Source organism: Crotalus tigris, unplaced genomic scaffold, assembly GCF_016545835.1.
Source record: "Crotalus tigris isolate CLP2741 ecotype Arizona unplaced genomic scaffold, ASM1654583v1 scf7180000017678.2327064, whole genome shotgun sequence".
Classification (NCBI taxonomy): domain Eukaryota; kingdom Metazoa; phylum Chordata; class Lepidosauria; order Squamata; family Viperidae; genus Crotalus; species Crotalus tigris.
Window position 1 is genome coordinate 291,786 of NW_024096561.1, and position 68,215 is coordinate 360,000.

The 68,215-nt window shown below is 39.0% G+C and overlaps 2 protein-coding genes across 5 annotated transcripts in view; one reads left to right on the forward strand and one right to left on the reverse strand.

Moving 5' to 3' along the window:
* The first annotated feature begins 21,649 nt into the window (after nt 1–21,649).
* PPP2R2D (protein phosphatase 2 regulatory subunit Bdelta) lies at nt 21,650–60,735 on the forward strand. Of its 3 annotated transcripts, none has more exons than XM_039337404.1 (10): nt 21,650–22,122; nt 22,361–22,453; nt 41,231–41,328; nt 41,905–42,070; nt 45,855–45,967; nt 47,689–47,879; nt 49,785–49,852; nt 53,433–53,602; nt 53,691–53,782; nt 58,652–60,735. In XM_039337404.1, the coding sequence occupies exons 1-10, from the start codon at nt 22,116–22,118 to the stop codon at nt 58,929–58,931; spliced, it is 1,278 nt and encodes a 425-aa protein (XP_039193338.1). In that variant the 5' UTR covers nt 21,650–22,115; the 3' UTR covers nt 58,932–60,735. The 3 variants fall into 3 exon arrangements, with proteins under 3 accessions (XP_039193338.1, XP_039193335.1, XP_039193336.1); XM_039337401.1 differs by having other exon boundaries at nt 21,653–22,122; nt 47,689–47,866; nt 49,688–49,852; XM_039337402.1 differs by having other exon boundaries at nt 21,653–22,122; nt 22,364–22,453; nt 47,689–47,866; nt 49,688–49,852.
* Nucleotides 60,736–62,058: 1,323 nt separating this feature from the next.
* The window catches only part of BNIP3 (BCL2 interacting protein 3), a 13,353-nt gene continuing 7,196 nt past the window's right edge, over nt 62,059–68,215 (reverse strand). For both annotated transcript variants that reach the window (XM_039337406.1, XM_039337405.1), the window contains 4 exons: nt 68,071–68,155; nt 66,884–66,990; nt 66,621–66,770; nt 62,059–65,411 (listed from right to left, as the gene is read on the reverse strand). In XM_039337406.1, the coding sequence (XP_039193340.1) occupies nt 65,360–65,411; nt 66,621–66,770; nt 66,884–66,990; nt 68,071–68,155 (394 nt within the window). In that variant the 3' untranslated portion in view covers nt 62,059–65,359. The remainder of the gene's footprint in view (nt 65,412–66,620; nt 66,771–66,883; nt 66,991–68,070; nt 68,156–68,215) is intronic.

Consider the following 68,215-nt stretch of genomic DNA (forward strand, 5'->3'; position numbering starts at 1 on the left):
TATTGTGGAAACATGCTGGGATGCCAACTGTTGTAATATTATTACTCTGTTAAGGTGACTGGAAATATAAAGTATTCCATGTCATATCTATAATAAGAGGTGTCATCTGGCAAGTGAGCATATAAATTGCTTTGTGGTCTCGGAAAAATTTTTTAGCATTCGTGGATTAAATTGACATCTAAAAGCTTCTAGTGTATACATCGGCAGACAGAAGATGGCACTATTATACATTTCAGATAAATGCTGCCTCTACAATCACCTCCATATATGCAGTTGATTTTCAATATTTTACAATGTGGGCTAGAAAGGGCTGGTCAAGACCCTTTTAGTTCCAGAATGTTCCCTCAGGAGATTTCAAGGCATCGGGGTTGACCTCACCTGCCACACCAGAAGCAACTAGATGCTTAGCTTTCTTAGATCCCGAATTATAACATCTATCCCACTGCAATTCTATGGCTCCATATTATGGTGATTTTATTATGGTTTTATCTTAATTTAATAGATTATCTCCTGGATTGTATTGTCCACACATTGTGTGTGTGTGAGAGAGAGGGGGGGGGAGTGTTTTGATGCTTTATTTAAACTAAATTTGTATATGTGATTGCATGACCTCTATAGATGCTACTTGCTAAATAAATAAATAAATCCTCACACCTTTTCATCTTCTACTCCTCCCATGTTTGCAATATCAGAGCCCACTAAATCTGTACAGGGTCCTTTAACACAAAAAGCCGAACCAGTCCCTTTGAAGTCCAACTGCACTGGCTTTCTTCCTTCTACTCCCTTAACAATCTCATTCAGCACCCCGGGAGTAGGGGGTCCTTGGTGCTCTCTGAATTTGGTTGTTCTCTTGCAGACATTCCATTACCCAAACTGTGCTAGCACCAAGCACCCCTTCATTTTAACTCTGAGATACAAATATTCTCCTTTATTGACACCTGGAGAAATTTGCAGGCTTCCCCAGTTCTCATGCTTATTCTTTCTATTATCAACTCCTTAAAGCAGGACTTCATCCCAAGTGCTCATCCCTTTAGAATCCTAGTATTTCCAATCCCTTGAGTCTTAATTTATATACACATGAAAATCTCTTCCATAACTTTTAGACTGTCTTACAAAGCTCCAATCTCCCCCCCCCCCCAACCGCACACACACACTTCTTGTATTTTGTGGGCAGCACCTTTGGGGGAAGTAAAATTCAAGAAACCTGTATTTAAATTCTTAAAATATGTGGCTCCAAACACTCTCCTCCTTTGCTCAGTGGTTAGAGTGAGGCTTGAATACACTTCTAACCATACAACATCTATACCAGTGATGGCAAACCTTTTAGAGACCAAGTGTCCAAATTGCAACCCAAAACCCACTTATGTGTCGTCTGGTGCCAGGTGGGTGTGGCCCATTGGGTGTGGCCCATTGGGTAGGTGTGGCCAATTGGGTGGGCATGGCTGCGATGGTAATGGCAGACTGGGTGGGACTAAAACCTTCAATCAATCAATTCCAACTTTGTGAGATCTTTTTTTTCCCGCGAGAAGTTGAAATTGATCGATTGATTGAACTTTTTTTTTTTTTTTTGCACACAGCAGCGGAGGCCTAAAATGAAAAGGTTTTAGAAAACCCAGCTGAAGGCCTAGGACTGGGGCGACAGTGCGCGTGCCCACAGAGAGGGCTCTGCATGCCACCTGTGGCACACGTGCCATAGTTTCCCCACCATGAATCTATACCTTTGAAATATGAAAGCTGAAAAGAAAGCCAAAATTACAGGACAAGTAAGGCAAGAGTCTGGTCCAATTGCCAATAGTAATAGCATTTAGGTTTATATGCTTGCACACTCTAAGTGGTTTACAGAATCAGCATATTGCCCCCAACAATCTGGGTCCTCATTATACTGACCTCGGAAGGATGGAAGGCTGAATCAATCTTGAGCTCCATCAGGATCAGACTGCAGGCTGTGGGCAGAGTTTGCCTGCAATACAGCTAGACCTCGACTTACAGCCAAAATTGACCCCAAAATTTCTATTGCTAAGTGAAATGTTTGTTGAGTGAATTTTTTCCCATTTCACGACGTTTCTTGTTAATAATACGGTCGTTAAAAGAATCTGGTTTCCCCATTGACTTAGCTTGTCAGAAGGTTGCCGAAGCTGATCATATGATCCCAGGACACTGGAAATGTCATAAATGTGAGCCAGTTGCCAAGCATCTGAATTTTGATCGTGTGGCCACAGGGATGTTGCAAAGGTCACAAGTATGAAAATTGGTCATAAGTCCCTTTTTTCAGGGCCATTGTAACTTCAAATGGTTACTAAATGAACACCTGTAAGTCGAGGACTATCTGTACTGCATTCTAATCACTGTGCCACCAAGCAGGGCAATTTGTTCAGTGTGCACTAGTGCACTGTTCTGACTTCCTCCTTCCAGTGTGTTGGTAGAATAATGCTATTCAGTGCAGATGAAATATGGCGAAGAGGAAAGCCCTGTGAGCTGCCTCTTCTGATATAGCAGAGGTCTCCAAACTTGGCAACTGTAAGACTTGTGGACTTCAACTCCCAGAAACCCCCAGCCAGCTATGCTGGCTGGGGGTTTCTGGGAGTTGAAGTCCACAAGTCTTACAGTTGCCAAGTTTGACGTCCCTTGTGATATAGAATTGTTCAGGCAGGCCTCACTCTATGGACAATCTAATTTGTGCTGGGAGTTTTTCTATGTGGGGTCCAGCTGACATCTCTGCTTCAGAGCTCAGAGTTTTCTTATAAATCAAGGGACAATTTGATTTTATTAGAACAAAAAGGGATCTTGGGTATTGTAGTATTGATTGCCGGAATTGACTCAACCTTCCACTGCTTCGTCAAAACGTTGATTGCGCTACCAATAAATGATGTGGGAAATTTCTTCAAGCTCACTCAACAAATCATCTGGACCCAGCCAATGTGTGTGTCAAGTCCATTTTAATTTACCCTCTGCCCCTTCAAAAGTTATATTACTCATCTGTCTAAAACTAATTTCACTGGTTTTTTTTTTTTTACTGATTTTTATTTTATAGTTAGGAAGTTTCTTTTCCTGTTTTGCGCACTGTAGAGCCACTCATATTGTTGCTACAATAGGGGTGGCTCTATACATCTTTTAAAAGTCATTGGTCTAAAATTGAGAAGGAATGTTCAGTCTATGATCAGATACACAGACTTTCTACTTTCAGAACCACAGGGAACCTTTTTGCCACCAAATGTTGGTGATAGCAGAACTACTAGATTCTCTAACCGTTTTGTTCCTTATGCTGTCTTGTAAATTTGCAGGATTCTTTCCCCCCCCCCCGCCATGTATATGTGTACATTTGAACTAGACTGTGATGTTTCTCTGTATCATATATGTGTGTTTGTGTGGGTATATGTATGTGGGTATATTTATTTGAGAGCTGAATGCAACAAAATTTCATTTTAATGTATGCTGATTAGTGTACATTTAAAGTGACAATAAAGTTTTTATTCTATTTGTTGAGTCCTCGGATTAATGGCGAATGAACACAGAACATCTTGTGGTTCCAACATCTCTTTTATTGAAGTCTTTTCCACTCCATCACAGCTCTGAGGCTCACAGGCCTCTCAGACTCCTTTTAACAACATCCCCGGGCAGAATGGCAACAATTAGGTGCGCTCCGCGCCTCGCGCATGTGTGTGAAGCCGGCGCCAGCCAGTCTGGTCCCGGGCAGCTTGCAACTGCCCAGGACCATTGCAACATCCCACACCACAAATGGTACCGGGCTATAGTTCTGGGATTAATACCCAGTGCCCGTACTTCCATTTTCCACAACAGCAGGACCCTCTCATTGTTTCTGCTTTGCCAGCAGAATTACAAAGTCCTCAAGATACTTGGGAGATCTTTTTACTCTCTGTGACCTCCTTAGATTCTGAGAATCCCCTATTTCCTCTTGTACAGAGGATGACATGGAGTTGCCCCCTCTTTCAAACCCTGGTGGTCCCCATGAACTGTGCCTCGTTGCCTGGTCTGCTTGCTTGCCCACCGGGCTCGTCAGACCAGGACTTTGCTCCCCCATGAACCTGGTTGACCTGCCTAATTGTAGGCTCTCGGGCCCCTCTGTAAGCCTGCCACTTTTGGCATTTCTGTAGAGCCCTCCAAGCTCACAATGGACCTATCCAGGGAATACATCCCTTCACTCCCAAGCCCCGTAATGGGATTGTCTGGGGTTTCTGCAGTGCCCCAAAACTCAGTTGCCCCCCAATCTATGCCGGAGGTGCCGGAATTGGGATTTGCCTCTCCGACCACCTCCCTGTGTGAAGGCTTCCTTCTGGAAACAGTAGCAGTACTGGGCCAACTTGACTGTTTGTGTGCCAGCTCTCTTACAATGTTTGGGTTATTAGGATGCTCCCGGTTATTCTCCCTGACTGCTGAATGGTAGTTGTGAATGATGAGTATGCCCCCCTGGGTGACTCCCTGGCTGGAGTAGGCACTGGTGCCTGTGTGATTTCTTGTTCTCTTGGATTCCTGTTTGGAACACTTGCGGAACCTTGGAATTGGCCATCTGTGGCCTCTCCGTTTGGCCCCGGCTGCTGCCAACACCCTTCCCTTTGCCCATAGTGGTCTCCCTCCCCCCCTGGAGAAGGCCCAGGAGTTCCAAAGGGTAAGTCCAGTCTTGTACGCAGCTGGTCAATATGCCGCCAAAGGACACGACCGTCATCCAAAGAGACCTCGTATGACAAAGGGCCAGTAACCTTGCATACTACAGCAGGAACCCACAAATGACCAGGCCCGTAGTTCCGGGTCCATACCGGGGCACCCACTTGCAGATACCGCGGTGCCCTGGGTTGGGTGGCCTTAGGAGGCAGTCTATCCGGGTGCAACCTGTCAAGTTTGGTGATCAGTTTGCTCCCCCAACGGAGTTTAGCTGGGCTCTTCCCAGTGGAAGTTGAAGGTGTGGTGCGGTAAGCAAGAAGAAAGTCTGCCAACCTGTGGTGCCAGTCCCCGTAGGTCAATTTCTTTAAAGCATCCTTGGTGATGCGGACCATCCGTTCAGCCATACCGTTGGTGGAAGGGTAGAATGGTGCAGAGGTGGCATGACGAATCATGTTGGCCTGTAAGAAAGCTTGAAACTCGAAAGAAGTGAATTGAGGGCCATTGTCAGACACCAGGACATCAGGAAGCCCATGTGCAGCAAAAATCCCCCTCAGTACTTGAATGGTCTTGGCAGCAGTGGTTGAAGAGACAGGTACAACCTCAAGCCACTTTGAATAGCTGTCAACAAGGACCAAGAAGAATTGACCCTGAAAGGGCCCAGCGTAATCAATGTACACCCTAGACCAAGGTGACTGTGTTTCCTCCCATCTATGTACAGGAGCCTGGGGCATTTCTGGGTGTGAGCACTGACACAAGTGGCATCTGTGCACCTGAGCCTCTATTTCCCTGTCTAACCCTGGCCACCACAAATGGCTGTGCACAAGCGCCTTCATTCTGACAATGCCAGGATGGCCCTCATGAAGGGAAGCCAAGACCCTAGGCCTCATCGAGGTAGGAATAACAACTCTGCTGCCCCACAGCAGACAACCCTGAAAAGTGGATAACTCATGTTTCTTAAGCCAGAAACTCTGAAACTCAGTACCTGGACAACTTTCTGGCCATCCAGACAAAACCCAGGACAATACATGAGTGAGTGTGAGGTCCATGGCTGATTCAACAGCCACATCCCTGGCATTTAAAGGCGACTCAGGCAATGCCTGAATAGAAAGGATGTTGATGGCAGGGGCAGGGTCAGCCTCTACCATTTGTAAAGGTAATCTGCTAAGGCCATCAGCACGGCCCATTTCCTTGCCAGGTTTGTGAACCAAAGAAAAGTCATAGGCTGACAGAAAGATGGACCATCTCAGCATTCTGGGGGAGATAATATGGGGGGTTTGTTTGTTTGTAATAAACAACCCCAACAGAGGCTTATGGTCAGTGTAGACCGTGAAATGTCTGCCATATAGAAAATCATGGAATTTTTTTAATCCCAGCAACAATGGCCAAGGCTTCTCTATCTATCTGAGCGTAGTTTCGCTTAGCAGAAGACAAGGTTCTGGAGTAATATGCAACAGGAACCTGAGTTCCATCACGTCTTAGATGGCTAAGTACTGCTCCCACCCCATAAGGGGAAGCATCATAAGCGATGAACACAGGAAGAGTTTCATTAAAATGTGCAAGCACATCATTTGATGTAAGTAAGGCCTTAACCTCATTGAAGCTTGCTTCATGTGCTTGTGACCACTGCCACACTGCCTGTTTGTCCAAGAGCCCATGAAATGGCTCAGCTACATTAGCTTTGTTAGGTATGAATGCATTGTAGAAGTTCAAGAGGCCCAGAAAAGCTTGTAATTCAGCTTTAGACTTAGGCCTAGGGGCCTGCAGAATAGCTTTTAATTTAGACTCAGCAGGATGAATGCCCTTGGCATCTATTCTGAATCCCAGGAAATCTGTAGAAGACACTCCAATTTTACATTTGTCTTTTTTAAGCTTGAGGCCTGTTTTCCTGAAACGCAGCAAAACAGCCCTCAACCTCTCAGCTAAATTTTGAGTGGATTCTCCTGCTATTAAGACATGATCAAAATAGGGGCAAACCCCTGGTATACCCCTCAGGGTGTTTTAAATTACGCTTTGGAAAATTCCAGGAGCCACATTTACTCCAAATTGTAGTCTTTTGACTTTGAATGCCCCCCCTATGAGTTACAATAGTTTGTACTTCAGCAGCAGCTTCATCAACAGGTAACTGTTGATAAGCCTGTGCCAAATCAAACTTTGCAAAAACATGCCCTCCCCCTTGAGGGAGGCCAAAATATGACTGACCACAGGTACAGGATATGCAGGCTGTTGCAATGCCTTGTTTAGAGTGCATTTGTAATCTGCACAGATGCGAATGTCCCCATTAGCCTTAAGAGGCGTGACTATGGGAGTTTTCCAAGGACTTGAGTCAACAGGTTCTAAGACACCTTGCTGAATCAATTTGTCCAATTCAGCATCAATTTTCCCTTTCAAAGCAAAGGGTACTCTCCTTGCCTTTACTCTGATAGGAGTGACAGTGGGGTCCAGTTTCAAGGAAACTGGAGGGCCTTTGTATGCTCCCAGCTCAGGGCTGAAGACATCTGCAAATTCTTTGCAGACTTCCTGTAGACCTAAAGTTTGCAAACTGTGAACCCCTGTAACTTGTATTCCCAAGGCCTCAAACCAATCGAGTCCAATAAGACTCGTGCGCTCACCCCCAACTACCAATACATCTAATGGACCTTCAAAATCCTTGTATTGTACATTAAGGGTGGCCTCCCCCTTAACACACACCTTGGAATTTTGGAAGTCCGTTAAGACTATATTGGATGGCCTAAGGTTGGCCTGGAACCCACTGCTAGAGCAAATCTTTCTGAATGTGTGAATGGAAATAATTGAAAGTGCAGACCCAGTGTCTAGTTCCATAAACAATGGAACTCCTTGCAACTTCACCTTAAGTGACAGTTTCTTTTTAAGTGGCTTGTGTGTGCCTGTCCTATAAATGCTTCTACGTGATGCACAGAAACCCACCCTGTTTTGGCTGGGGACCCTGGTACCTTTCAGGTGCAATTCTTCTCGGGGTTGTACCTTCTGATGGCCCAGACACACAGCTGCATGTGGCCATGCTCTACAGATTGCAGAACGGAACCTGCAGTCGGTCCTCTTGTGACGACCTCCACACCCAAAGCACTTGGGTATAGCTGAAGACTTTTCTTTGCCTTCCTTCTGCTTCCTTTCTTTGGCTGGTAGAGATGATCCACCTCATCTTCAGGATCTTCTTCCGAGCTCTCCTGGACTCCCTCATGGTGCACAGAGACGGCTTCTGGATTGTTCCTGATAGGCCTCATGTTCTTGACTGCCCCACCTGCTGCCTCTTCTGCAGTGACCTCTTTCAAGGCATCTTGGAATGATATGTCCTCCTTTGCAAAAAGTCTCTGTTGCAAGTCTCTGTTCCTAAGCCCACATACAAATCGGTCTCTCAACCTTTCTTCTAAGTCTTTAAAATCACAAGGCTTAGCTGCTCTTCTCAAGGCTGCAATGTATTCTTTAGCTGATTCACCAGCTCTTTGATCCCTCTGTTCAAAAGTATGTCTCCACACAATGACAGACAACTTGGGCTGAAAATGTTCCTTCAATAATTTTTTTAAATCTGTGTAAGTGACAGATTCAAGAGGAGCAGGGGCTGCTAAATTTTCAGCAATTTCAAATGCATCTTGACCACAGACACACAGCAAAGTAGCGGCTTTTAAGCCATCTTCCCTTACTTGATTTACTCTAAAATAATTTTCTATCCTGGCAACATAAGACTCCCATCTTTCTGGCTGCATGACATCGAATTCAGACAATCTCCCTACGCCATTTTTTCTTCTTTGTAAGGAAGGGGTCTATCAGCCAGCTTACCTCCAGCAACGCTGTACTGGCAGGCCAGGTGCTGAATTTAACGCCGTCTTCCTCTCTTCAGGACTCCTGGGTAAGCTTGCAATTCTTCTCTTATTTGTTGTAAGCAATCCCAGCTTCGTCGCCAGTGTTGAGTCCTCGGATTAATGGCAGATGAACACAGAACATCTTGTGGTTCCAATATCTCTTTTATTGAAGTCTTTTCCACTCCGTCACAGCTCTGAGGCTCGCAAGCCTCTCAGACTCCTTTTTGTCAATCCAAGTCCACTTTTAACAACGTCCCCAGGCAGAATGGCAACAATTAGGTGCGCTCCTGTTACCCGTGTTACCCACGCTTGGGGTGCATATACATTACCAGTCTCTTCGGACCACTCTGGGAATGGTACAAACTCTACCCCGTTTACCACCTGGAAAGGAGCGAACCCGGTACTGCTACATCCCGAGCCTACCTTTGCAGGCTCAGGATACAACACTATTCATTTCAGGTGATTTGGGGCGCATTTGTGTGGGTTAAGTATGAAGCTGGGAGAAACTTGTCTTTTAGAGACCTCCTATTTCCATTCCCACCATTAGTTGGGGGGGGAGGGGAAAGAAACTTACAAATTAAAGGAGAAAAACTATTTTGCTGTCAAGTAGAACACCCCTTAAACTCAGTAATTTCCAAAGCTGTCATCACAAAATGAAGCCAATAGATTATGTTTCCAGATTCTTTACCTAGTTTTTTAAGCTTTTACAGGCTACCTATTTTGACCTTCAAAGAGGATTTTTTCTCTCTCCTACTATAGGCATCTTATACATACACCTGTGAATTCTGATAACAACCAGATGGTGCTAGAAGTGAGTGAATCATTGTGTCAAATCTTCAAATGCCTTCCATTTTCCTTCCAGCTGATATTCATTCTTTCACTTTAAGATCGTACAGTATGATAGAAGATGTTTTCATTTTGATAATAAGAAAAGTTATTCATTCTAATTCTTCTTCATTTCAGGATCTGAGCAGTCAAATCAGGCCTGCTTTTCCCTTCTCTTTCTCAAGCAAAGGAAGGAGTGTGTGAGAGGTTTTTTTAGCATAATAATCAGAGATAGTCAGGCTGCTGTCAATCATCTTGACAAAAGGCCCTGCTGAAGAGATTGACAGCAGCAGGATGTAACTTGAAAACTAGAATTACCAGTTATTCAGTACCTCAGATTTAGAATTGTTTTGGGTAGGATGTTTTTTTTCCCCACATTAAATACCAGGACATTCTAGAGCGTTTTCAGGGCTATAAAATTTCTAGCCAGAAATTTTAGGCAAAAAACTGCAGGAAATGAACAACAAACTTAACAGATTTGTCTTTTGCTAAAATACATGCTGAATCAACTGTTTACTTGATGACATCACTGAAGATAGTATATAAGTAGTCCTCAACTTATGACCATTGTTTAATGACCATTTGGTGTTATGGTAGTCTTGGATAGGGAGTTTTACAAACCATAAAGCACTTCCAGGCATTGTACAATGTCACATCACGCCTTCCTGTGGTCACATGACTGCATTTGGGGTGCTTGGCAACTGGTCATATTTACCACTGGTTGCAGCATCCCAGCGTCACATAACTGTGATTTGCAACTTTTTTACTCGTTTCTGGTATTTTTTGTTAGTTTCCAGCAAAATATGCCCATTTAGGAAATTGAAGTTGGATTTACGAATTCAGGTAGTCCTCGACTTACAACAGTTCATTTAGAGACCGTTCAAAATTACAACGGCACTTATGACCATTTTTCATACTTACCACCGTTGCAGCATCCCAATGGTCACATGATTTACATTCAGAGACTTGGCAACTAGTTCATATTTATAACGGTTGCAGTGTCCCGGGCTCATGTGGATTCATTTAACAACCATGTTGCTAATTTAACAATTGCAGTGATTCACTTAACTAATGTGGCAAGAAACATTGTTAAATGGGGCAAGACCCACTTAACATATTTCTCACTTAGCAACATAAATTCTGGGCTCAATTGTGGTCATAATTCCAGGACTACCTGTATGTGATTTCCTTAACAATTGTGTGATTCAGACTTGCAACACAATTCACTTAATGGTTGTAAAATGGGTCCAGTAACGTGTTTACCTCAATTTCTGACTGTCGTGAGTTAGAGGACTACTGTATCTGGGAAGCTTTGGAAGCTGCGCTCCTCTAATTCCATGCTTTTCTTTTCTTTTTTTTCCCAAAAAGTTTTTATTTTTCAATTATCAATTACATAAACAAAAAAGAAGAAATTTCACATTTGACAAGATAGAATGAATACACCTAGATGTCGCTTGCCCCCCCCCGAAACTGCATCCGCCCTCTCTTATACTCTCCCTTACTTCCCTCCTCCTTCTCCCTCCCCTCACCTCTCTCTCCCTTCTCCCTCTCCTCTCACCATCCTACTTCCTCCCTAACCTTTCTCCTCCTCTCTCATCCCTCTTCGGATGCTTTTCTTAATATTGAGTCATGATGGCCCCTCTTGCAAACTTAATAATAATAGGAGATGTATTTCTTCAGATGTTGACTGTATTATATATACAAAATAAATCTTGAATCTGAAGAAGTCAAAAAAGAATCTCTGGCAGTGTTCCAAAACAGTCAAGCAAAGAATCTGAATTTTCATTACCAACCCGTCAACCAATTATTTTCAAAAGCCTATATAGGCTGACTCTCCCTTTTGTTCTTTTAAGCTCTCTCTTATTCTGATGATCCTTCACATCTATTTGATGTTTAAATTAAGCTATTTTTAATCTTGGCTCTTTATAGCGTGCAATGTTATCTTCAGATCCTCCAGCTTCTGTTGAAACTTGGCATTTTGGATAAATTTTATGAAGAGATTTCATGTTTCTGTCCAGAGTAGTTGTACAAATAAATATTCTGAACATTCAACTATTTTCTTACAAAGAGTAACCCAGCAAACCTTTTGCCACGATTTGACTTGATAACATTGCGCACACGTCATAATTTCACCCTTGCTTAGAGAACAAGCTCTTCCTAAGCAGGACCTACTTCAGTAGTATGGACATGCTTGCAGAACTTCATACATGTGTTGCAAATTATCCTAACTGAATTTTAATAATGGAAAGACTTTTCTGGTACTTTGGCCATGCTGGAATGAACCTCTCTTTTCAACTGCAGAGATCTTTATTCACCATGTTTGAATATTTCTTGGTGGTTCTCTTGTTGATCCAAAACTTTCCCCATCATCAATTTAATGGTCAGAGCAAAAGCCAAGTGTTTTTCATCAAAAAGCATCAGGTACTGTTCCTTTAAATAATTATTGCCTTAAGAAAGGTGTTTAAGGGGAAGTAGACAGTGAATTAAGGAATACTGGCATGATAGAGAAAGGCTGTATAAATAGGGTTTCTTGACTAAAACTAAGTAGAATGTCCCCTTCAAAAAAAAAGAGAGGGAGGGAGGGAGGGAGGGAGGGAGGGAGGAAGGAAGAAAGGAAGGAAGGAAGGAAGGAAGGAAGGAAGGAAGGAAGGAAGGAAGGAAGGAAGGAAGGAAGGAAGGAAGGAAGGTGGGTTATAGAGGATCTGGAGATACAATTAATAAAGCTCACTGTCTGATTTGATCAGTGTTTTTTCTACCAGACAGAAACAAAGGATATTGATTAAAAAAATGGAGATATTTGCTTACTTGTTTAACTGTCAAAAGGACTTGCCAAGCATGTCTAATGTAAATATCTTTTTATGTAGTTTTTCATTATCTTACTAAAATTTTACAACCAACCAGGCAAATTAGCTTTCTGAACGATCTTAGGTCAGTCTACTGGAAGAGCTCAATTTTGGTCCCTTTGTAATATCATGTTATTCATGGTTTTACCAAAATCAAACACTGAGCCAAACGAGTGTGTGTATGTGTGTGTGGGGGGGGGGGTTATTTAGCAAATGTAGCAAAGAGGGAAGCATATCAGATAACTAAGTGTCCATATGTGTACTTACTGGGTTTATTTTTTTTACTTTGATAGCTGTAAGAATTGATTATGTGCCATTAAATAATTGTAGAGTCTTAATGACCACATAGGTTTTCTCCATGACAACTCTCTAACCTTGTCTTTGAGCTCTTCCAACAGTGTAGTCATCACCACTGTGACTGAGTCCATTCACCTTTCTACTGATCCTCTTCTCTTTTGTTCCACTTTTCCCAGAATTAGAGACTTCTCCAGAGAGTTAGGTCTTGGCATAATGTGTGCAAAGCAACATTAATTTGAGCCTGATCATTTGTGCCTCAAGGAAGAGCTACCTTCAACCTCCTTACAAATCCCCAACTAGATGTTAGATTTTCATTAAGGCTTCCCAACATATAAAACCTAGACATAGACAACAAAATTTAAAAATAATTATGCCAAAGTACAACTAAGGAATCCTAAATACAAGTAAATGCAAATATACTCATAAGAGTAATTTGTTCAGATGGGCAGCTATAGAAATGAAATAAATCAATAAATATATGACCTTGGGGCCAAAAGGCTTTTCATTTTTGTGCTAGAATGTGAAGGAAGTTGGTGGGATACAAGACATGCAATCATCACTAATATATCTGGCACTTGAGTACCTCACAGTCCATCTCCTCTTTTCTTGTTTTGGGATTAGCAGTGATTTTTGTTCGCCTTCTGCACTCAGTGAAAGAAATATGATAGAAACTTCTTCATTCAGCAAGTACAACTTAATTAGTATATAGCATTATTCCACAAATGTCCCACATTAGCTTAAAATCTGTGATCGATACTGAATTGAAATAAGTTGTAATTTCCCCAAAGTTTACTTCTTTATGGGAAAGAAATCCAATTACTATTTTCGTATCTTTCCTTTTGTAATTGCTCTGCAAAGTGATTTCTGTTTTTCTACCTCATTTTCAAGTTCTTTGTATTTTCTTTAACTTTCTGTTGGTGTTAGTTTTGCTATAAAATGGTAAAAAGTTGCAGTTTTACTCTTCTGTATTACTCTTGTATCATTTTGTGGCATCTTCAGTGTCCCTTGCTTCCATATCTTAAAAAACAAATCCAATGAATTTCCTTGTAAAATCTCCCCATTGAGGCTGTAAATCACTGCATAAATACAGGAATCATTTTTTTTTCAGTAAAACTTCCACAGGTGAAACAGAAAGACTCTAATTATTAGTGATGATTGATTTTTAATTAAATAATTATTGAGCTCAGCAAATGTACACTTTCATACTGACTCAGAACTTGGGAAGTCTGATACTAATAGAATGAGCAATAATAAATGAAAAACAAAATGCAATAGTAAGCTTACAAAGCATTGTGCAGAATCAGCAAAATGAGTAACCATATGTGGGCCCACTCCAGCTGTGAACTAAGAGTATATAGGAATTAGACAAATATCATTATGAAGCAACTGTAACCAATTGTGGAAATCAATTTATCTGAAATACAACATACCTGGGACTGTGCCTTTTTGGCATATTGGAATTAGGTCATCAGCTAGAAAACAAGTCAAGTACTTGGTAAATCTCAGAGAAGGTGTGGTCTTCCAAATAAACAACTCAGGAGGTCAATAACCTTGCGAAAAGCTTATTCACCTCAACTTTGCCAAAAGGTTACTAACCCTTTCCAAATATCACATACTTTAGAAATGAGAGATCAAATCACTCACAGAAATTTTCAGTTTCTAAATTTATCAACCACTTTTTTTTTGTTGCTGTTCTGCCTATGTCACCTTACTAGTTCAGTGGTCAAAACTATTATAGTTCCAGAGTCCTGATTTCTTATTAGATTTCATCTCTCTTTTCTTTGGGTTTTTCCCTACTACTGAGTGCTATCCATCCATCTTCGAGTCAGCACCGAACAATGCCAGCCTAAAATTTGCCAATCTCTATCCTATCCCTATTGCCTATGTTTTGAATCATTGCCAAATTGCATTATTGTATCTGGATTTGCAGATGAGCTAGTCATTATAGGTAAAGTGACTAGTTTCTCCACTAGCTGTGCTGCTATCTCTCTTCAGTGCATCCGTAGCTTCTAAAGTGCTTCTGGGTGCACCGAATTGTCAATGGGCGGACTGAGTTCAGGACTGCGTGTCTGTCTTTTCTTGGTCGCCAAACAAGGCTGTACGCCATTTTTTTCCCCTTTTCTTTAGCTGTGCTACTCCCTTTTATTCTATTGGCTTTTGAAAGCCAATAGAGTAGACTCTATTCAAGAGACTCTATTCTATTGGCGTTCGAAAGCCAATAGAATCTATTGGCTTTCGAAAGCCAATAGAATAGACTCTCTTGAATAGAGTCTAATTCTATTGGCTTTCAAAAGCCAATAGGAATTGTCCAGGCTGTCTCTGCCCTGCTGAGATCACCAAAAGCCCCAGTCTGCAAACGGTGCTGCAAGGAAAGTTTCCCTCCCTGCTGAGCAACTACTAAAAGTAAGTAAAAGAGGGCCAGGGGTGGGAGGTGGGATGCCGGCGAGTGCAGGGAGGATTGCTGGCGTGCGTGGGGCCCGGCGGGTGCCTTACCTGCCTGGGCTGGGCCAGCTGGTGGCCCAGCCGGTGGTCACCCTGCGCCGTTGCTGCCGCTTGCCATGGCTGCCCAGTAGCACCTGGGCCTGCCTGCCACCGCCCCGAACAGGTGGTGGCCAAGGTAAGGCTAACGGGGCAGCGGTGGGCGCAGGGAGGGTTGCTGGTGTGTGTGGGGCCCGGCGGGTGCCTTACCTGCCTGGGCTGGGCCAGCTGGTGGCCCAGCCGGTGGTCACCCTGCGCCGTCGCTGCCGCTTGCCATGGCCGCCCAGGAGCGCCTGGGCTTGCCTGCCGCCACCCCGAACAAGCGGTGGCCAAGGTAAGGCTAGCGGGGCAGCGGCAGGTGCAGGGAAGGTTGCTGGCATGCATGGGGCCCAGCGGGTGCCTTACCTGCCTGGGCTGGGCCAGCTGATGGCCCAGCCGGTGGTCGCCCTGCGCCGTCGCTGCCCCTTGCCAGCTAGGCCTCGGCTGGTGCAGAGAGCAGCACCACGCATGCGCGGCGCTCCCGGGCAGGGAAAGTCCTTGACTTACGACCGGTTGGGTAGTCCTCGACTTACAATCAGTTGGGTAGTCCTCGACTTACGACCGGTTGGGGGTCGTGGCATTAAAAAGGTTGAGAACCACTGTTCTATAGCATTTTCAATACTGACAAGTAGCAAACAACCACCATCTCTTTACTTGGAGTGATGGGGGCGATTTAAATTTACCAAAACAAGGAAAGTGGCAAAGAAACATCTAGTTCACCATCCCTTATTATTTTATGGTAAATTTGGTAGTGCTGGGTTTGTAAAACAGCTTGCACCAGCAAAAAAGTACAGGACCCTGATCACTTCCCACAGGCATGAAGACATGGTATAATTCTCTATCTGGTTCCAACACATTGGGAAGGCAACTTTTGCCCACTGCTTCATGCTACATATCAAAAGTAGTGTCTTTCCAAATGGCACAAAACAATTGTGTCCAGTTGGCTCAGTGTGCTTCATTTCATTGCAAAAAAAAAGCACTCTTGCTTCTCTGATTTTCACAGTTCACCTGTGGGGTAGCATGCAATTTAATGTAGCATGTGAATAAACAAATAACTGATGCCTATTGTTCTCATGAACATCAGTTATACCCAACAGCTTTAAGTAGTAGTATATTTTCCATAACATCAAGACTCTTAAGATCTTTTCACATAAAATAAGCTATGACATTGTATGAAATAACCTTATATTCAAGATACAATAGCCATAATATTTTGAGAAAGACCTTATTATACCAAGGAAACCCCAAATATACTACATCCCTATAGCATGTATGTTGCTAGAATGCTCAACAAAGATGTTTTAAATGACACTGAATCATAAGCAAAAATTTAAACAGCAGTACAGAAGACTTACAGCATACCTGATAATTTTAATGCCAGCCATCACCCTGGAAAAAAATAATTTGGTTTAGTTGGAAAATTCTTTTAAAATTGTTGTGCTTCTAGCACCATCTTATAACCTTTGAAGAATTCTTGGTAACAATTAGTCAGCAATGATGTGCTTACCCGTTATCTATTGTAGTGAGACAACTATATCAAATCTTGTAATTTGTCTTATACAAAATGTTATATTAGCGGTGGGATTGATATACAGAGCTTTGGCATAACAATAAATATGTGTTATACAGCCACCATTATATAAGCCTTACCACTAGGGAAAGGAAGGCAAAGCCTGGGGCAGTTTCACACAGGCTATCTATAATACCAGTGTGACAGCAAGCAGAGAAAACTGGGGTTTGATTTTATGCTTGCACCTATCTATTAGTGCACAGGAGACACTTTTCCTGTACGATAATACATTATATTTTAAACATGAGCTCATTTTATCACATTCATGTACATTTTATTACCCCTGAGACACTATTAAAAATGTCCTAATCCAAGCAGGTCTATGATATACTAATGAATAGCATTTTCACCAAACATCAAGGGTTATCCTTTATTACATTAAAAGTAACGGTCTTGGTATATAAGAATACATCGTAAATATATCTCCTCTCTGTTCTTTCTATCATAAGGCATTTCACTAGGACTAGAAGTACTAACTTATGTGATTTTAAAAGGTAAAAGCACAAAACTTTTACAGAAAAGTGCTATAGTTTAAATCCATTTGAGAGCTATAACATCTGATCCACCGGATTAGCCTTAATACTTTTGAACAGGCATAGGTTCTTTATATATGCTCTGGAGATTTATTCTTCCTTTACTAATATCTCCCTAAAGCACATAATTTAAAATAATATGACCTGGATTAAATATCATTGTTTTTAAATATGGTTGATTTGCTTAAGTTACAGCAAGAGTGGGAAATTGTAGTCCTGTCATACACACCCAAGATCATGCTGATTATGGTTGATGAGAATAAAAATGCAGTAACAACTGGAAGCCAACACATATCTGTCCCTAGGCTACAATCTCAGCCTAATCAGCCTCATATAGTTATTAGGGCACCAAAAATATATTTTCATGATATACTGAAGCACAGTAAAGAAAATCATGTTTTAGCCTAGTAACATTGTGCAAATTTAGTCCATAAGGTTCATTTATGGTTCAACTATGTTGTGCAAAACCAGAAAATTAGGTTGCTTAAACCATGGGTGTGGTATAGAAACATGTTTCTAATGTACCTATGTGCCGTTTCAGTTGGCATCCTGAAAAATAGAATATTAATTCAAATAGGAAACTACCTCAAAAGATAGTTTATTTATTTCCCACTTTATTTTAACAAATAACTCAAGGCAGCTAATATATCTAATATTTCTGCCTCCTATTTTTTCCACAACAACAATCCTGTGAGGTAGGTTGGGCTGAGAGACAGTGACTAGCCCAGTCACCTAGAGGACTTCAGAACTCTAGAGTTCCAAATCTCTCTTCTACTGTACTATACAATTTTGTTTTTGCCTAATCCACTTCCCTCTGCCCAAAATTAATTTCTGATTTTGCAACTATAAAGACTGTAAAGAAGGGGGGGGGGTTGTGATCCCTAATGGATGTTATATCAGCCATATCAAGAAGGACTTAGTTCTTCAGCTTTGCTTTGTTCTCTCTTCTTAATCAGGAACCATCAAGTAAAAAGCAGGTCTAAGTTATAGCTGAGATAAGTTTTTAAAATGAGGAATAATGCCAATCTTTGCCCCTTGGCTTTTTTATTCAAGATGTCATCCCATACCTATGACTAATTTATTAAAAATACTATTTCATCTTGATTCCAAACTGCAGAGCTTATTCGCATAACATCTGGTCTACTTTTCTTTTCATTGGTGATAGAACTTAGTTGACCTTGAAAAAGCTAAGGTATAATCATCATCTTAAGGGTTGTTTTCTAAATACCTTGCAATAGCTCAAATGTTGAAATAAGGAGGCGGGCATACTGAAGGTGGTGGAGGCTGGGGTCTGGAAATCCATACTTAGCTTCTGATTATCTCTTTACCAATAGAATTAGCCCCACTAATTGCTAGTGGACATCATCAACATGAAAGAAAACTTCAGAGGAAAAAAAATCTTTAAATGGATTATCTCCTGCCTATTGACTTTAGGATAATAGGATATAGTCAGATTAAAACTGCCATAAAGGAATGCAAAATGAACAGAGAGTGCTCAGAGGCCCAAATTTATTTAAGACTGAAAGTTTATAATAGTATCTGCTTTCTAGCTAACATTTTTTGGGGGGAGTGGTGGGGAAATGAGTCAGTCTTGATTCCAGATACAATTGTCCATACAGTTTTCTTAGTAGCATTTTTCACAAGCAGTTAACCCATGCCTTCTTTCTAGGGTGAGAGACAGTGACAGGCTGAAAGTCAACCATCTGGTTTTGTGCTTAAGGCAGGATTAGAATTATTGTTTCCTATAAACACTACACCAAACTGGCTGCAAAGGGGCCTTGACATCAATGCATTTTAATGCCAACTTCTGAACAAGGACTATTCCATTACCCATAGTGCAGCTATGTTCTTTGAAGGAGCAGATAAAATACACTGGAAACCTGACAGCCAGGAAGCATGAATTGGGCCAGAAATGCTCGATATTTCAATTTTGATAGTTCCTGGATATTTGGATTTATAGTTTAAAACCTAAGTAAGACATAGCTATTACTTTAACCTGCTCAAATATTACTTTAGGGCTTTGATTAGGCTAATAAATGTTATCAGCCCAGATGAGGTGGTCAGGATATTATCAGAATGGATAACCACTGTATGACCTACCGGTATATTCTATAGCCGTGGTGGCGAACTTATAGCATGCATGCCACAGGTGGCACGCAGAGCCCTCTCTGTGGGCACGGGCACTATCACCCCAGTCCTAGGCCTTCAGCTGGGTTTTATAAAACCTTTTCGCTATAGGCAGGGCTTTTTTTCCTCATAGAACGCCCAGAACAGAGTTCTGGCACCTTTTTTTGGATGGAACCTTGTAGGGTAAGCAAGGCGGGCTATATACATGTGTGAGTTCTGGCACCTTTTTTTTTTTTTAGAAAAAAAGCACTGGCTTAAGGCCTCCGCCGCCGTGTGCAAAAAAAAAAAGTTCAATTAATCAATCAATTTCAACTTCTCACGGAAAAAAATAGAACTTGCAAAGTTGGAATTGATTGATTAAACTTTTTAGTCCCGCCCAGGCTGTTGTTACCACTGAAGCCACGCCCACCCAAAGGGCCACACCCACCCGGCACCCAATGATACATAAGTGGGTTTTGGGTTGCAATTTAGGCACTTGGTCTCTAAAAGGTTCACTGTTCTATAGTATACTGGAGTCTGGGAGGAAAGATTGACCACAGAAGCACTACAAAGATGCTATAAAAGAAACCCTAAGCCACTGTGACAAACCTCTGGTGAGCCCTATGCTATCTTTATTGGCTTTGAAGACAGGCAGTACCAAATTCGTAACAGTGAAGACAATTAACCAGTGGAACAGCTTGCCTTTGGATATCGTGGGCGCTCCATCACTGGAGGTTTTTAAGAAGAGACTGGCAGACACTTGTCTGAGATGGTACAGGTTCTCCTCCTTGAGCGGGGGGACTGGACTAGAAGACCTCCAAGGTCTCTTCCAGCTCTATTCTATTTTATTCTATTCTAATTAAAAATATTGATAGAAACCCATGAGGGGCATAACAGTATAATACCCACAATTACTACAACAATGGACCTCCAGTATCCCCACTATGCTAGACTCTGCCTTTCCAGACTGGGCCTGCAAAAGCACCTCCTTTCTCCACAGATGAACTGCACAACATGTGTCCTTCAAGCCCGAAAGACTAACATATATTTTAGAGTTACAGATCTATTTATATATTCTTCTTAGTTTTATACAGCTATAGACCTATAACTATAGCTATAGTTATAAGAGTTTTATCAGCTTTAAGCACGTGGCTATTTTATAGTACAATATAAATTTAATAAGTCTATGAACATTCAGTACTAATTAATTTTTAGTTACAGATCTTAATCTCAGATATTTCTGATAAAGACATTATATAGATCCTTGTACTTACTTCACAAATCTTAACCTCAGATGCTTTATAACAAATGCATACCGGGTTATTTAGAATGTGTATTTATAATATAGAAATATAACTTTCTGATTAATTTTTCTATTTACAGCTTATGCTGCTCAAACAAGACTGATTGAAATGTCTAAGTTCTTGGATCCTAGAGTACAATGGCAAAGCACTTCTGAACAATGTTGCCAAGAAACCGCATGGACTTGTCCGCAAAAGACAAGACTAATTTGAAGACACACACAAAAGATTTGTAAGTAATAAAAAATGCTGCAAAACCGTTTCATATTATTGCCCAGAAAAACCACACGGATGCAGTCATGTAATCTCCAAGAGCGGTGGCTTTTTAGCCTGAGGAAGATCTTGTATTTTGCTTGTTGCTTAAAAAAAAAAAAAGCAGCCTCAGCAGATGGCAGCACCTGGCAAACTTTAGTCTCAGAAACTGAGCAAAATCAGAGCTGATTAATCTTGGATGCTGGAAGAGGTCCAGAGAATCACAAGGCTCTAGGCTAGGCTGGGAAGTTGGGGAAGGAAGCATCCATGAAGGCAGCGATGGCAATCCACCATATTATAGAAAGATTTAGGAAGTGTTCTTCTTAGAGTCTTATATTTTTTGTTGTATTATAATCCAAAGATTGAGTTCCGATTTTGATGCAGAAACATACCAAAGCTCTAAAACAGCCTTGGAAAATAAAAAAATGAAATGGGAAAAAAACAAAAAAACAAAAACAATTACAAAAGACAGATCTCAGCCAATGTACATATGTAAGCAATGTTAAGTCTTTTGGGGTTGCTAAACTATTGCTAACTTCTGGTTTTCAGAATGCTCACAAAATTGTATATCTTTTAATATATTGTGTTTATCAAAAAGGTGCTACCAGACTTCTTTGGTCACAGTAGATAAACGTGTCCTCCTTCCTATGCTGTCTTGCATACTTCTGTTCAAAATACCATTAAGTTCAGTGGAACTTATTCATGAAGATACCCGGAGTCGACCAATAAAGGCCATTCTGCAGCTCTGGGTGAGGGGATTTTGTTCCCTCCAGCAGTCCCGCAGTTTTAAAAGCTGAAGCCCCGGGTTGAACGTGCAATAGGAAGGGGGGGGAAGCGCGGCCATCCACAACAGCAGAAAGCCTCCACGGTTCCGACCCTCCCGCTACCCACCCACCGACGGCAATTGAAAATTGTTTGAGCGCTAGGGGGCGGGCCCAAAAGATAGCCCCGCCCCCGCCCCATCCCAAGTCCCGTGGGCTCTGGCGGGCGAGATTTGCTGGGCGCGTGAAGTCGGCGTCCTCGAGGTTCGCGGAAAGGCGCCCGCCTGAGCGTCCATCTGTGGCTCCGCGGGTAGGCGCCTCAGCCCGCGGGACGGCAACGCTGGCAGCCTCGGCCTCAAAGCCCTGACCTCTCCTTCGCCCGCCCGCCAGGCCGGCGTGAAACTTCCCGAGCTTCATCCCGCGGCCCGTGGTCCTTTCCCGGCCGGCGGAGGCTGGCAGGAGGATGACGTCACCGGATCAGGCTGACCGGCAATGGGCGCCATTTTGAAACCCCCGAACCTCCGGCGTCGTCGGCGCTGGCTGTGGCGGCAGCCGCAGCAGCAGCTCCAGCAGCGGCGGAGGCGCTTGTAGCGGCTTTTCCATCCGTCCCGGTTGATTCTTCTGCTTTGCGGACTTTTGCAGCCGGCGGTCTCCGCCAGGCACACGCCGCGCAACATGGCAGGTAAGGGGCACGCGTGGTGGCGGCGGCGGCGGCATTGGCTGCCGTCCTTGCCTTGGCGGGCGGAGGCAGGTCCCGGGCCCGCAGGTGGCCTTGGAGGGCCAAGCGGAGTCTGGGCGGCCCCCGCGGAGATAGGCTGGGCAGCTCATATGACCTGGCCGGCTTCCGGGCCTCTTCGGCGGCCGGAGAGGCTGAGGCTTGGGCAGGCTCGGTCCGTGCTCACGGCGCTTTCCATCTCCAGCAGGGGTGGCCGGAGGCGGCGGCGGCAGCGGCAACGATTTCCAGTGGTGCTTCTCTCAGGTGAAGGGAGCGATCGACGAGGACGTGGCCGAAGGTAAATGCAGCGTCGCGAATGACCCTGGCGCCTGCGAGGCCGTCCCAGGCCTTTGCTTTTTCTCTCTCCATTCTCCTCCCTCCGACCCAGGCTCTTCTCCACCTCCCGCGGGTGGCATCTTCGGGGCGGCACTTTGGGTTTTCGGGCAGGTGGCTGAAATAGCTACTTTTGCCCCCCCCCCCGGTTTCTTTCTGGGTAAAATGCTTTTCCCCCCCCCCCTTTCCCAGGCGATACTTCCACCTTCGGAGATGGTTTAAGTCCCGGACCACATGATGGGGGGGGGGCGGGGAGGATGGAATGTTCCTTATTTCTTCAGCAAGTAAAGAGACGGTGCTGCTTCGCTAGCACTGATGTTACCTAGTTGGGGTAAAGAAACGTCTGCAAGAAAAGCAGAGAGCATGTCAACCCTGAGCTACAAATATTCTCCTTTATTATTACTATGCTGCTTGGCAGTGGTAGCCAGTGTTGGGTGCGGAGCTGCAAAAGTCATAGCCTTTTCTGTGTGGGTGCCTTCATGATGAATGCAGCATGATTTATACAATCCTAACACCCATTTTTCTGAAGAACCTAAATGGGCAGGAATTATGAGAGATGCTGTCCAGTAGCTTCATGACCAAGTTGGAGGCCATGAAGTGTTTAAAGGCTTAAAGGCCACTGTAAGCCTTTGAAAACTTTTATCAATCTGTCAGTACAGGGATGCCTGCTTATTTTTGTATAATTCCCCATACCTCTGGTCCCTGGGAAAAGAGTGGGGATGCAGGGTCTGACTAAGTTGCTGCCATCTCTACAAAAAAGCTTTTTTTACATTCTGGAGAAATGACACTAGAATTGGATAATGGAAAGAAAGAAGAATGCAGGAGTGATTAGAATAGCTGTCAGTATTTCCTGGTTCTAATTGATAATGCAGCTCTTTGGTTTTAATTTAATGATTAAAACATGAGACTCTTTCTGGCAATGCAAAATTTTTACTCTTAATATGTTGATTAAGCTGAATCAGTTTGGAGCAACAATAACTACCTGCATTATTAGTTTAGCCTCTAACATATGTGAGAGATATAATTAACTAAATTCATTGGAATTTATTATCTGGCAAATTTACTTAGAATAGCAAGCAAATTACTGCTTCAGGTTCTAAATTGCTGATTATCTTTCTTTGCATCACTTAGAACTATGATTGTTCAGGTTATCTTTGATATACTCAAATGTACTTTTGAAAACAGGTATCTTTATACTATCTGAAAGATGTTAATTTTAATTTTCTTGTACTTTGCTGGAGTTTAGAATTATTCCAGGAAAAGAGGGGAGAGAATAATATAGGGTGTGGTCTGGATGAAGTACTGAAACAGCTTTAAATATAACAATGAAAATAGTGTCCTTTTCAGAATACTATATCTGATTTTTTCAAATAGAATTGAATTCTTTTGTATTTTATAAACAAGTCTGTAGATAAGGGGTTTTCATATTTCGTTGAACACATGTTTTGCAAAAGTGACAAGTAATCCAAGAAACAGTTTATTTGAGCAATGCTTCTTTTCTCACTATGCATAATTTAAAAACCCTTTTCTATGAATCATTAGGGTGTGCATACTGCAGTTTGTAACATGATGGTAAGTGTAGAACTATTCCCATTATTTAACTCTGAGAGGAGAGATCTTCATAGGAAAGAAAGTAATACTGCATTCTTATACATGTATTGTTTTTAGACACCACAATGACGTTTGATAGCCTTCACACAGTTCTGTAATTGAATGGCAGACAGCCGTGTAATGCTAGTAACAAGCTGTCTACATGCTTACATGCTTTCCTATTGAGCATAGCTAATACTTATGTGGAGAGTAGTATTTGGAGTTCTATTTATAGAGGAAAAAAATAGCCCCACTCATATTTGTTCAATTCTAGCTATGTTGCATAAGCAGCTGGAATTTTATGTGTAAGCACCTGGTCTTATCATTGTACTAGGAATTCATACTATTAAGAATGTTAAGCGCTATTGCCTTTTCTGTAATACTAGGGCCACAGAACTTGTTCTCTCTCCAGTTGTTCCTTACATTTAAAGGAACAGTCTAGCCCAGAGGCCCCCAACCTTTTGAGCACCAAGGACCGGTGCTGTGGAGAAAGGTTTTTCCATGTACCAGAGGGGGTATGGTTTCGCATGCTGCCTGCATCCCACAGATGGGGCTTCGCTTGTTTGTGCGGACTGATTGCTGGCATGCTGCAGACTGGTGCTGGTCCGCAGACCAGGGGTCTAGCCTATTGAAACATACTGAGTCAGCATTTTGAAGCTTCTTTGTTCCCCCTAAAATTTTAAATATATTTCTGATTTATGGGCACCAACTATGCATTAAATGATAATATATTGTAATGTAGACTGTCTTTATGGTATTTGAAAATGTAACTTACACATTGCCTTTGGTGATGATTATGTAATTTTGAGGGAATATATTAAAAGCAATTGGTGCTACTATATACTATATTAAACTTAGGTTCGTGTGTGGTGCCTCTTGCACATCTGGGGAGCAATAGACCTGCTTTCAGAATTTACAGAGGTGCAGTTAAAAGGCACGCTGCAACTTGCAGTAAAACATGCCATTTGAACAAAAATGGTCTGTTGTGCACTTAATCGAATGATGCTTTGATCCTAAAATGTTCCTCTTTGAAAATATGCAGTACAGGTAGTCCTTGACTTTCAACATTCCATTTAGTGACCATTCAAAGTTACAACGGCACTGAAAAAATGATTTATGATCATTTTTCAGTTACAACTTTTGTAACATCCCTATGGTCATGTGATTAAAATTCAGATGCTTGCAACTGGTTCATACTTATGACCATTGCTGTGTCCCAAGGTCATGTGATCATCTTTTACAACCTTTTGACAAACAAAGTCAATGGGGAAGCAAGATTCACTTAACAACTGGATTACTAACTTACAAACGGCAGTGTGGCAAGGAAGCTCATAAAATGCGGCAAAATTCACTTAACAACTATCTCACTTAACAATAGACATTTTGAGCTCAATCGTGGTTGTAAATTGAGGATTACCTGTATAGGATTTTTTGTTAAAAATTAAAATCATTCATGGGACTTCATAAGGAAGGTATGTTTGTTTCCATGATATATTCATAAACGGTTACAGTTTTGTCTTGTTTTTTGTTACTTAAGCCAATATAAGAAATCCTGCAAGAAGTATATTATTTTCAGCATGAGAACCCTAGACATGAAAAATGAAATTACAATGCAAGTATTCTGTTTAAGAAGCAGGGTTTTTAAGATCAAATACATGACATCATGACTATTCAACATTAAATTATATATGGATGTTTATGAAATTACTCTCATGTTTCTTTCCGATTTTTGGATCACATCATAGGGTTGTAAAAACATTATGCATGTTCAGTCTGCAATAAATCCAAATGAGTTCAAAGTGAAATTACAATAAGAATATAGAATATTAGCCTAAGAAAATATAAACTTCTTTTCAAATGTTTTAAAGCAAGTCTTTACAAAATAGTTTATTAACTTTATTAACTTTTTCATGAAATATAACTTCTGCTAAATAGCCTACAGTGCTATCTCTGCCATAAATGCATGGTATATTGCAAATTGCCAGCTTGCTACATTTAATTGGATTCAGTTATTTATGTGTATGTAGTTTTCCAAGAATGCAATCTTCCATCTGTATTAAGTTTTGAATTTTTTAATTTGTCTTTCCCATAAAGTGAGTTTGCATCTGTGTGTATCTGATTCAAACTCCATGTAGGTGTTCTACTAGTGTGGGAGAGAGAGGAGAGTGACCACAAAGGCAGGTTTCAGGATGTCATCCAGGATTATTTTGGTTCTGCCAAATTAAGACAGACTGCCTTGACTTCTGATTGCTGTTCTATTATTTGAAGGCATGCAACATTTGTTAGTGCAGAGAAGTCTGTTGTATCCTATAGCAGGAATTCTCAGATTGTTAACTCCAACAGGTCAAAAGCAACTTAGAAAGATGTCAGAATGTTCATTACCTGTTCAGACTTGTGCAGGTAAAGTTCAAGCGCTGTTAAAACTCCCTTTGGGCTTTGCCTTTGCAATTCAGCTGCATGTTTGCCCAACCAGAACAGGAGCAAGTTTTGACATTGCTCCTTCTTTGCCAGGGCAAGCAAAGCAAGAGCATTGTCAAAAGTCACTTTGATCTTTGGCTGTCATTTTGTTTGTGCAAACCTGCAAGGAATAGTTGTATTTCAGAGTATGATAATCCTATGGTGTATAGACTAAAAATGTAAAAATATTTTTGCCCGATACCAATATGATCAGTGCATTCATTTATTGAGATGGTCAAAACTCACTTTCCATTTTAGGGAATTGCAGAGTTGCAAAGTTTAAGAACCATTGCCCTACATACACTAATGCTATATTGTGACCTGCAGGTGGAATGAGAATGGTGGTTGGGCCAGTGTACGTATGTTAGTAAATACTGGCCACGTGTTCAAGTTTGTATCTTATGTATTGTGAAAATAATTGTTTTAACAATCTATAAACCTTCCTGTCACATATGGAACTATCATTTTGATAAATATACAGGATAACATAGTAAGACATTTTAGGCTGCTCAGTTATATGCCCATTCCTCTGTCACTTTACATTCTATAAATGTAAAGCTTGCTTGTTTTGTATATCAATAGAAAGGAAAGATGCAACTTATTCTAAGCAAACAACAGTTGTAATAATTATATATCTCTTATATAAAAATGTCCCAGGATGAAATATATTCAGACCAAGAAATCTCATTCCTTTGGTAACACAAGTTCTCTTAAGTTCTGTATAGTTTATAGTTTATAAAAATTATTCATCTTCCATTCCATTATAAAGAAGTTTTTCAACTGCTGGGCAATCCATTATATAGTTTACAATCCAGCAAACTTTTAATGCTGAAGGCTACATTTGCTCCCTCCACATACTCGTAGAGAAGGGTTGCTGCGTGCATTCTAGTATAATGTAGGTACTTTGACGAATGGATTGTATGGATTGCCTACCCATGTTTTGAACAGAAATGACTTACTAATAAGACATTGTTCATTCTAAGCATTATATTTTCCTCTGTACTTTGACAAACAGACATCTAGGAGAAAGCTGCTTTTGTTTCTCAAGCTACAGAATACTTGAGTGCTTTGGGGAGGGAATTTTTATTTTGCCACATACCTTGCTCATCTAGGGCCTACTTATCTAATGTGTTAATTGATTTCAACATACACATTCAAAATAGATTGTATTGTATGTCTCTGTAAGTACCAATAGCTGGGTGTGTGTTTTTTAAAGTACCTATTGTACTGTCTCACACACTTAACTTTGTTTGAAATTAAAAATTCTAATAATTAAATTAAAATGCTCTAAAGTGCCATCTCAAGAATGCCCCTGGGTCCTGTATAACCTCCAAGCAGACTGATAAATAAAACAAAGAGTGCTTATTTGCCAGGAAAGACATAGATAAAACTGTTTGAAAGTATCCTGTGAATTTAGGGAAAGATGTTAGGGAGTAAGTTAAAGTCTGCTTTCTGATGATTTTACATATTGTGCTTAGTTATCACCATCATGCAGGTATTACCACCTTGTGAATATGTCACTCCTATAATAATCTTGATATGGTAGCATTCTCAATATTTCCTCAATATTTCAAGTGTGCCCACAAGGCCAAGCAGCTTATCTGTCTGCAATTTAGGACATAGCAATTGAAAACTGATGACTAGGCAGCCTGCACATTATTTTATACCGATAAACAAAAGATCACTAAAGATGTTGAGACTCTTTTAGAAAGAGTACAGACAAGAGCAACAAAGATGATTAGGGGACTGGAGGCTAAAGCATATAAGGAATGGCTGCTGGAATTGGGTATGTCTAGTTTAATGAAGAGAGGGACAAGGGGGGACATGATAGCAGTGTTCCAATATCTCAGGGGCTGCCACAAAGAAGAGGGAGTCAAGCTATTCTCCAAAGCGCCTGAAGGCAGGACAAGAAGCAACGGGTGGAAACTAATCAAAGAGAACTAAGGAGAAACTTCCTGACAGAACAATTAACCAGTGGAACAACCTGCCTCCAGAAGTGGTGAATGCTCCTACACTGGAAGTTTTTAAGACGAGATTGGACAGCCATTTGTCTGAAATGGTATAGGTTTCCTGCCTGAGCAGGGGGTTGGACCAGATGACCTCCAAGGTCCCTTCCAACTTTATTATTATTATTTAGGGTATAAATCTCTCAGACTCACTGAATAACAATATAAACAGTACATAACATCAGTAAAAACCATCAACAGTAATAAAATATCCTCTGCAAAGCTAAGCAGCCACAATGTTAAAACATTTGCAAGAAATAATAAAAAATAAGGCTGGTACTGATGGCCTAAGCTATTTACTATTCAGTATAGTGGTAGGTGTTCCATTTAAACGGAACAGGGGAAGGAGGGTTGGAATAAAAGATAGCACTTAGGCACTGATCATAGCATCACAAGAACAGGCACTAAGTACCAGATCTGTAGAAGTAGATTCCTACCACATTAGTCTGATCCAAGGTGCAGACTGCAGGCCTCAGAGACAGTCCAACACATAGTGGCAGGGTGTAAGATACAGGCAGGAGCCACATATACTAAAAGATACAACCAAGTAGCTGGCATTGTTCATAGAACATCTGCACAAAATATGTGCTAGATCCTAATATGTCAGATAGGAGGTCCCACAGAAGGCTATGGAGAATAAGAAAGCTAAGATCCTGTGGAACTTCCAAGTACAGGCAGACAGGTAGGTACTGGCCAATCAGCCAGGCATTGTAGCAGTTGACGACCAAAATATAGTGTGGGTGATAGATGTAGTAGTGCCAAATGACAGCAACATCAGGAAGAAGGGGTAAGAGAAGTTGGAGGAGTACCAGAGTCTGAAGGAGGAAATGGAAAAGATGTGAAAAATTAAGGCCAAAGTGGTCCCAGTGATGATAGGAGCACTTTGATCTGTGGCTTCTAAGTGGGAAGATCCCAGAAACAACACCAGAGCTCTGTCCAGAAGAGTGCAGTGCTAGGAACAGCTAATCCCAGGCTTCTGGTAGAGCACTAGTCCCCACCCTTTCTGGCTTGGTGGCCCGGTGGTTGGGGAAGAGGGGATAGTTCCTTGTGCGTGGTAGGTGGGCGCTCATGAGCACGTGTAGCTCCATTTGCGGGCACACATGCCCACCGCTTGCATGGGGGGAACCTTGTGCAGAAGCGCAAGGCGGCTGCTCATGGGAGGGGAGCTCCATGCGCAAGTAGCCGCCAATCTCACAAGGAAAGCTTTGTGTGTGCTCACACGCTTGCCTACTTGCCTGCACAGTCCGGTTCTGAGCAGGCCTCAGTCCCGGGGGTTAGGAACCCTGTGATAGAGGGCCCAAGAGGAAGTCACACACAAATGCATTTCAAAAACTTCACTTAAGGGCTTTACACAGATGACAATGAAATAGACAACAGACATTCAACACTATTGAATTGTTTTCATTGAGAATGATGCAATAAGAGAAGATGTAATAAGAGAAGATGTATGCTATCTTCCATTCTCTTCAAATTTCTACAGAAATCCTTAGTATGTGACTCCAAGAGCAGCCCATCCCTTGATTACTGCCCTCTTCCCAACACCACTGTAATGTTATTACCTGCCTCTGTGCTTCTGTTGCTAGCCCTCTCCAACCTATAGTACCCCTCATCCAGATGAAAGGGCTTCATCCACACACTGAACTCCCCACCATCCTAATAGGTCAGTTGTCTTTGGGCCCTTCTACTATCAGTTAGTGCCCAAGCCTAACAAGTAGCCCCTTCTTCATCCATCTAACAAAAGCCACACTGTATCAGCACCACTGTCTTACCAGGTCTCCCCATAGTGGACAAATATAAAATCAAGTAATTTTCAAGGAAACTAGGGGAAGCTTCAGTCCCCCTTCCGCCTTTTCCTGGGGGCAGAGGAGAAAGTAATCACCATCTCAGAGAATTCCAGACCAGCAATACTATCCACCAAAGTCTAAACTGAGCATAAATCATAAGTCCACCATTTTCATCTTCATCTCTTGCTAACAAAGTTAATAAATGTATCCTATGAAATGGTAAGTATCAATTTGGCATTTCAGATTATTTAAGGTTATTAAATATTACAATTAAAAGGATAAAAACTAATACAAGCTAAAAGGTAAACTGTTTTTAATTGAAATAAAATTAAATCTTTAATTGAAATCTTTGGTTCCTTTTGGTTTCCTCTACAAACCTTCCAAGTTTCTTTAGGGTTTTTTTAGAATTCAAAACAGCAGTGTTTTCTCACACAAAGAATATTTACAATTAATTCCCAAACCTTATTTCAAATCCATTTAGACCTTTAATCCATTTATAACTTTTCAAACACAATGTTGTAATCACCTTTCGGCTGTTTATTCCAGAAAAAGAAATTTATAAGTCCTTAAACTTGTATTTACAACTTTTTTTTTTTTTGCCAAAGATTGACAAAAGCTAACCTAGTTTTTTTAGACTGACTTGTCAATCCAAAGGTTGTTAATACTGTGTTCCCCTGAAAGTGAGACTTTACCCCGAAAATAAGCCCTAGCTTGATTTTTGGGGTGGGCCTAATATAAGCCCTACCCCCAAAATAAGCCCCAGTTTTGGGGTGAGGCACACACCTAAAAATCAAGCTAGAGTGGGAAGGATGGAGCTTACTATTGCAGCCAGGCCTCCCATGGATCAAAACTTGCCTTGCTGGCCCACTTCTTCTGCGGCCAAAAGAGCAGCCATAGAAGAAGTGGGCCGGCTGGGTAGGACTGTCAGTTCTGCCACCATGAGGTGAGTAGAAAAGACCCCCTCCCCCCCGAAAATAAGACCTGGTGCCTCTTTTGGAGGCAAAACAAAATAAGACTAGATCTTATTTTCAGGAAAACATGGTAGCTGAAATCATTTAAATAATCTCCAAAAGTAATTAATGAAGGAAATGGGGGAACCCAGTATCCTTTTTAAAGGTGCCAACCACGATTTCAGGGAGATGGTTTTTCTCTAATCTCTAAGAATTCTAAACATGCCGAGGACCACTGTTTGGTGGTCTCTTCATGAGGACCAACTGTCTGGAGCACTTGTGGGTGATCACAAGCCTTCTCCTTGGAATTACGAAGCGCCATTCTACTCTAGCTTTCATTCTGCCACAATCAGCTCTGCTTTTAGCAAAGCCATCTCCAGTTTACCATTTCTCCCCTGGAAGTTCAGCATCTCAGATTATTCATAGAATAAATTTTAAATATAAGCAAACTAAGTAAACTGACGAAAAGATTGTGCATTACCTAGTTTGGTAATGAAATGTCTGCAAGAAAACAACCAAGCCCAGAAAGCACCGAGGACTCCACAAATTGAAAAGAGCTGTATTTGAAGAGCATACAGGTAGTCCACGAATTAAAATGATAATTGGAACTAGAATTTCCATTGGTAAGTGATGCAGTCATAAAGCATGGCAATACATCATCACATCGCTTAGCAACCATAATCTTAGTAGTGCCCATTGTTACTATTAACCAAATTCTGCCAGTTGTTAGTCTTCTGAAGCTTCTAAATCCTACTACTTATAGGCATTTCTTAGGCTTTACAAAGCATTTTGAGAACGGTCTACAGTTTGAAATGGTGGGAGTAGCCTTCTTGCAAAATTTCAGAAGGCCTCAAAAATCTTATGAAATATCGCGAAAACGAAGGGCTATATTTGGAGAACAATGTGAGCAGCCTCAAGAACAGCTGATATGGCCAGCAGTTGGCTCACATAGGGCCAGGCCGGGTGCACCTTATCAGCGCAATGAAGACAGCCAAGGTCAGCTGGGCATAGCAGGGCCTGTGGTGTGCAGGGCAGCTGGAGCTTTACACTGTATCACCACACAGGTGATACTGTGTGGTGGCACTGAGGCAGAAGTTGAGGTCTGGGAGCCGTGGCAAGTGGCTGAGACTGCTGAAGATCCTGGGCCTCTTGTTCAGCACCTCTGCTGCTGAAGAGAGCCAGTAAGCAGGGCACCAAAAGGGGAGATGGGTGGGTATAGCCAGTTGAAGCATTCTTACGGTTGAAAGTGCAAGCAGGCTGCCAAGCACCCAAATTTTGAGCATGTGATCATGAGGGCACTGCAACCGCCCTGTAATGGTGGGGTGTCAGTGCCATTTGTTAAGCACTGTAACTTCAAAAGGTCACTAAATGATTGTTAAGCCAGAATTACCTGTGATTAGTTTGTCATTTGGGAACTACCTATTTTCCTTAACTGATCTAAATAGTAGTGGCTCACTGTATTTAGTTTATAGGTAGTTTACATAGCCTGCAATTCCTTGAGTACTTAACAATACAGTTTAAAAATATATATTTCCTAAAGCATGTTCCCTAATTATAACCTACTTTTGGTCTAATTTAGAAATGATTTGAAGATATTTAATAATAAAAGTAATATAAACAGTGATATCTTTAGTACTATATCTAATTATTTTTTTAGTTAGTACTTATGGATAGGGTTTGAAGTATACTAAGTATACTGTTGGTCAGCTTTCAAGTACCATGTTAAGATAACACTACAGGGACAAATCTTATTTGCCTGCCCATCATCTGCATCATTTATTTTTACAATTCCTTGGCACATTCTATATTTTCTTACAAATATCCTAGAAGCAAATTCATTTATACACATTAAAATAAAATATCAAACAATATTCATAAATGTCCAAGGTTTGATAGAGGAATTTTGGTGACAAGCAGTATTCAGTGTTTGATAAATTTATATACTAAAAAGACTTCTGTCCTGTTTTTCTACTTAAAAGTACTCAAGCCAAATAAGAAATAATAAAATTAAAAATGTAGCATTTAACACCACAATTAAAATACAATATATATGTTTAACGTACCAATTAAAAGGATGAGAGCCCCATCATGTACTTTGGGAACAGCAGTATTACAGCTTTAAAGGTCATAGGGAGCATCTAGAATTTTACCTGGACATGCATTGTGAACCAGAACATCAGTCATTAAAATGATATTATATTTTCTGGGTTTTTAGAGGCAGACTTGACTGTAGCTATCATATTTTTGAAGTTGCTATAGCTTGCGTAGGGTCGTCAAGGTCTTCATGGGCATTCCCAAATAAAAAGCAATTTTAGAGGCAGCAAAAACATGGCAAACTCAGAAATAGTCAGAGACTGTGTACCTACTGAAGGTAGAAAAATGTTTCTCATACTATAGGTATCTGTGTGTATCAGGTAACAAAACCGAATCAAGGAATAACTCTAAATAGAGCTCTCTTACAGGGAATACAGTCCAATCCAGAGACATTTAATCAATCAAATATTGATCACCTTTACCTCTTACCAAGATCATGATTGCTTTAGCTGAATCATCTTATTAATCCCCATCTACAACATTGCTGCTTCCCCAGTACACAACATCCAAAGCCACACAAGCTGAAAGTGAGATTTAAAACTGAATGGGGTCAATCGTTTGAGAGATATTTCTTACTAGATTGCTCAATGCCTTCAACAATGGCAGAGCTTCTGATGCACAGACTGAAAAAGTTCTTAAAAATTCTGGGAGATACTCAGAAAAGTATCTACCTTGAAAATAGCCCATGTTGAATTATATGGCACCATCAGACATCAGGAATTGACCACTTTATGATAGTTTGTTATGTCATAAAATATTTTATGATAATTTTATGTTGCAAAATATTTATGAATTTGAAACACTTTAATTGCAGAGTTATGAGTTCTGGAGTTCTGCAGGATGATTTCTGCTGATGCGATGCTGGCAGAAAAATACTGTTTTATTTGCTAAAATATTAATTAATGAAAATATTAAATGAAATATTATTTCAGTCAAACTCGGGTTTAAGCCTTTCAGCATTACTTCTAGTTAAAAATTCTCCAAAAAACATGTAGCCATCTCAGTGTCTTGGCAGAGGACAGTTATGTTGAAGCTTAGATTCATTTGCTATTATCTCCAAATTCCAAAGATCTGCAAAAGCCTTGATTGAATCATCTGATATATTGCCAATAATATCCCCTTCCCCACAACAAGTGAGACTTTGTCCAAAACCATTATCTCCAAGGTAGACTATAATTGGTTTGACTATAATTGGTTTCCTGTCTCCCATTGTCCTACATACAAGCCAATAGTGGATGTCAGATCAGACGTATGGCTTCTATGTGGATAGGACCATTATTAACTGAGACAAATCCAAAGTTGCTACAAAGGCCATGAGATAACTACTTCAGCATGCATACTGACATCTTTTAGGTCTATTAGCCATGGTGGAAATCCCAAACCATTTAGTTGGCTGTTGGGTAGTAAGGCAGCAGATACACTAGTAGGATTTCTTATCTCACCCACATGCCTGCTAACAGTAAAAAAAAAAATCACAAAGCAGATAAGTGGACAAAGGAAACACTGTTGCAGCTGTGCTTCTCCATGGTTGCCTCTAAGACTGCTGGAACGTTTTGAAACCTGGAGTCAAAATTGAGTTAGAGGTGCACACCTGTTTCATGTAAGCAATTCTTTGGCAAACTCAGGATTAGATTGTAGTTGATCAAATATTATTTGAAATAGGAAGTGTTTTCAATTTGCAGTGACTGGTAACAAATGAGTCAGGAGGGGAACAGATGAAGGAATCACCACAATGTAACATTCTTCTTTCTCTTTGAGCAGTTTATATTCTATCTCCTATTCTGTCTCCTTTGACTCATAACTCCCCCCCCCCATTTAAACAATCTCTTCTTCCTTCTATGCTAGAAATACATTGTATTCTTATGAAACTTAACAGTATAAATTTTGCCAGAAAGAAAATTTCTAATGCCACACACGACTAAGAATATACAGACTGTCAGCTAAAAAACAAGAATCCTAAAGTGTATTACCACCAGAATTCCAGGATCTTATCTTATAGAACAGCAGTCCCCAATCTTACTGGGTTGATGGCTTGGCGTGGGGGGGGGGGGGAGAGGGGATAGTTTTGTGTGAGGGAGAGGCATGCGTGTGCATAGCTTTATTTGTGTGAGCAGCAGACATGCAACTCCTTGCGCCAGTGAGGCTGTGAGCGCAAGTGGGGCTGTAAGCACATGCACACTCATCCACTGCTATGCAGCCTGGTAATGGGCCACGGCCCAGGGTGGGGACCCCTGCTACAGAAGGCAGGCTAGCTTATAGCAGCAAAGACAGAAACAGTTATATACACACCAGAAGTCTCTGGAGCTAAGAGCTAACCTCTGTAAACTAAGCGGGAATCTAGCCTAAACTAAAGCCTTGTTCTGTCATCCTATGCTGAGACTATCTAGTTCCTTAAATTGATTTGCTAAGTACCATCCATGCGCTTATGGGTGGCATGAGTCCTTTTGCCGGCTATCAACAAGGTGAAGGATGGACCATTGTTAGTTTTTACTAATATGTATAAATAGCATATGCAATAGGTATATAGGTCACATATTAATATCTCAATTTTAAAAAACTACCAAAATGGTAACCAGAAATGACGAAAAGAATGATTCAGTACAGTTATTTTAGAATTAGTAATGTGGGTGGACAAAAATGCAAGCATTCTGGTTTTTAGAAATGTTTAATAATGGACAAAATGTGTAATTTGACCTGCTTGTATTCTCGTTCTATTTTGACATGGAGATTATTATTGCACAATTCATCTAACCACATAACATGAGCACTAATACACATTAAAAAAATAACGTCGCATTTTTGGTATCCTAGTTCATATATCAGTAGCATAAATTACATCTCTCTTAAATATCAACATACAGTAAAATAGATATAAATCCTTTAAAAATCTGCAACTTACAATATGACCAGAGTTTCATTTAAATGAAATGCTGATTAAATGGACAATACTCAAAAAATATGACTCATTTATACATTGATTCAACACTTACTGTTTTCCTTGGGGAAAAAAATGTAAGGCCTCTACAGTAATCAGCTCTCTTGAGTAGAGAAGCTGGGTCTCATGTTTCAAGCAATGAAATGACAGATATGAGTTTAGAACACCTTTCCATTATTATTATGGAAAGTCCTTGGCTTACGATCACAATTGAGCCCACCATTTAACTTGCTTACTGAGAAATTTGTTAAGTAGGTTTTGCCCCATTTTATGACTTTTCTTGCCACATTTGTTAAGTGAATCACTGCAGTAGTTAAATTAACAACACAGTTGTTAAGTAAATATGGCTTCCCCATTGACTTTGCTTGTCAGAAGGTCACAAAAGGTAATCATATGACTCCAGGACATGGCAACTGTCGTAAATATGAACCAGTTTTCAAGCATTCGAATGTAAAACATGTGACCATGGGGATGCTGCAATAATTGTGTGAAAAATGGTCATAGATCACTTTTTTCAGTGCCGTTGTAACTTTGGACTAAAAAAAATGTTGTAAGTCAAGGACTACCTGCACTCTAATCAATTTGATCAGAAAAAAAACAAAGACTGCTAAAAAACTGGAAATATTACATGTATTTTTGTTGATACCAGAATATATCAATTTGGATGATTTCGAAGTTAAAAGATGAAGAGAATAGGGAAAAGATTAAGATTGTTACTTAATAGAAAGAAGGGTGGAAGGTATAATTGTATGTTTTCTTTTTATTTTCTACTTTTTCTTTACTTTCTATTTTTTGTTTTAGAATAGAATAGAATATATTGCTATTGTATAACTCACAATGAAATTACATATACCTTTGTGCACTTTTACTGTACCCTGAGGAATAACTAGTGTGATCTTCAAGTCCATTTCAATTTGCAGATGCCTAAGATATTCATTTTATCTTTTAAGTTTGTTATATACAGGAGTTATATACTTTTTTTACCTAGGACACATACTTTCACTTCCTAAAGTCTTTGTAACATGCAGACCACAAATGTGGAGCAAGGAGGTAGAAATAGAGGTTTATCCTATGAGGATGCAAAAAAGAAAATATTAGAGTATGATAAAGAAAAATTATAGAAATAATTGCAGATACTTAGATGATTTACTACAAAACGCCCCACATACTTTTAATGCTAAAAAAGGTCAAAAGCGAATAGCTGAAAATTTAAAGTTGCTGAAAAAGATGTAATTTCCATTGCATTGTTTTGTATTGGGAGAAAGAAAGGGCAAGAAAAAGAGCAAGATCTTATAGTCAACAATATTTGGGATAGTTGATCTGCTCAGAAAATAGAGCTAATTTTGACATATCGACATATTTACTGATTAGGTTGGATACTTACAGAAATATGTCCACAGAAATTAAAACTAAAGGAGAGAATTTTCCCCTCCCAACACTCTCTTCTCTCTCTTGTCTCTCTTAGTGTTTCTGCTCTATCCAAACCTTAATCAGTATTTCCCATTTTGGCCCAGAAATTCTGGGAGGGGGTTAAAGTCCACAAATCTTAAATTGACATAGTTGGGAAATAATGGTCTAAACATCCTCAGAAGTACAAAACTCTTGATTTCTTGCCATAATTTTTAGTAGTTGGGTTTAATTTAAAGCATAGAAGATACTGATTCTGTTTTGGTTTGCTGTTTATTTGTTATCCAGAGTCACATGGTCTAGGCAGTTTTTAAATGCTGTTAACATTTTGATAAGGTGGGTAAGAAAAGAGAAATAATGTGTCTCAATAAGCTGTCAAATGCTAAGCGCTAGTCATTAACTGTAACTAGCAAAACAGCAAAGATGGGAATTGTTCAAACACGATAGTATAATCTGAATCAAATCTGAGAGCCTGTTAGGGGAAACACAGAACCAGTGGAGATATATTTTTCATATGTTTACCATTTGCTGGGTGAACTTGGGTAATGGGTTCTGTAATAATGATACCCCCACAGTGATATAGTTTTCCCCTTAATTAAAAGGCTACTTTATCTTTAACCATGAGATGGTCACAGTTTTGCAACCCAGATGTTGTATTGGGTGTATTGGTTGCTATTTAAAAGAAAAGCAAATATTTAGAGATAGAAACCCCATGAGGAGGGGAAGATATTTTCTTTTTTTCTTGCAACCCTTTATATTTCCATATTCATTCAATATGAGCCTTCTGTTTAGTGTATCTAAGAAGCAGCTGTCTAGATCCTTGCTATAGATACAATATGATGATTTATGCTTGGCAGTAACTATTAATGTATTTGCAGTTAATATTGCTGTCCTTTCGGAAACAAGAATTTATTTCACAAATCCTATGAGGAATTTAAGTAGTTTTGATAATATATCTTTATTGGATTGAATTGTCATTAGAAAATGCTTTTCTTATTGTTGTGCTTTTCTTTGTGAAAATAAAGCATAGCATTTCTGTGAAGTACAAGATTTTGCATTTTGACTGTGCTAGTGTTGACCTTATTTTATCTGAGAGGTAATAAGGCATAGATTAAGGAGTTGCTATGTTAAGGTTTAGAACTGGAAATTGATTATGGGGAAGAAAAAAATTCAAAAAGGAAGCAAAGTCATAACTATAAGATCCTTGAATATTATCTAATCTCTGTGTATAATCCCTTCCTCTACCTCTCACCCTATTTCTTTATTATGTTCTGTTACATAAGTAGGATCACTGTCATATTGGCAGTCCTAATATTAACCTTTTGGCTAATAATATTCAATAATAATGGGGTAATAATAATCAACAAACTTAAAATGGTAGGGCAGCAGCAGAACTGATTAGAGAATGAGAATGATGTTTTTTTTTTCTTTTTCCTTAAAAATCTACAAACATGAAGAATTTAGAGGATTTGAACAAAGCATCAGTAAAACAAGGAAGAAATTTGTAGTGCTTTTAATTTTTTTCCCCTTATAGCAGTAAAAGAATATAATGTTACATTATCATTTCTTTTAGTTCTCTTAATCTGATTGTATATGTCCTCTGCCTAAATTATAAAAATAATTTAAGCATCTTTGTGATGCTGCCGTCTGTGTGTATATGTAGGTCCCCTCCCTTCATTTTGTTCACTCTATATCAGTCAAAGCAGTAGGTTCATCGGGGTCTTTTCTGCTACAATTCTTTTTCAGTGAGCATGAAAGAATATTTTTCCAAGCACTCAATGTGTAACAACATTACAATTCTAGTGTAATTGTTAATCCTTAAATCCATTCTTCTATATATTAAGTAGATTTATTTTACTATCCCCCCCCCCATGACATAGATTTAGTAAAATAGAAAACACATACTGAAAATATAGTTAATATGTGCTTTCAACTATATAAAATCTACAAGTGAATAGCTTTAAGGTTAAAAGTTTTTGAATACTTTTAATTGTTTAATGAAAAGCAACTTTATTATATGCTATTACTCTCATATAAGAATAAGGCCTGAATAAGTAATCAACTCAAAGTGATTCTAGGCAACTTACAAAAAGGTCAACAAAACCTAACAAAAAGAATAAAAATCACAATTCATAAATAGAAAAATAGTAATAAAACAGGAATCCAGACACAAATAGGACCATCATCCAGTAGGGCCTCCAACATACAACAACACGTTTCTGATACATCAGGGGAAAAGTCAGATCCTCACAACCTTTCTAATAGCTGGCAGAATTGAGACCAGTCATATGTTGAAACAAAGATTGTTCCAGATAATAGCTTTCCTATTAGAGCATGTGAGAGAAGCAGATATCCTGAAGAGAAGATGGTCCCTCAAGTAGGGCTTTAAAGATGATAACAAGTGTCTCGATTTGTACCCGGAAGCTGCTAGCCCAGTGGTTCTCAACCTTTCTAATGCCGCGACCCCATAATACAGTTCCCCATGTTGTGGTGACCCCGAACCACTTATACATCACTGGGTGCCAAGGGCATGGCCAAAGAAAAGGGGAAAAAAATGGCAGACAGCCTTGTTTGGTGACCCCCATGAAATGGTCGTTCGACCCCAAATGGGGTCCCGACCCACAGGTTGAGAACCACTGTGCTAGCCAATACAGCATATTGGGGAGCGGTATTATGTGAGCATAGCAAGAAGTACTATAACTACCAGCACTCCTGTATTCTGGACCAACTATAACTGGTGTTCAAGGCAGTCCCATGTAGAATCACTGCAATGTTCCATTGGAGAATTTTATTTATTTAGCGTATGGTATCTGCAGAAGTCATGCAATCACTGATATACAAATTATATAAATATCAAATTATGTGGGCAATATAATATAGGAGATAAAATATTAAATTAAGATAAAACCATAATAAAATCACCATAATAAGGGACCATAGAATTACAGCGGGATAGATATTATAATTTGATATCTAAGGAAGCTTACCATCAAACTGTTTCAGTGTGGCTGCAATGAGATCATCCCAGGTGCCTTGACATTTCCTGAGGAAACATTCTTGAACTATATGTGTTATAGTTTGTTCCTGAGCACCACAATCACATTGCGGCTCTCGGCCATTTTCTACTTAAAGAATGATCTGTTCGATTGTGGTTATTAAAAGTTGCCCATCTTAACAGAGCAACTAAAAGTCGATACACACAGTGACTGAACTGGATATTGTATCCCTCACAGTCAAAAACTACAGAGGCAACTATTAGGCAACAATAGTAAAACTCACAAAAGATATTTAACCCCAATTGGGAGTGACTAAACAAAAATGTGGAGAACTATGGAAACTCCAGACTCACCAAGAAATAGTCTATCCATGACAAAGGACTAGTAATAACAGGAAGATCAGTGTTTGGGGGGGGAGTTAAGAAAATCATTGATTTTCTTTCATAACAATGTAGAATGGTTGTAATATATTAATTTGTCCTCAGCTGCAAATTATAAAATGATCTATATTTTACTTTTACAGCTGACATTATCTCAACGGTTGAATTTAATTACTCTGGAGATCTTCTGGCAACAGGAGACAAAGGTGGCAGAGTGGTTATATTTCAAAGGGAACCAGAGGTCAGTGAAAAGTGGTGTTTCAAACTTTTTTACAGTGTAATGATGTTACAACATCAGATTATTTTTTTAAAACAGATATTGCATATGAATTCGTGTTTATTTGCAAATAGAAGACTGGGAAGCTTTTATCTTGCTTATATTTCCTTAAGAACACAACAGAGTAATTAAAAATATATTAAAGAATATGCATATGTATAGATTTTCTATAATGTCATATGATTGTGGCGTTTACTATGCATGCATTTGCCTTTGTCACACAAGAAAACTTTCCTTTGCACCTCATTGGAGCCAGAGATGTGTAATAAAATTCAAGATATATCTTTATTACAGGATTTTAAAATATGTCATCTAGATGTTACTGCAATATTATTTTGGCAGTATTTGCAATCGTTTCAGACAGTGGTGATATTGTATTCAGTAATAACTAGACAAACTTTTGGGTCCCCATACCCAATTTATCTGTTTATAACATGGAAATAAAGTATTAGAGTTCTTGCTTCATCTGATTCTTTATAATGTTTAACTCATTAGAACACATACTATTTTATTTCTGTTCACATGTTTGTTTCCTTGCAGAATAAAAGCCGTCCTCATTCAAGGGGAGAATATAATGTTTACAGTACCTTTCAGAGTCATGAACCTGAGTTTGACTACTTGAAAAGTCTAGAAATTGAGGAAAAAATTAATAAAATTAGGTGGTTACCACAACAGAATGCTGCTCACTTCTTATTATCTACAAATGGTAAATATATTTTATTTACATAATAGTGCTGTGGATACTTTAATTGAATGTGGTGACTTGTACATTAGTACTTCCTCATTTTTGAATTTTTAATGCAATTGTAATTAACATGCAATTGTATTTGTATCTGCTCATAAACGTTCAATAGAGCATGTTTCCCAATAAATGACTGTAAGCCTAAATAGAATATCAGGTTAATGTTTGATGGATTTATCAATTTGAATTCCAGACTTCTCTACTGTTCTTAACCATCAGAATAATACTATGTTGAAAATAAACATAGTATTGTCGGCTGTTCCTAACTGTAGGCTTTCATTTTTTCATTAATGGTTCATGAAGTATCTTGCCCCCAGTCAAATTTCCACATGTGCTTAAATTATTCTGATGGTTTCCTTTATCTTTTATTTTAAGCCATGCACTAATGTAAGCTATAGCATGAAGCTATGATAGGAAACTGATTTAAAATCTTGGGTTATGTTTAGTAGAGTTAATATAATTTGCTAGGTATGAATCCGTAATATCTACACTGTTTTGGTTTTATGCTCTTCTCAAGCCATGGAATTTGAAAGAAAGCAACTAAAAATTCTTTTAAGCTAGCCTGTTTTTTTCTTTTTCTCAGAAGCCCATTGTCCCTTATAACAATTTCATTCCCATACCAAATAACATCCCCTCAGGAAAAGTGACTATCTAAATTTGAAATTCTAAATCAGATATTTGCTAGTAGAAAAACACAACAAAAAAGTCTATTTTACAGAAGAGAAATTAGTGACAAAGTATATACCCTGTAATAAAAATTATCTTAAGTTCTCTTTATCAGGGCTTTTCAATCAGTGGTACGGGTACCACCTGTGGTACATTGGCACCTGGCAGGTGGTACACGACCATCCTAGAAAAGTGGTAGCGGGGGAGGGGAATGAGCTGAACCGGTGGCAGCACCGCACAAACCTGAGCGAGAGAGGGCTGGAGCTGCAGGGCTGTCAGGGCTCAGTGGAAGCGCCAGGATCAGTGCCAGGCTCCAGCTGGAGCTCAGCGCTGATCCTGGCGCTTCTGCTAAGCCCAGAAGAAGCACTGATCAGCTGGAATGTTGCAGCATCTCCAGGGTCTTGTGATTTACATTCAGATGCTTGGCAATTGATTCATATTTATGATGTCACAGTGTCCCAGGGTCATGTGAAGTGACCAAAACCTGCTACAACCACCCAGCAGACAGGGGGAATAAAAACCAAACACCCTCCCCCACCCCCGCTGCCAATCCTCAACAGAAATGCTCACAACAATGAAAACCACGGACAGGAGGAAGAGCGCCGCCAGGCGGGCAGGCAGGTATCTTGCTCGGCTGTGGCTTGGGGGGCACTTTTTTCAGTGCCATTGTAACTTTGAACAGTCACTAAGCAAACTGTTGTAAGTCAAGGACTACCTGTACTTTATCACTTTTTCCTTTTTTTTTTTTGTCATCAAGTTTTTGGCACCTTGCTAGGCGACGGGTGGTACACGGATGTTGCCATATCCTGAAAGTGGTACAATGGGTGAAAAGGTTGAAAAGCCCTGCTCTTTATTCACAATAAAGAGAAGAAAGGAGAAAACCCATTAATATGTTTCACACAAAAAAGTCACATTGTATAAAAATCATTAAGGAAATCTAGGAACATATCCTCCACTTTAAAACAGGTTACAAGTGTATCTTTAAAAAGCTTCTGCCCTTAAACAAAGCACCACAGCATTAAGGGAATACATACTCTTACAAATAACACAAATCAAAGCATTCTTTGCAGTTGCTAGTATATTTTGGACATTATTTGAGTACTGCAGGAGAAAGGATGAGATTGACCAAGCCTTTATTATTTGTGTTTTTGGTGATCTAATACCCCCTCCATTGGTAATGTGTAGGTGCAAGGAAAAAAAACTTTTGTGAGGGCATGGTTTATACCAGGGCCTCACCTCTGAGCTCCCTAATGTTGTATGCTGTTAGAGAATGTTCAGTTTGTGCCACCTTCAGTCTTAGGTAGGGGGAGGTTACCAGACAGTTGGTGCAGTTAGGGGTCACCCAGTCCCTTGACCATGACTTGTCTCCTCTGTTCATCTTATGTGAGCATCTTTGACTGATGCTGATGTTGCTTCTGATACTGCTGTTAACTGGATCAGCCCAATATGAGGTTGGGGGTGTCATATATTCCACTTGCAACTTGTTGTAATGCTTTTGTGGTTTCTCTGTTGTTCGTGGGTTCCAATCCTCTTTTGCAGGATCATTCATGGTCACAACTACTGCTGTTTTATGCTTCTCTGCTACATCAAAATTCTTCACCTTATACCAATGGTGGCGAACCTATGGCATGCATGCCAGAGGCGGCACTCAGAGCCCTCTCTGTGGGCACGCATGCTGCCACCTCAGCCCCGCCTTCCCCCACGGCCCCCTCCTCACCAGCAGCCCTCCCCCGGAGGAGTAGCCCCCGGGTGTGGCCTGCGCAGAGCAGCACAGGCAAGGGCATGGCAGACAGGCAGCAGGAACAAGACTCTGCCCTCATGCTGCGTTACGCGCAGATGCTGCGGGGCACGGGCAGAGGACTTGGCCGCCATGGTGCTGCAGGGCTGCCTGAGCGATCAGCGGGCCATGGAGGCGGTAGGTGGCCCGGCAGGCAGGGTGGGGGCGGGACAAACGGAGGCGGGGTGGTTTTGGGGCACTCGGTGTCTAAAAGGTTCGCCATCACTGCCTTATACTATTGCAGAATCTTTATCATTTAATTGACGTGGCACTAGAGGTGATAGATATTCTAGCTGCATATTACCTACAACTTATTCTGGAACCCCTGACATCTTTCTAGTGTTTGTGGTTGCCAGTTCATCAATTTAATTTCCATTCACAGTGTGGCCAGAGGCCCACCTAGCTTTGCTTGATGTTTCTAACTGTCAGCTATGCTGCCACTTGCTCAGTTACTCTAGTCCTGGCCTATATGGTTTAGTTGCACATTATTCCTTTTTCTCTGCTAGAGGCATTTCTCCCCCTCGTTGTCCTGCATAGCCACAAAATGGAACCAAAAATTGAAAATGGCATATGCCATGATAGCTGTATATTACTAAAACTCTCTATAATCTTCAGTTGAATAAAATAATGCATCACAGGGCAACAACTGGTCGAAAGTCAAGGATTACCTGAAGCCCTTTTCCCTTTTCCCCTGTTGTTCTCTGGCAGCTGTCCTTTAAGTTACATTGTTTGTAACTGCAGAGATTAGTATCTATTGATAGCCCTATCTTCCAGGAATTGTCTGTCCCCTTCTGCATATGAATCTGTATGTATATTGCAAATATTACATTATGTATGTTCCTACCTAATTTATAAAATGGTTTAGTTATTTTATTTAGCCAATATCATATGCTATAATCCTCTATATAAGTAGAGTTACAGATTTCACTTAACAAATAAATAATTTGTATGGTTCTAAATGTGTGCTTGCCAGTGTATGGTTAATCACTGTTGAAATACAGTTATGCACAGATTGTAAGCAAAATTTCAATGTCCTCTAATTTTATCAAACCCAAAATAAATGTTGGACTGGAATCCAAATGCTCTGTCCAGTTTTCAATAGAAAGCCCTGCTGCCACCCTAAGTTCTAAAAGAGTGCAAGGGTGTACATGCCAGTCCTGCAGAAAAGGAAACATCTAGCAGCTAAATTGGGAAGAGGCAAGAGGTACTTGCTCCAGTTTGCAAAATACTGTGTTACTTGTAAGTGGAGATGATATATTCAGTTATTTTTAATAATGTATTAGTTTGAAATCTTTCTCCTTTCAGATAAAACTATTAAATTATGGAAAATCAGTGAAAGGGATAAAAGAGCTGAAGGTTATAACTTGAAAGATGAAGATGGACGACTTCGGGATCCATTTAGAATCACAGCGCTGCGGGTATTTCTTTATCATTAATAATAAAATCTGAATAATGACTGAACCTGTTGTATTGCATTTAAGCCATAAAGTATTCATTTCTGAGCAAGAGTGCTAAAGTATATTTTATTTATCATTCAGGGTACCACCTCAATTACCGAGTAATTTTAGGCAGATTTTTTTGGGATGTAAAGGGTCACAAAACCAGTATCCACAAACATAAATGTAAGAAAAGCTGCTGTTTGGAGAATCATTATCAAGAAAATCAGCCATAGGCACTTTAAGCTCTCCAAGTTACATTTGGCCCTTAAATCCTATCATATGGCTCCTTTCCAACCACAAGTAGAAATTGGCAGCAGTTCTGTTCTCTTAGTTGGGAAACAAATGAAAGGATAAGTCCTAAATTAGATTTAATAGTTTGAAAAGGAAATTCAACCATCCCTTCCCCCAGTCTAGGAGAAGAAAAAACCTAGTTTCTTCTCATAATGCCTTATCTGTCCCTCAATCCCTATATTACATATGCCCGTTGGTCAGTAACAGGAACCCACTGCCTAGTATAGACAAGCCTAATCTGGATGGTCTGATTTTGTTTTCCTATATTCCTTTAATATAAGACTTCTGAAATAAACTGTCCTGCTCCATAAAAAAACTTTAAAGAAAAATAGTATTTGAAATAACTAATCCACTATATTGAATAATATCCGCTACTTGATGCAGAATATTTAAATGCTGTAATGAACGTTAAGTTTCATTTTAGTTTGAGTAGTGTATGTCAGTTAATGTAATTATTTTGGAAGTTTTTTTACTGTGTTTGCTAATTCTTGAATTATAAAGAAGTAAGCTATCACTGTACTTTTTGCAGGATCCTTCCTTCCTTCCTTCCTTCCTTCCTTCCTTCCTTCCTTCCTTCCTTCCTTCCTTCCTTCCTTCCTTCCTTCCGAAGCCCATCTCCCCTGTAGGGCGACTCTGGGCAGCTTTCATTGGCAGAATCTATTTTCTGTGTCCTCAGTGGGCAATATTGTTATATTGTCTCTATCTGAAAAGAAGACAACTCCCTGCCTCCTCCACCCCCAGTTATTTTCCTGTAAAGTGATAGGGATGTTTTGGATTCCCTGACAATAAGATAAAGGAGGCAGGCAGGGTTTTTTTTAAAAAAAAAAAAAAAAAATTGTAGCAAGGTTGGATATTAGATGCTGAGCATGTGAAAAGCCTAGATGGTAGCTTTACAAAGTATATTATTGTAATTATACAGTGTGATCTCTTGATTTATAATTTTTAGAAAGCACAGAAACAGATACACCTTTTTATCAGAGAGTGTTAGCATCCTTGTTTCTTTCTAGATGCTATTGATACTTCAGACACTTATTACTAATTTTAATGAATTTAATATCAATTTGTGATTACAAGGCATTTTAATCTGAAACTTCCCTGGAATGACAGCATTTAGTACTAGAACTCAGTGTTATACTATGCAGCAAGTATTTGCAAAAAAATAAAATAACAGTTATAATATGAATAAGGCAATAGTAGTTTGTGGCAGCATCACCTTTCCAATCGCAACCCATGTTAAGACCGTATACTCGCTTCCTTGAAATAATTCCATTGAATTTATTTCCATGAGGACATAGATTGTGCTGTTTGAGCAAGCTACCTTGTAATTAAAATTTTTTAAATTGTTTCTGCTTTAAATACTATCAGACTAATTTGAAGTTACAAATTAATATCTTTTTCTCAATTTTTAGGTGCCAATATTGAAACCCATGGATCTCATGGTAGAAGCAAGTCCCCGAAGGATATTTGCAAATGCACACACATATCACATAAACTCTATTTCAGTAAATAGTGATCATGAAACATACCTTTCTGCAGATGACCTAAGAATCAACCTGTGGCATTTAGAAATCACAGATAGAAGTTTTAGTATCCTTTTTAAGTAAGGAAAAAATGTATAAATATAATAGAGAGAAATAGTTATTGTTTAATACCCGGTTAAGTCTCAGCAGGTGGCAGCACCTGATTGATCTTGTCTTGTTACAGAATCTAAGAACTGGTTAGTATTTAAATTAAGTTAGATCACCAAAGAATCAGCATTTGTAGACTAGAGCAGAAAATCGAAGGACATCCTAAAAGGCAGTGGCATATCTTTTTCATGACACTGTCAAGAAAAGTGACCATTTTTATTGACTTCACTGGGTATATTGCATATCTTTACAGCTGATGCACACTGGATCATTGAGAAAGCCAAGGAATACCAATAAGAAGTCAGTATCTGCCTCATTGATTACAGAAAGCCTTTAGTTGTGTCAGTCATGTCAAGTTATGGAATGTGCTTAGAAGAATGGAAATCTCAGGACATCTTATGGTCCTCATGCAAAAACTATACATAGGTCAGGAAGCTACGGAATGAACAGAGCACACTGAAACAGCTTGAGGTTTGGCAAAGGAGTAAAACAAGGCTTCATACTTTGCCCTTATATTTTCAACCTATAGGCTGAATATCCATTAAAGAAAATTTAATTAAAAGAAAAATAAGGCAGTTTTAAATTTGGAGGAAGAAACAGTAGACTGTATTGTGCTGATGCTCTACTCTGATAGCCAAAAAATGCAAGGGATCTATAAGTTCTAGTAATAAATGTGCAGGAAAATAATGAAAAATGTGGTATTAAAATTAAATATAAAGAAGACCTAACTTGACAGTGGGTACAAAAAAACCTTAGAGTTGACAATGAAGATATCAAAGTGTTAGAAATCTTCTACCTTTTAGGATCGCTAGTAAAGGAAAAAGTGAAGAATTGGGCCATAGACTAACACTTGGAAGAGCAACCGTGAAGGCCTTGGAAAAGTTATTCAGATGGTGTGATATTTTATACTTACAAAGATCAGAATTGGGCAGGTTTTCCTTATGACACTATGGAAACTAAAGTTGGACTTCAAAGACAAAGGTTATTGACAGTTTTGAAATCTGGTTTTGGAGAAGACTCCTATGGATACCACAGAGAGCCAAGAAAACAAATGGATCATCAAACTAATCAATCTAGAGTTCTCACTTGAGCATGACACACACAACCAGAATTGAATCATCATGCTTTGACCATATTATGTAAAGACCTAGCTTTCTGAGAAAGCTCTAATGTTGGAAGGAAAAAGAAGAGGATAGCAGCAGCAAGATGGATGGACTCACAGTAGCAACAAATGAAAGACCTGAAATGGAAGACCTGAAGAACCTGATTAGAGGCACATCATTGTGGAGATAACCTTCCTTTGTGATTGCTAATGGAGTCAACACTGACTTGACAGCACATAATCATGATTCTATAAATGTGTTTACTGACAATTCAATGGATTGGCTACACTCAAAGATCAGTATGAATTCTTCTGACCCCTTGAACATAAAGTGTCTGTTGACTTGTTCATAAATTACAAGCCTCATATAAAGTATTAAGTTCATTTAACATAATTGCACAGTGAAAGTGAAACTAGAGAACAGTGTACTTTTGTTATGAGGTCCTTGAATCCTACATATCTGAAATGCTAAACAGTTAAAATTAGGTCAGTAAATGATAAACATTTTTATAAAGCTGTTCTGAAATTTAACTGTTTTAGAAACTAAATTAAGTGCCACAGATAAAAATTCTGAATGTTGCCACAGAGTTTTATTTAAAGATTTCATAATGTTTCTCTTCTGTAAAATTGGATTTTGGGATAACCAAATCAATATTCACCTTTACAAGCAACTTTCAGATATTGTAGACATAAAGCCTGCTAATATGGAGGAATTAACAGAGGTGATAACTGCTGCAGAGTTTCATCCTCATCATTGTAATGTGTTTGTCTACAGCAGTAGCAAAGGAACAATTCGGCTCTGTGATATGCGTTCTTCAGCCCTTTGTGATAGACATTCAAAATGTAAGTAGTTAGGTTTTATAAAGCATATTCGGAAATGAAATGGATATGTTCATTTTTGTGAATAAGTACCAAATAGTAGCCAGCAAAGAACCTTTCAATATCCTACAGTGAAAGAATTGCATTTTAAAGACTAGAAAATCAACCTATTGTTTTAGAATTTAGATAATTCTTAAGCAAGGCTAAAGTGTGAGACATGACTAATATAATTTAGTTTGCCCATTTATAAAATATAGCTGCTCAATATTTGGCAATCCTATCTTAACTAGTTGGTATTTTTCAGAAATAGTGTTTTGAGAAGTTTCAGTATATTTTTGCTACATCAGTTGGGTTGGTAGAACATAGCCTCTTTCAGTAATGACTATAGCTAATTAAGTTGACAGACAAAATCTTTCATTACAAATCTGTTTTCTAATGTGTTGGATTTGTGTGTAAACATTTCTAAACTCAAAAAAACATCCCACATCCTGAAGGAATGTTTTGAGTGTACTAATTTTTTAAAATATTCAATTGGAAACTCTCCCTAATATATTTTTTAAAAAGAATTCAGTTATTAAAGGCTGCAATTGTAACTAGGTTTGAGAAATACTAATACTCGGTTGCAATTTGTAGGTTAGATACTGAGAGAAAAAATAATTGTGGTAGCCATTAGTTTGGGGTTGGATCATTTTTTCCCCAGCTTAATGGTTGGGTCAGAGTATTGTTGCTCCTAATCTGGTGCTATTTAAAAAAAATGAACATAGGCTTCTGAGAAGCTTGTACCCGTATAGAAAAAACTATGATAACTTAATATGCATTCATCTCACTCCCAGAAACAGTACTCAGAGTGGCTAGGAATAAAATGCAAATTAAATAACAAAGCTGTTATAATTATGATGTAAAATTATTTGACACATGAACAGCATGATAAATTAGAGAAGGTTATCTACCTTTGAGATGATTTAGGCCATAATTCAGTGGTTTCATGGATGGGTAAAGGGAGATTTTGCACTAACCTTCAACGGAAAATCGTCCTGTCATGAATGGTATGTCATGACTGCTTCTGCGGTAAGGTTCCGGGGGAATGTTAGGGCTTGACTGGGGAAGGCTTTGGATCCAATTGATCCAAATTCCCTACATTTTCCAGGCATACTTCTGGAGTGGATGGGAAACTATATCAGCCTCTGAAGCTGATGTAAATTGCTTGCTTTCCCTTGGGGAATGTAGTGGGAAGAGGGGTTTAAAAAAAAAAAAAAGACCAATTGGCAAGGTATATTTTTACAAAGGTAAAAGCTGCAACCCTCTCTTCTGCCCTAGCTGGCATGAGCACAGCAGAACTCAGGAAGTGGAGGATCCTCCGGGAAAGATTCTCTTTCCCCACCTTATTGGATTGGTTTGCCAGGTAGTATCTTGAAGCATTTTAAATTGTTTTCTTATTATTAGATAATTCTGCCTATGAAAGCCTGAAATGACTGCTTTCATAATTAAATGCAAATAAAAAGTTAGAGTTCTCAACGTGTGGTTCAATGTAGTTTCCAGCAAATAAAATGTTTCATGATTATTCATTGATACTTTTAATAGCGCTTTACTTAGGAAGTCACATTTTGAAAATAATTTGTTTTCTGATTACAACTGTTTAGAACAGTGTTTCCCAAACTTGACAATTTTAAGGCATGTGGACTTCAACTCCCAGAATTCCACAGCCAGCGTTGCTGGCTGTGGAATTCTGGGAGTTGAAGTCCTCATGCCTTAAAATTGTCAAGTTTGGGAAACACTGGTTTAGAATAAACCATATGAGCAAACAAGAGGAACTCCTAGGATTGTGCTGTTTTCCTGATAGCACTAGTTGATTTTCAGGTCCCAGATGCTTACATTGTACAAAGACTTATACAGTGCTTGCTAGATGGTTTATTCCCATAAACTCCACCCTGAGCTATTAGGTTGTTAGCAGACCAATTCTTACTGATCCAATCTTAAGTATATTTAATATCGATAACTTTTAATTTTCTTTATCGTGGAGAGTTAGGATATGGAACAACATTTTAAATTAAATGTGGCCCTTTTCTAGGCAGAGTTGAGAAGGGGATTTAAAATTTATAATTTTACCCAAGATATTTAAACCCGTTCTTACGTTTTATTTATTTTTATTTGTTTCCATTTATATGGCTACCACTTCAACCTTGTGATTCAGGGTGACAAACAGCAATTTAAAAGATAAAATCACTGTTATATACTTCTAATCGGTGAATTATATTTTACTGTTGATTGGTTTTACATTGTTCAAGTGCCTGAAGCCATTGATTGGGAAGAATATTGTTTGTTGAATATTTAAATATAAATATGTTTATAAATTGGAGACCAGCATAGATTAGCAAAAGCAACAATATCTATGTATGACTAAGGAAATAACCATAAAACTCGGAAGGTAAGCCACATTAGGATTAGCAAGGAGAAAATTAAAACTTGAATCTCTTTTTTTAAAAAAAAAATTTTTTTAGCACAAATAGTTGTTCACAATCACCTGCCCTGGTACCTGTAAAAAGATTCTATAGTGCTCCATCCAATCTGGCTTGTTTGATTGTCTTAGATCAGGCATGTCAAACTCGTGACGTCATGCAACGTATCGGGCCGGTTTTGCCATTGCCGACAATGGGGTGGGTGCGGCTTCCACCGGCCCCTGGGCCGGCAGTTTGACACCCCTGCCCTAGATTAATAAAATCAATAAATGAGAAACTAGAATATTGCAAAGTATTAGATCTTTTATCTTTGGAGTATTTTCTGTCTTAATATATGTTATTAGAAAATACAGATATGGAAGAGTGGCATCCTACTCAGAAGTTATGCCAGTCAAGCTGGTAGGATAGACAGCATCTTGCATAGCAAGGGTCCTCAACACCTAGGCTGCGGCCTGTTTGGAACTGGGCCGTGCATGTGGCAGGTGCAACTCCACTTGGGTGAGCAGTGGGCATTTGCACATGAAGCACCTGCTGCACAATAGAGCCATCCTCCCCCCGACTGCTGGTCCACCAAGCCAGAAAGATTGGGGGCCTCTGCTGTAGAGCTGTGTTCCTTAAAATCTTTTTATCTTAGGACCCTTTGCCACTTTAAAAAATTATGGTGGACCCAAAAGAGTTTTTGTTTTATAGATTATGTTTATCTATGTTTATTATATTAAAAATTACAATTGACGCAGTTGCTTCTGCCTCTTCTGACAATTGCTTGATTGGATTTCACTGTTGTAATATTTTTCAACAGATTGGTAATTAATATTCATTTCATGAAAACCTGACGGGATCTTGAGGGAGCCCCCCAGGATCTTAGGACCACAATTTAAGAAATATTAATGTAGAGCAACATATAAGTATGTGTGTATATACAAAATCCATTCTAAGAGGCAGAGAATGGACATTGTTTTTAATTTATTAAATTTATATGCCACCTATCTCATTGTCAAGGTGCTCTGGCCTTCAAGTTATATTTCAGTCACTCTCAAGGCATACTGTCTGGAAATTGCTGCTTTAGCAAAGCCTAAATTTATTGAAAAGGTAACAATGTTCATCTACATAATTATTAACAGTTTTCATTCCTATATTGTAATTTTCAGTCTTTGAGGAGCCTGAAGATCCCAGCAGCAGATCATTCTTTTCAGAAATAATATCTTCAATATCAGATGTAAAATTCAGTCACAGCGGTCGATACATGATGACCCGGGACTATCTTTCAGTTAAAGTATGGGATCTGAATATGGAAAACAGGCCAGTAGAGACCTACCAGGTATAGTGTCCACGCTTTAAAAAAAGGAAAAAAATGTATAACTCTGGAATGGAAAACCTCATATTGCTCTGCACTTGTGTATTTTAAGGTTCATGAATATCTTCGGAGCAAACTCTGTTCCCTGTATGAGAACGATTGCATCTTTGACAAATTTGAATGCTGCTGGAATGGTTCTGATAGGTAAGTCTGATTTATATATTTCCAAAGTTTTCCTGAATATTGAAAATGGCTATATTGTTTAACTGCAGCAAGAATGAAGAGATACAGTTCATTTTAACATACTTACAGTATAATAGTGGATTATCTAGAATTTGCTAGTCCATTCAAAAGGCCAACATTTGGAAACTCTCTGCTCTGACTCTGATGATAACACAATAGCATGTATAATAAATTAATAAAGGTGCCTCCAGATGGTGTATTCATAACCTGATACACTTTGAGATTTGCAGATCGTTTGATTGGATCTGAATTCACCCTTTGAATTTGAAGGCATAAATATGTCTTAAACTTTAAACTTTGTTTTTAATGAGATGAAAATTGAAGTATGGTAGACATTTTAAATTTCAGCAAACTTCTTATGAGAAGAGAAGAGAGACCATGCCACTACTGCCACCATTACCAAGGAACTAGATTCCCCATCTTTATTTGTGGGAGTTAGTTGCCAAAATAACCTAAGGAGCGGCGAGTATCTCTCCCTCTCTTACTCTCTCTATTTCTTTGGGGAAGTGAGCTAGATGATTTTATGTGGTGAACCACATCCAGTTCATTGGTTGTAGGTTGCCAAGACTTCTAGCAGTTACTGAGTTTGCAGAATATCTACCAAACCACTTTAAGGGATTCAGCACAATAATTTTTTGAAATCTTCTATTGTATCTCTTTTAAGTAAAAAATAGGGATTAGTTAAGGACACTGCAGCTGTCTCTGTTGTTTTTTTAAAAAGCCTACTTTTAGCCCCATTATTTGCAATATCTTTAAAATTAATATTTGTGGCCAAGGCCTATTAAAGAACTGGAGTGTTGCAACTATATTTAAAGTGTGTCCCAAACCAATGTTAGCCCTGTTCTCCATTTCCTGCTTTTCTTCTTAAAAGCAGTAAACATCTGTAGCCAACATCTATTCATGACCTTGCCTATCTACTCTTAACAGCAGTTAGCGTTTAGGAACGAGGACTGTTTTTAAGTTTACCCCTGTTTATTCAGTGTTGAGAGTGAAATTAGCCCAAAGCAAATATAATTAAAAGAAATGTTGGCCAAAGTATGTACTACTCAAACATGGAAACCATTCCCAATAAACATAAATATTGACAATAATTTGTCAATTGCTGCTAAAAGGCAGTCTACTTAATGCTTCTGCCAGTCATAATACTGGCTGAAAAGTTGCTAGAAGAATTTCTTCCAGGCAAAATCAGAGCTACTTCAGCCTGCCTCTTCCTTTTCCACCTTGAACTGAGCAGACGCCCCTCACCAGTTTACTCTTTTACGGCTGCAAAGAGGAGTTCTTAAGTCATATGAAGGGTTTTACCTGCTAGACAAATGCATAGACTCCCTCTGTAAAATGTAACTATAGCTGCCTCCTGATAAACCTAGTTGGCATTCCAATGGCTTTTTCCAATTCTGAAACCAATGGGATTGTGGTGAAAGAGATTTTAGAAGGAAGCTGTTTCATATTAGAATGTAGTGGCAGGATTTCTGGGCTTAGTAATGTCATGAAAAGAGTTGAGGATCAACCAGATTTACATTTGCCATTCCTCAGGCTGAATCTCACCAGAAATGAGATTCGGAGCTGTTAAGAGAGCTTCTTTGGTTTGCCTTGTATCGCTATCTGTCTATGGATGTACCAGATGAGGGTGCAGTTATTACATGGATTCCTGTTCAATGCTGCAGACTGACTAGAAAGGGTGGTTCTGAGGATCGTGATGGAAATTGTTCAAAGAATATTGGATGATGATGTAGCATTGTCTTGTAAAAAGTATCTCTTCCTTTCTCTGTGCTGAGGAAGAGCCATATTTGCTGCTGTTGGCGCAGGGTAAACTATCATGTTTCTACCTTTTTTCCCTGCTTATAGACGGAAGAGGAATTGCTTCCTTCATGCCACAATAATATTTCCCACACATTTGGAAACTAGAGGGAGTGCCTTTACTGTGTCCAAAATCCACTCATATATTTCATGCTTGCACTGCAATCAGTGCCCCACTTTGTGCTGTTATTCATATTTATGTTTATTAAAGCAGAAACTGTTAGCTGCTTGGTGCTTCTGCAGTATGTTTATGAATCTATTTTCACAGTTGTATGTTTGATACATTGTAATATAAAGAGATGTTATGTTAGTTTCTAGTGCACATGCTATATCTTAAAAGCTATCTCAAATCCAATTGTGCAAGGCTTAAAACAAATAAACACACAGAAAACAAGGTATGTCCTCCTGAAGAGAATGAAAACAGAGACTGAAACTGCTGATATGATAAATGCTCTACTGCAAATGTCAGAAAATTTAAATAAGATTTGGGTGAGCTCAAAGAAATAAAAGATATTTTTTTAAATTTCTTCTCCCTCCTCCATCCCCGTAAACCTGTTCAGATTGTAGCAGCAAAGCAAGACACAAACAGTAGAGCAGAAACAAAAAGCAGGATACTTTCCCGCCCCAAGAATTCCAATAGGTAGATTGTTCCAAGATCATAAAATCAATTGGTCAGATTTTTGCTATGAGAGGAATCTATTGCACCACCAAACTCCTCCTTTGTGTTGTAAATATATGAGAACAAAGTTGCAGCATTGTTTCAGATCCTCCCAAAGTCAGAAGCACGGAGGAATTTCATTGAATGACTGGCCCTTTTCAAAGAGTTCAGTTCACTTCTATATGTTGCATTGATTCAGTGGTTCAGATAAGTGAATTACTTCTCTAGAGTGAGTTTAATGAATTTTCAGTAAATCAAATTGCCCTATCCAAAATCTGTGCAGCTTTAAATGTTTTTAATGTTTTACTGCAAGGTATCTTAATAATGGCCTTAAAGGGCCTAATATAAATATAATTCAAACAAATAATGTTGCCATAAGCAGAATTATTGTTAAGTGATGAGACATGTTCTTCACATTGTATGAAATAAATGCCAAGGTCAGTTCCTGTTAGCTGATCAAATAATATTGTATGTATTAATGCAGCGTTTCTCAACGTTTGTGTGACGGTGACCCCCGTCACACAAACGTGCCGCGCATGCGTGGCGCCCCCCATGCGCAGCATGCATGCGCGGCACTGCCCCATGCGCAGCGCGCATACACGGCACCGCCCCATGCGCAGCGCGCATACGCGGCACCGCCCCCTGAGGGGGGGGGATGGCGGATCACATTGTTTGGCAACCCCCGTAAAATGGTCGATCGACCCCAAATGGCGTCGCGACCCATAGGTTGAGAACCACTGTATTAATGGAATGGCATTTTAGAAGCAACAGCTTTAAATACGGGATGTACACATGGCAAATGATAGTCACCACATATAAAATTTCTGCATTTACCTACCGTTTGAAAAATACTGTGCCAGAAATAACCTCTCTCTGTTAACCCAGAGAACTGTTGGCAGCCAGAATGTACAGTATTGTCCCAGATAAGCCATAAATATATTTTTAGAAATCTATATTTGAAAGCAGTGTATGCAGCAGACCACTTATTTAACCATTTATTAAGTACATTCTGCTTTAAACACATCATTCTAGATATATTTAATGCCTCAACACCCAAACTGGCACCACAGAAATGCCACAGCAGACCCTTAAATAACAGTGGCAGGATTTCTCAGATCTGTTTTATAAAGAAAATAGTGTTAAGCCTTGAAAGGATTCTGGACATAATTTTAGTTTTTAAAAACCTACCCCAGCCACTTAAAACAGAGAATGGATGGATGACAGTAATTTTGAGACCTGGCTCTTCTGCCTAAATTATCAAAAAGTGCTGTTGTATAAAATGGCCTATAAATTGAGGAGAACATGAAATATGGCAATGATATATTAAGGAATAACAGCATCTAGGTAACAGCATAATTGCATAAAATTCAATTTAAATCTAAGAAAACACAGCCATAAAATTGAACATCCTTTAAAAACAAGAGTGGAATGTTTAAAGATTACAGCAGTATGACAAAATAGCTCGTTTTGAGAGGGACCCAATCTGACAGCTACAGTAATGCTGAAACGCAGTTTAATGATAAAGCTTATAAAGCCTGGGAGAATAAAAAGTGGTCTTCACCAGGAACTGTATAAAACATTTAACTAGAGTTCAGTTTACATTAGATCTCTCTGGAAGTGGCATTCTACAGTTATGGCCATGGGGGAAAAGGTGCTGCTCGCCAAAACTGCATTTTGGAGGGCAGGAGAAAGGCTAACCTCAACTTGTTCTATCTCAAGTCACAGTTAAATGTTGGTAATCTTTCCAGTCCGGACACCTGTATCCATAAAATACTCCAAGAAGTTGTAATTTGCATAATTAGCTATGTTGATAGTATATATTTAAACTACAGAAATCAATTGTACAATTGGTGACGCAAATGATCAGTGAATAACATCAAACTACAAATTTGATCTTTCAGTTAACAATCTACTTCTAGAACAGGTGGAATAATGTTTAGCTGAATAATTGAGCCCAAAAAGTGCAATCTGTTACAATAGAGTCTGGCACATTTTCATTGTCACACCTTGATTTTGTGATATTCTATAATAAAAATTTTACTGAACATATTATAGTATATTCATTAGCAAATTAGTGACTATTGATAAGTATGAAATAAAAGGTAGCTATATTATTTTCTCTTAGCTTGTATTTTTTGCAATTCTCTTTTGTAATTGCTTTAACCATTTCTTTAAAGAGTTCATTTAATTATGTATGTATATATTTTTTTAAAATGTTCTTATTTAAAAATTGGATAAAATAAGTGTCAGTCCTATAGCTCTGTTAGCTGACTAGTGAACAGCAAAGAGATGGAAATTGGGGATTATTTAGGTGGACGTTCATAGCAGTTATTTTCATGCAGATGAATAAAAACATTGTTCTTTCTTTCATACAGTGCCATTATGACTGGCTCCTATAACAACTTCTTTAGGATGTTTGATCGGAACACACGGCGAGATATTACATTAGAGGCATCCAGAGAAAGTAGCAAACCTCGAGCCATCTTAAAACCCCGGAAAGTGTGTACAGGTGGCAAAAGAAAGAAAGATGAAATAAGTGTTGACAGTCTAGACTTCAATAAGAAGATCCTCCATACAGCGTGGCACCCTGTGGAGAATATCATTGCTGTAGCTGCAACCAATAACTTGTATATATTCCAAGACAAAATTAATTAAAGACGGCTTATTTGAGGACAGAGTTGTCGTCTTGAATAGTTAAGCTCTGTTGTTTATCTGTCAGAGATGGCCTTGTCCTTCCAGTAAAGAACATTGATGCACTTATTTCCCTTTATAAGCAAAGGAGAGAAACTGGCCTGGACTTGAGTTCGTGGTGTATTTCTGCCTTCAGTGAGGGGGGAACATGGAATTGATTTTTGTAAACAAGGAAAGCCCACTGGAAGCAGAATTGATGGACAATACTTAATAAAAGTCAATATTAAAAAAATGTATTTATTTAAGTCTGAGCCTTCCTTTCCAGTTGATAGACCAAAAATCTTAACACCCAAGAAACAAATTGTCATAAAAATGTAATTTTTATCTCACATGCTCTTTATCTGCTGTAATATTTGGGCCTTTCAGAACATATATTTGTGCTTTATGCCTGTAAACATTCTTTCTCTGGCCTTCATCTAAGCTTTAGGTGTTTCTACCTTTGAGCATATAGGCAAGTCTAGAGTTGAGTGTGTAGACAGGTTTTTCATGTATATTTACTCACCAACTGTATCTATAACCACACCTTCTGGTGTAAACCACTTAATAAAAATAACAAACTATAAAAAAGTGTTTTTAAATCTGAAAGTATGTATTCAGTCTTTTTTATTGCATGTATTGAGATTGTGCAAGATACCTGATGGAAAGATTTGAAAATAGTTTGTCCCCAAAAAATATTTATTATAAAAAATGAGCAGTGTTGGATGTTGTCCTACTGCTTCAAACTCTAAATTGAAATTTGTATCCAGTTGTCTTTACCCTAGTTTGTATTGTTTTTCTATGTTTAAAAGAAAATATACGGTATGCACAAAAGAGGTGATGTGAAAAACAGCCCGTTTACTTACATGCAGCCTTAAACACAATGGGCCATGTACATCAGAACCTTCAATAATCATTGTTTTGGTTAATAGTAAATATGATTTATAATTAATGTTAATGTGCATACATTAATGTGCATTACATTTTTTTATCCTTAGTTTTCAAGAAAATATTTTTTAAATACTAAACTAGGCATAAGCAGATGCAAGCATATTGCCCCTGAAGCTCAACCTTGTATGTTATTAAAATTAATTATGCCAAACAGGAGCACATTTAGATATATTTCAACTCTTAATCTGGGCTTGTGACACCAGGGAACCTGGTTGTCTTAAGGCTGATGTGGAAATGTGATTATAGAATGCTAAGTTTCCACTAGGAATGGGGGCAAAGAAAAATACATCACTTTTATGATATTTTTTTCTTAGAAGTAGGAATAACTCCTGGTATTTCACTGTAAACATCTCTGGGAGTAAACCTAAAACAGAAACAGCAATGGGCACAATTTTGATAAAGTATCTTCCACTTTCTGTATAGTTACTGCTGAAAGTGCCTATGGAATCCCCCCTTAAAATTCAGGCCCTTTAAGCTTCCTGAAGAAAAGATAGGGTGATTTGTTCATGCTCTAAATTAAATGAAGGTTTAATATGATTATTAAAAGTATGAGTATGCAAGAGGAATGTGTCTCTGATCCTATCCTGTCAATGTTCATGGGGTGCCACTCGTCCTCAGAATCTAACACCAATTTGGTGGATCTAAAAATAAAAATCGTATATTGTATATCAGTTGTGACACTATTTGCAAATCTTGAAATGTGGAACCCAATAGGTCATTTAACCATTAGATTGACTTTGTTCCCTCCCTGCCTTCCTGCAAAACAAATACAATGGGTTTGTATATAATTGTTCTATTATTTTGATCAAAAAGTTTAATAAATTTTAAATGTTTACCTGAATTTATACTGTGTACTTTTAAACTTTTTCAATGTTTTTTTTGTTTCTAAATTTGCATTAAATGCCTTTGAAATATATATATTTAATATTCATTGTGCAGTATATTGTGCTAGTTGATAGCAGGTAGCAGTCAAAAATAAGTTAATTTGATTCTTACTAGATCTGGTTCTCATTTGTATTTTGCATGGAAGAAATACAAAGGGTCTACTTTTTCCTCTTGTACTTTTGATTTTAAATCTTACTTTTAACATGTTTACATGTTTAACTGATTATGCATCTGAAATGTATTCCATCCTACGAAAGATCATTCATTTACAAGGTTGACATTGTTTGTTTCTTGTGTTAATTATAAATTAGCAAATCAGAAATTCAGAGATGTTAATATTTTTCAATCTAAATGGCTCCATCAATTTCTTCTATAGATACCAGTATTTAAGAAGTTCAGTGGATGAAAATTAAGCATTTATTATTGTATTACAACCATCCCCATTTTCTTAAAGAAAGGTCTTTTTTCACATTGTGCATAAAACTGAGCAGGTATTGCTGACTTTTCCATGTCTGATTAGATTAATTTTAACTATCTGGCTCTTCATTATTTATGGCACAATTTGTGCTCATGAGTATTCATAGCCTATGGAGAGCCCTGCTTCGTAATTGCTTCACCTCGTCCTAAGTTTCAATTTATGTTCCCAGAAATTAAATAAGGAATTTGATCTATAAAGCAAAATACCATACTGTTACCATTAACTTCAGAATCGCCTTTTCAATGAGATAAGTAATGTATATATTTAATAAATAAATACAAATAAAACTGTACAGGGCTATAGATGTTAAGAGTGAAAAATCGGGACTTCAGATGTGTACTCGGCTTACTAGAAAAAAATACGGTAAAAGGCATCTGGTGAGAGATGCAATAAGTATCTTGTTTCTTTAAAGCAGGGGTGTCAAACTGCCAGCCTGCGGGCCAGATCTGTCACGCCAAAACCATGCCCACCCTATTGCTGGCAATGGGAAAAAGTCGTGATACGTCATGTCACGTGATGTCGCAAGTTTGACACCCATGATTTAGAGGGTTTTATTACTGGCTGCAGCTAACTGTTGACTATTTTAACACTGGGCAGGCTCTTGTCAGGCAATCGTGAGTTCACTAAACTACTCTAAAAATTCTAATTGGATATATTTGTTTGCTTATGCTTCAGCCCTTTATTTTCTAAGGGAGCACATCTCACTTCAATTTCCAAAGAGGGCATTTGAAAATAACCCCAGAATAATATTTATTTGGGTTTATCATACACTACCGGACTATGGAATTAAAAAGCAGCATACAAGTTTACTCACTCCCTTTATTGCTTTAGCACAGTAGCAGCAAAAATATGGACATTTGACACACTATTTCACAGCTTACTGATTTGATAAAAAGCTGGAAAATAACCATTTTATATGCTCACCATTTATCTGACGATAGCCAGTAGTGACATTGTCATACAAGTATTGTACACAGTTTGACTCATCTTTAAAAAAGTGAAATCGGCAGTATAAATGTGATCACACAGTAGCTAATTGAAAAACAAGCAAGTTTTGAATACTTCAATATTGGCTAGCTTGCTAGATCAAGACAAATCCCCAGATAGCTTCCAGTAAATGAAAATTAACCAAGTTTCCCTCTTCAGATGACAGTATGTTTAATTTGCAATGACCAAGATAATGATCTCTATGTCTGAAAAAAAAAAAAAAACCCCAACTGGTCTCTGAACCCATTAGGTCAACACATCTACACAGCTGCTATCTATTTGAGCCTATGTGTCTTTTCCATTGAAGTAAATAAATCTGTTCAAGACAAACCTTACAAAACCTGTGGTGCCTCCACCTGTATAAATTATAGCAACTATATTAACAGTGAAATAAAGCCAACTCAGCTGATCAAATAGCATTACTCCAAATGCTGCATGCTTGTGAAAGATACGTGGACTTCATTTCTCAGAATTCTCCACCCAGCCATACGGATGCTGGCTGGGGCATTTTGGAAATTATAGTAAACACATTTGCCAAAGTTGAGAAATATTGCAATAGGATGATCTGAGGGGCACAGTATCAATTATTAATTCCAGTTCTAACTCCAGCATAAAATAAGTCACGTGCCAAATAAAATCAAAATTAGTGTAAGAAAATTTTTCTACACTGATAGTATAAAAATGCAACATAGGTAGATACCAGGTGATCCTAAGTTACTCTTCCCAAACCACAGTAGTTCAGGTCCGGTTATATGAAATAAATGTATCCAATTACATTTCTAGTACTGTAAGTAGATAGTCTTAGCAGGATTCCATGAAATATTTGAACCTTTCATGAAATCATGCCCCTTCCGGGCACCCTGTGCCCCTTCCCCCCCCCCCAGAGGAGCAAAACAAACTTTAATTAGAAGGTCCTTTAGCAGAATATTCAAGGACTCAAAAAAAAATAAATAAATACAGAAGCTGACATTGCATGATTGAAATCCCACTTTCCTAACCCAGTGCATGTAAAAGGGTTGGGACTTTATTTTCATGGGTACAGCTGCATCTTGATTTTTTAACTGATATTCTACCCCTTCCCACACTTTGCTACAGGAAGGTTTAAATTAAGCCCTCTGGAGAGCATAGCTATAGAAATACATAATCAATCCAGCCTTTTTGCAATGCTGTAACCCAGAGGCTGCCTTCACATATAATGCCAAGGCATTTTTTTTTTACATGACACTTTATTGAACAAGTTGTACTGTTTGGTTTATACATCATGTTAAATCCTAAACAAATTCTCATCCTTTATTGTAACTGATGAACAATAAGACCTTTATACAAAAATAACAGGCTACAATGCATTGTTTTTGTTTACTTACAAGTAAATCTCAAGTCTTACTAAGATTAGATGCCAGGCAGCTAAAATAGATGAGAGGTCTTAAAACGGGTGTCAAACTCGCAACATCACATGATGTGTTGCGACGTATCGCAACTTAATGGGGTGGCTGCAATTTCGGCATGACGCATTTGGCCCGCGGGCCGGCAGTTTGACACCCCTGCCTTAAAACAATGTCAGCTCAGTGCTGAGCTTGCAGTTTAATTGTGGCCTGTGCTCGTAGCTTTCAGCATAAGGATATCCTCTCTTAAAATATCATTTTCTTTTAGGGGTTATTGAAACATGTTGAGAATCTAGCATCAGCCCTGTATATTTAGTCCCCAACCTTTGTAGCCTGCAAGGAGTGAGGAAGCCCGGATGGCCCACGCCACCACTCATATTCTGCAAACCCTCCTTAAGAATAGATGATGGAAATCATGACATTTTTCCGATAAGGAACAAACCTTCCTTAACTTCTGCCAAATACTGTGGGTCAGCGTGGAAAGAATGTGTGGATAACATCACAACTGTGCCTTGTCATTATACTCATTGTGTTTCCATTCTACATAGCAATGATCTGGCCTATTTGCATATCTAGAATAAAAACAGCAATATGCAGGAGAGGAAAAGCCATAGTTTCTATTTCTAGCTCCTTGTGCATCTGCAGCAGAAAGAAGGAAACCAACATGGAAAAGGTAGACAGCAAAGCAGCACCTGACAAATGGATATTTCTTCGGTAACTGCCATCATTCACCATGAGTAAATTCCTCTGTATTCACATAGACCAGACCAGTGGTTCACAGCTGCAGTATTTGTGATTAAAAAGGCAGATCCAGCTACCCCACTATGACTCATTGGTGATGCAAAGCAATGCCTTGCAAATCAGAGATGAGAGATTTCTGTTTATCAGCCAAGAGAGGAAAAGGGACTGGCTAATGTTATTTTCCCACAATGAACTTCTTGGAAGAAATTCCTCGGGGCTTTCCTTCTTAAAAGTTTTCTGACCACACAAATTTTGGCTCACTTTGAGAAAAATCAGATTATTTATTACTAAATCATTGTCCCAACAGCTGCATACAAACTTTCATTGGAAACATAAAGAAAAGATTCCCTATTAAGACTTACACATACCAAAACAGTCTACACTGATTTATGTTTACATTTCAAATCATGTCACTAATTCATTTCATCTCAAGTAGTAAAACCATACTCTTAATAAATGTAAAGCCATTTGACTTTTGTTGACCGTGACTTTCTTTTTTTGAAATTACAGTTGTGTTGTGTCTTTTTTCACAACTAATCATTACGAGTCTTTTCAAATTGTATATTCATTCCCTCCCCGGTGTTCACAGTGATTTTTTTTTTTTCTGCTACAGTGTTCGTTCTTGCAATAATAGCAACAAAGAAAAATCTTCAAGCAAGGATAATGAAATGTGGGCCATTGCACATGCTAAACAACATCTCCCAATATCCTTTGTTACTGGCCCAAAGTTGGAGCTTGCTGGAAGTTGTAGTTCTGGTTCCCCACTCCTGATCTAAGCTACACTATATTAAACCGTGCGAATAGGAATTTACATATAGAAGCAGTTGGGTAGTTGGGTTTTCTTCCTTTCCTTTTGCAAGAGCCCTTTACACAATACAACATACATCGCCATATTATGATTATACATTTGGAAGTTTCTTCTGTTCACCACTTTATATGTCTGGATGAATTTTGTCATGATTTGCAAAAGAGACGAATTCATTTCTTTTTTTTTACAAGGAGCTGCTGGAAGCCGTGATTGTCAACCGTTTTCCAATATAAATCCTGAAACATAAAAAAAACCAGTAAGTATTCTGCTGAAGTTGAACTGGAGTTGCAGTTTCAATCTCACCTCTTTTCTCAGCCTGATTGGTACAGTTATAGACACAAATCACTCAAAGATGGACTAGAATGGTGTTTTCCAACTTTGGTAGCTTTAAGATGTGTGGACTTCAACTCTCAGAATTGTTCAGGCAGCATCCCCAGATTCTAGATTTTATTTTCAAATGTAATTTTTCAAAATCCTTCTTCACATATACTAGAAGCATAATACAAAAAATCATGGCAGTTCAGGTGATATATGATCAATCACTTAGTGATTATTCAGAAGTACAACAGAGCTCATCCCAAAGGTATACATGACTCAGTTTGAGGGGGAAAAAATCCCAATGATTGGTCTTATAAACAGCAGCAGGCATACTTGTGAGGTTGTACAATGCAGCAAATGATGTGATTGATATCTGAGAGGAGTCACTAGGAAGACTCCGAGTGGATTCTCAGCACACTTGAAGCCATAATCTAGTTAGGTTTTTAGGACTATGTGTACATATGGGCTACATAGGCAAACTAGGGTACAGATAACCTGCCAGCTAAATATTTTCTGAACATTAACATTTATAAAAGCAGAGTGTTTTTATAAAAAAAATAAAAATAAACTAGAAGTCCATATGCTACAAAATTATAAGACCAATATGTAGTCTTCTCAGAAGCAGGCACCTGATGCCGTTCAGATATTGAGGATGATTCCCACCATCCTTCATCATTAACTTGGCTTCCCGTGGATGCTTGAAGTTGCATTTCAGCAACATCTGGACCACCACCAATAGCCTAAACTGGATTCCTCTCTTTCAGTGCGCTCTGTAAATTATGAAATGTTAGTGACTGAGCTCCCAAATTACATCTTAACATATGTGAACCCAGCCTCAAGCTTTCCAGGATTCTGGGCAGTAGTTTTTTCAATCCGACCTGGAGTGATCAGGGAGTGAACATTTTGCATCTAAGGAATGTGTTGTATTAGTGAACAGCGGTTTCTCCCTCTCTCCGATAGTATTATTAGGAGTCAAGGACACCTTGTTTTTTTTTAAAAAAATATTTTATTAAGTTCACATAAATAAGGAAAAAATATATTAAGACCTAATTATGGTAAGGACACCTTGCTGATGCAGCCCATTAGATTTCTGACTGTCAGTGTAGATGAACTAAATGAATCCTTACCCTAATCCAATGGCAAGCAGATGGGAGAGCAGCAGAGAGGGTAAGAAAATCTTCAAGAATTCTGCCGAAAATATGCCCCCCTTCTTCATCACACTCGTGTTTCTCATGCTGAGTGTAGCTGTGCGCTTAGGGTGTTTAAAGAGAAATTCCCTGGTTTATGAGAAGACAAAAACATTTCATCCATAATTGTTTGTGATCACATTTATATCTTTATAATAATGGAAATAAACAAATTGGCATTATTCATTATCAAGATCACTAACTTGGGGGGGATATTCTCAGGCCTACTCGACCAGTCCCACATCCAATCTGAATTTTTCTTCAGAAGCCGTTCAACTTCTTTCCTTCTTTCCAGAAAATCTTCTTCAGACTAAAAGAAAGATAGGTACAATCAAGTAACCTGGGTCCATTCTCAGAATAGAGGTATGGAAGTGGACAAGGGGACTTTGGATCCAGGGTAAGCAACCTCGCTATACCATTTGTTTGCTCCTTAAAGGTGTTGTGGCTTTTCCTGGAGTTTCATAGTAGTTATACAAGTCCAAGTACACAGGTTGAGTGAAGGAGATATTAAAGAGGCACAAAGTCTCAGAAGAGATGCTACTTGAGAAGCCACAAATACATAATAGAGTGCCTATCCAACCATCTATCCATCTATCTATCCATCCGTCTGTCTATCCGTCTGTCCATCTATCCATCCGTCTATCCATCCATCTATCTCTGTCCAACCATCCATCCTTCCATCTATCATCTATCTACTCTGCTCATTTCACACAGAGAGGGACTGGGTGCTGTCTGTACTATCCTTTTGCACTGTCTCTCATCCAACAATGAATTCACATTTTCTATCTGATGTTAACTCATCAGGAATTTGGAAGCCAGGTTTCACAATCAAACAACACTCTGCTGGTCTATAATATCCAAATCAAGCCAAGCTAACTCAGCCAAGTCTGAGGTTGGATGAGGCTGGATCTTGACAAGAGAGATTCCCTGGTGTTTGAATAAGATAAACTAATCACAACTGAGAAGCCACAAATAGAAAAAAAAAATTCAGCATGAAAGGTTCGTTTCCTACATGCTAGATAACTGGATCTCTGATAGCAACAGAAATATTGCAGAGAAGCTCAAGAGTATCAAAAACAAATTTTACTGAGCCGGAGTTACATGCTTGGAACAATTAAAGCCCCAGCAGCTGCATTTTCCTTCAAGTAGCATTAGTGTTTAGATAGTTTCCAATATGACTGTGCCATTCATGCAATGATTTTCCAAACTGTGTGCCAAAACTGAAATGGGTCTCCTAAAAAACTACAAAGAACATTTCCCAGCTATAAATGAGGCTCTGCAGAAAATACAATCTCCTGAGAAGATTGGATTTTATTCTCTTAAAGAAAAACACCATACACACGCACATAAAAATTCAGTCTTTGGGTGTCTTTATGAACTATTCTTTTACCTGAGAACTATTCTTTTCTCCACTGGCACGACTCTCCACTTCTGAAGTTCTGTGAACATCCTGAGGTGTCTGGGAACGTGGTGGGCTTTGGAGGAAAAAAAGTGAGAATAACCAACTAAGAACAAGACTTACTGATTTTGTGTTT

Bases quoted from the DNA above. Each gene is read 5' to 3' on its own strand.
- PPP2R2D (XM_039337401.1), top strand. The intron at 45,968-47,688 runs GTATTTCTTTAT...CTCAATTTTTAG, and splicing joins TTAGAATCACAGCGCTGCGG to GTGCCAATATTGAAACCCAT. The intron at 49,853-53,432 runs GTAAGTAGTTAG...TGTAATTTTCAG, and splicing joins TTGTGATAGACATTCAAAAT to TCTTTGAGGAGCCTGAAGAT.